The sequence below is a fragment of the Myotis daubentonii genome, chromosome 17, assembly GCF_963259705.1.
Source record: "Myotis daubentonii chromosome 17, mMyoDau2.1, whole genome shotgun sequence".
Lineage (NCBI taxonomy): Eukaryota > Metazoa > Chordata > Mammalia > Chiroptera > Vespertilionidae > Myotis > Myotis daubentonii.
In genome coordinates this window covers 14,863,408-14,934,228 of record NC_081856.1, presented here as the reverse complement: position 1 = coordinate 14,934,228, position 70,821 = coordinate 14,863,408, and the positions used below count along the sequence as shown (strand labels likewise).

Here is a 70,821-nt window from a genome sequence, read left to right as displayed (position 1 = left end):
CAGGGCCTCTCCCGCCTCTGCGGCAGTGCTAAGGATGTCCAACTGCAAGCCTAAGCCATCAATCGGACATCCCCTGAGGGCTCCCGGACTACAAGAGGGCACAGGCCCAGCTGAGGGACACCCCCCCCCCCAGTGAGTGCACAAATTTCGTGCACAGGGTCTCTAGTAAGTAATATTAGAAGAGGAACAGAAGTACAGATAGAGCAAAGATTAAATTTTAGGCCAATAAATTTGAAAACTTAGACAAAATGGAAGAAATTCTAGAACATATAACTTACCAAAACTGATTGACAAATTAGAATGCTTTAAGAGTCCTAAAGTTAAAATTACTGGATCATTTTAAACGACTCCTCCAAAGAAAACAAATGGCCCAAGTGATTTACCTGCAAGGCTCTGTCACCTTATATTTTCCAGAGAGATTTCATTTTCTTCTGGCAGCCGTCACTTTAATCCGGCCAAGGATGAGCTATAGGCTGTTTTAAAGCTTGTCTCTTTTTGGGATGCCTTTATTATGTGCAGCTTCTGGGAGTTTTATTTATTTATTTTTTATTTATTTATTTTTAATTAAATCTTTATTGTTCAGATTATTACATTTGTTCCTCTTTCCCCCCCCCCCCATAACTCCCCTCCTCTCAGTTCCCGCCCCACGCTCCGCCCTCACTCCCCACCCACTGTCCTCATCCATAGGTGCACGATTTTTGTCCAGTCTCTTCCCACATCTCCCACACCCCTTTCCCCCCCAAGAATAGTCAGTCCATTCCCTTTCTATGTCCCTGATTCTATTATAATCAACAGTTCATTCTGTTCATCAGATTATTTATTCACTTGATTCTTAGATTCACTTGTTGATAGATGCATATTTGTTGTTCATAATTTGTATCTTTACCTTTTTCTTCCTCTTCCTCTTCCTCTTCTTAAAGGATACCTTTCAGCATTTCATATAATCCTGGTTTGGTGGTGATGAACTCCTTTAGCTTTTCCTTATCTGTGAAGCTCTTTATCTGACCTTCAATTCGGAATGATAGCTTTGCTGGATAAAGTAATCTTGGTTGTAGGTTCTTGGTATTCATCACTTTGAATATTTCTTGCCACTCCCTTCTGGCCTGCAAAGTTTCTGTTGAGAAATCAGCTGACAGTCGTATGGGTACTCCCTTGTAGGTAACTGAGTTTCTTTCTCTTGCTGCTTTTAAGATTCTCTCTTTATCTTTTGCTCTTGGCATTTTAATTATGATGTGTCTTGGTGTGGTCCTCTTTGGATTCCTTTTGTTTGGGGTTCTTCACGCTTCTTGGATCTGTAAGTCCATTTCTTTCATCAGGTGGGGGAAGTTTTCTGTCATTATTTCTTCAAATAGGTTTTCAATATCTTGCTCTCTCTCATCTTCTGGCACCCCTATAATTCTGATGTTGGTACGCTTGAAGCTGTCCCAGAGGCTCCTTACACTATCCTCGCATTTTTGGATTCTTTTTTCATTTTGCTTTTCCGGTTGGATGTTTTTTGCTTCCTCGCATTTCAAATCATTGACTTGATTCTTGCGCTCCTCTGGTCTGCTGTCAGGAGTCTGTATAATATTCGTTATTTCAGTCCGTGTATGCTTAATTTCTCGTTGGTTCCCCAATATAAGATCGAGGGTCTTATTAGTTTTCGTGTAGATCTCATTAAGTTTATCGGCAGCTTCTAAACAGTTCTTGAGAGACCTTAAAAGTGTGGTTCTGAACTCTATATCTTCCATTGACAATTTTGTCCTGTTTCTTTGTCTGCGCATTTTGTTATGCTTCCTTGGTGCACCCCCTAGTGGTCTTTGTTTGCAGTCTTATAGTTAAATCTTGATTGTTGTAGCTAATTCCAGGGAGGGTTTGACCTCCAGGTCAAGTGGCTATGAGAATCAGCTGTGTCAGCAGTGAGAGAACTTCTGTCCTCTAGGGAGGTGCTAATCTAGCCTTTGCCTGAGGCTATCCGGCAAATGCCTCTGTGCAGGGCTTGGGCGGGGCGGGTCGCACAGGATCAACAGGGTGGGCCAGAGAGAGCAGTTATGGCGGCTCTCAGTCCTGTCCCCAGGGGCTCTGCCTCTCTGAGTCCCAGCACCCGCTGCAAAGCTCGGAGAGAAAGCTGCACTCGCTCTGACCGAAGCCAGACAGTCCCGCTTCTCCCGTTTGAGTCTGGGTCCCTAAAGACTCGCCTGTATCTGGAGCTCAGAGTCTGCGACTCCCTCCCGATTGAAAACACCAACCGCGCCCTCCGCCGCCAGCCCGCTCTGCGCACTCCGCACCTCAGAATTTGACTTCAGCACTGCGCCTCCTCTGAGTGTCCGTGTGCGTTTCTCTTTCCTCCTAGCTGTAGGACTTCCACTCAGCCAGCGTTCCTGTGGTTCTGGGTGATGTCCCTTCCGTTTTTTGGTTTCACTTTTGAAGTAGTTGTTCAAAGCAGCAAACTCCGGCGTTAACCTATGCCACCATCTTGGTTCTCCCAGCTTCTGGGAGTTTTAACTGAGAGCCTGGGAGTTCACTAAGGGCTCTCCTGGCTAGGCCTTAACCTGCCCCTCTGTCTCCCCAGCAAATGCTAACTTACTGAAACCTCTGCTCAGTTCTTTCGCCTCAAAGAGGCTGTTTTATGCTTGAGGTCCTGACATATGACCTGGCAGATATGCCCCTTAGGAACAGGCAAACACCTGAGAGAAAACTGCTCACAGAATTTGGGGCTCACTTCTCTGTGGTTATTTCTCCAATATCTCAGCTCTGAAATCCTATTGGAAATGAGAGCTCTTGGCACCTTAAAGTTGTTGCTTTTTAATATTTTTATTATTTTATATTAATAATAAACATAAAACTTTTATATTATTTATTTATTATAAAATATATTTTTATGATTTTTTATAATTAGCTCTTATGCTAATTCTCAGTGGTAAAGTCATCTAGTAGAAGCTATTCCAGCACAGCTGGAGGTGAAAGTTCTATGGGTATTTACTTATTATAATGGAATTACAGGATTTATTTATTTATTTTTAATTTATAAAGTATTTTTATTTATTTTGAGACACAGAGAGGAAGGAAGGAGAGAGAGAAACATCGATGCAAGAGCAAAACATGGATTAGCTGCCTGACAACCGGAATTGAACCAGCAACCTTTAGGTGCATGGGCCTTGCAACTCCCAACCAACTAAACCACATGACCAGGATTGGAACATTTTTTTTAAAAGGAGTAACTACTGAAATAGATGGCAGTTGCCAAATGATCCTTTAAAAACTTAAATCAGATAACATGGAAATCATTCTTTTTTTTTAAATATATTTTATTGAAATTTTACAGAGAGCAAGGGAGAAGGATAGAGATTTAGAAACATCGATGAGAGAGAAACATCAATCAGCTGCCTCCTGCACACTCCTCACTGGGGATGTGCCCGCAACCAAGGTACATGCCCTTGACCGGAATCGAACCTGGGACTTTTCAGTCTGCAGGCCAACACTCTATCCACTGAGCCAAACCGGTTAGGGCGGAAATCATTCTTTTGTTAAAATTATTGAGTGGCTCCTCATTTCAATCAGAGTAAGATACAGTGACCTTTCTAGGGCCCTACAGGGTCAGATGTCACCTCTTTTACCTGGTCTTTCACCACTCTGAGATTAGCCACTCTTGACTCCTGAATTCTTCCAACCGGTCAGGTACCATCCTGCCCTGGGATCTCTCTTGGCTCCAAGAGAGTAACTGTTTTCCAGGAGTTTAATTCCCTTACCTCTTTCAAGTCTTGGCTCAAATATTACCCTCTCCAGTAAACCTGTTCTGACCCCAGATCTCCTGATCTCCCTTCCCTTATTCTATTTTGTTTCTGTTTTACTTACACCTTCTGATATGCTAGGCAATGGACCTTCTTTATTATATTTAACTAGAGGCCCGATACATGAAATTCATGCAAGGGGCTCGGCCCTCACAGCCCCAGCTGCCTCGGCTGGACCTCACAATGACCTTCCAGACGGTTGTTTTGCTGTTCGGTCTAATTAGCATTTTACTCTTTATTATATAGGCTGTTTGTCAGCTGTATTCTCTCACTACAATGTAAATTCCACAAGGCCTGGGACCTTGGTTTTGTGGAGGGATGTAACAGAGGCCCAAGCATCTAGAACAAGGCCTGGCACAGAATAGATACTCAGTTCACATTTGGTGAATGAGTGCATGAACTGTGTTCTTGCATGACTCAAGGAAAATCAACAAGTATTTACTGAACACTCTTTATATTGCAGAAACTGGTGTATGCACTGCAGGTTATAAAGGTGAAGAAGATATAGCATCTGGCCCAAAAGAACCATAAACTTGGCCTTATGGAACATAGGCAGACAAATGTTCATTTGGGCCAAGTTGTCTTTTGCTTAAATTACCATGTATATTTTTATTTTATGCTGCCTGTTGATCACAGAAATTGTTTATATATATGGAAATTCAGAGAAAAGACATATCCAAGGAGAAGTTCATGAACATTTAACCTATGACCATCCAGAGACTGAACTTGCAAAGCTCCTAATAAGTCAATTCTGACTGCTACCAACAGTGTCGAGAAAGCATTATATATTATTTACTCTACAATTTTAGTGTTTGTGGTTTCTTTGGAGGTGCTCTATTAGCTCCGTTCGTCTATAAGTATAAAGTCATGGAAGTGATGGATAACTGTGATTATCATAAAAATAAGGTTAAAAAATCTTCAACTGGTAAAGAAAGAACTGTTATACACAGATAAAGGAGGAAACGTTTGATAGTTTGAAGGACAAATAGTAAATAATATATAATGTTAGACGTGTTATACTTAATCCTGTGGTTCTCAACTGGAAGTGATTTTGCACCCTAAGGACCTTTGGCAATGTCTGGAGGCCTTTTTGATGACCACATAGTGGCATCTAGTGACCACACACTGGCATTTAGGGATGCTGCTAAACTCCTCCAATGCATAGGACAGAGCCCCACAACAAAGAATTAGCTGGTCCGAAATGTTAATAGTGCCATTGTTGAAAAACCCTGGCTTACATAATAATCAACAAAAGACAAGAAAGTGGAAAACCTTTGACTTCAAGAAATCTTTCAAAAAAAAAAAAGAATGTCTCCCATTTAACTTTGGATAAAATTCCTTCAGGAAATGAGCACGAACTTATTGGAGAACTTAAATGCTAGACATGTGCATGTTGCATGCCATATACGGTTCCCTTAGTGTAAGGCCCAGGAATCAGTAACACACAAAAGTTAGGGCTGAGACAGTAAGTCTAGATACCAGAGCTGCCAAGAAATTCCCATGATCTTGTAGAACTCACCTGGCTCAACTGATTTTTCAGAGTCTAATTTTGAAAAACAAAATTCTGATCAAACACATCAGAAATGTGGAGGTGAGAATGCCTGATTTTATCACTTCAAGGAACAAATTCATACTCCAAATAAGTAAAAATACAGCTTGGTGCTATAAACCTTCCTAGTCACCAAAGGCTTAGGAATAAATCAATGTTACAAGTGGTTCTTTTGAACTCAAACTATTGGCATAGAGATAAGTTTCTGCAGTTGGATGTGATAAGATAACAGAGGATCCAGGAAAATAATTAATTAGAAGATCAGGCCAGAAAGGCAAGTTAGTGCAAGATGGTAAAGGATTCAGTGCCAAGTTAAGGAGTTTATACTTTACTCTGAGGGTAATGTGGAGGAATTGTTTTTGAAGAAGGGAGTGATGTGATTAGAGGCCAAGGTCTTAGGCTTGTTGCACTATTGAAGGATTTCAAAGGCCAGAAATTCCAAGCCAGACTAGTTTGCAGGCAACTGCAATGGTCCACCTGCGATGAGGAGGGCCCATGCCAGGGTCCTGGGATATTAAAGATACACGATATACCAAACACAACATCTACTACATTTATAAACTAAAGCTTCAAAGACGCAGTAACAAAACAAAGACAATTAAATCAGTGGAAAGAAAGGACGTTTAAAACAAAAGATAAGTATTCCGCAGCCCAATAAGACATGTGGTCAGAAAAAAAAGGAGCCTGCTTGCCTTTTGGTCTCTCCAGAAGTGGTACCACCATGCAGGGCTCCTTGGTCTTCTTTATCCTGAAATTACATATTATCATGAAGTCACTTCTCTACAAATCCAGGGCACATCAATCTTTCAAAATGCAGTAAGAGACATGAAGCATGCTTCTAGTGAGACTCACCTGTTGAAGGACATCACAAAGAAATTAAATAAACTTTAAAGAAACGAAACTCCTTCCATCATAGCTAATCTAATCAGAAACAGATATGAACCAACTTAATGTTTCAATTTTTGCTAATAAATTTTACCCATGGAGGAGTGTTATGTGTAACTTTTCCCATCTTTATCTCAATATATTTTTATCTTAATTCTCACTAATCATGATTCAGGGAATGCTATGAGGAAGGGAATCAAGATTAGATCAACAGAGTATCTGGATATGCCAACTAACTAATTCAGTTATTTGTACACTTATCACCTATTCATCCCTACAATCTAAATTTTGACATAATTAACTCTCATTCCTCTGGAATAGATCTAGATAATATGGAGGAAATATGAAATATGCCATGATTGAATCTGCTGTGGGTGAGAGGGTACCTAAGAATTCCAAATTTCTTGTAGCTACATTAAACTTTAGAAGTCAGCCAAAACTTTTAAATACTCGTCACCGTTAGGATTCCTACTATCAGTTATACTACCAGACTGTGCCTTGAGAGTCACTGAAAATTTCTGATTAGCATTAAAGAAATATGAAAACACATTAGTCTTTTTTAGGACTTAAATGTACGACAGGAAACCATAAAAATTCTAGAAGAATCCAAAGGCAACAAAATCTCAGACATATGCAGAAGCAACTTCTTCACTGCTACAGCTCCTAGGGCACTTGAAACTAAAGAAAAAATGAACAAATGGGACTACATCAAAATAAAAAGCTTCTGCACAGCAAAAGAAACCATCAACAAAACAATGAGAAAACCCACTGTATGGGAAAACATATTTGCCAATGTCATATCTGATAAGGGCCTAATCTCCAAAATTTATAGGGAACTCATACAACTTAACAAAAGGAAGATAAACAATCCAATCAAAAAATGGGCAAAGGACCTAAATAGAAACCTTTCAAAAGAGGACATTCAGAAAGCCAAGAGACATATGAAAACATGCTCAAAGTCACTAATCATCCGAGAGATGCAAATCAAAACAACAATGAGGTACCATCTCACACCTGTCAGACTGGCTATCATCAACAAATCAACAAACGACAAGTGCTGGAGAGGATGTGGAGAAAAAGGAACAATTGTGCACTGCTGGTAGGAATGCAGACTGGTGCAGCCACTGTGGAAGACAGTATGGAGTTTCCTCAAAAAACTGAAAATGGAACTCCCATTTGACCCTGTGATCCCACTTCTAGGAATATATCCCAAGAAACCAGAAACACCAATCAGAAAGGATATATGCACCCCTATGTTCATAGCAGCACAATTCACCATAGCTAAGATCTGGAAACAGCCTAAGTGCCCATCAGTAGATGAATGGATTAGAAAACTGTGGTACATCTACACGATGGAATACTATGCTGCTCTAAAAAGGAAGGAACTCTTACCATTTGCAACGGCATGGATGGAACTGGAGAGCATTATGCTAAGTGAAATAAGCCAATCAATGAAGGAAAAATACCACATGATCTCACTCATTCATGGATAATAGAGACCATTATAAACTTTTGAACAATAATAGATACAGAGGCAGAGCTGCCTCAAACAGATTGTCAAACTGCAGTGGGAAGGCCGGGGAGGGTTGGGGGACAGGAGGTAGGGGGGTAAGAGATCAACCAAAGGACTTGTATGCATGCATATAAGCATAACCAATGGACATAAGACATTGGGGGATAGGGGAGGCTAGGGAACTGTCTAGGGTGGGGGGGGGGGAAATGGACACATATGTAATACCCTTTGTATTACTTTAAGCAATAAAAAAAAACACCAAAAAAACACATTAGTCTTTTAGAATCAAAGAGGGTAAGGGTTTGTACACAAAACAAACAAAAATGAGGACTTCCTTGCTTTACCAAGATTGTTCCTTCACAGGGCGCTGGGCAATACGAAGAGGAGAATAAAATACTTGTAGCCCTGGATGGCGTGTCTCAATGCATAGAGTGTCAGCCTGAGCACCTAAGCGTCTCGAGTTTGATTCCCGGTCAAGGGCACCTACCTGTGTTGCAGGTTTGATTCCCGGCCCCAGACTGGGTGTGTACAGGAGGCAACCAATGGCTGTATCTCTTTCACATGGATGTTTCTCTCTCTCTCTTCTGTCTCTCTCACCCTCCTTCCCTCCTTTCCATTCTCTCTGAAAAGCAATGGAAAAAAATATTCTCGGATGAGGATTAACAAAAAACAACAAAACTTGCAGGCAACTCAACGTGTCCTCACCAGAATGGTGAAAATAAAGACACTCATTTCAAAGACAGGCACAAGAACTAACATTTTTGCTTGCCATGCACTCATTAACATCATGCACTTAGCTCCTCTCTTCTGCTTATATATGAAGACCATTTGTCATCACACAATTGTAATATATTCGAATTATCTTTCATTGACTTACTGAAATTCACACTCAAGTCAATGTGAAATGTTGATGAACCATCTCACAAACAGCCAAAACTGCAAATGAAAAATAAAAAAAAGAACACACACACACACAACTGAAATAGAGTGAAACAGTGGGAAGCAACATGAAGACTGAAAATTTAGAGGCAGAACAGGCTAATTCAGGGGGTGCTTTCTGGGCTTCCAGTTTTTTAGGAGATCATACACACTGAGAAGGGTCAGAAAACTGGCCTGGACTGAGACAAGTCCATCACCACAGGCAGCCCTCCACACTCTTACTCCCTTCCCCATCGAGGGCTGTGACCACTGGGGACATGACAGGGATGGGCTAAGTGACAGGGATACAGGTGTCCTGGTGATGGAAACAGAGTGTCCTTGAGTAGGTGTTGTACTCAGGTTCCCAGGGGGCCCTCTTCTTTCCACAGTCTTACCGTCCTGTCTCTCTAATTCCCACCATCTACTCTACTGGCAACTCACTCTCTTCCACCGTCTCTGGCTCTGCCTTGTCTCACTGTAATCTCACTTCAGAAAGAGCAGTTTTGCTTTGTATATTTCTAGAGCTTGGCAATCTGTCCTCAGATAATATTTAAAATGAGGGGAAAGATTTTATATGTGCTATTGCTCACAAAAGTGAAAAAGTCAAGGTAAGGTAAAAGTGCAATGATAGGAACTTTTAAATAAACTATGTTGTTTTATTAAACACAGTTTAATAACATCAATGAAATATGTAGACAGTAACTGAAGATTATATAGTGAGATAAGTACGTACGTGTGTGTGTGTGTGTGTGTGTGTGTGAAAAAGGCAAAGTAAAACATTGTAAGTACACTAAAATTACAACTAAAATAAAAATATATCAAAATGGAAAAGGCTAGAACACCTAACAATAAAAATCAACATGTTAAGATGGGTAAATTTTCTGCAAAGCTCTTATTTTCACAATTTAGATATAAATTAACCACAACTTTTCATTTTTAGTATGTTCTAGTTTTCTATTTATATTATCAGGATTTATTTTGAGTAATTAGCAAGAGCATAATACTGGTGGAAAACTCAAGATATAGACTCTGAAATTCTGATACTTGTGCACTATGTACAACTGGTTGACTTTTAAAGCTCATGACATGAAAATATAAATATACGTGAAGATATAAATCCTCCCCTAAAGAGATCTGCAAATCAGACTGCTTTCAATGCTTTGTCTTGTTTTTAGGCTGGCCATTCAATAAATACCCAATGAATAAATAAATAAACCAAAGCAGAAACCAAATAGAAGACTGTCTTACTAATGAATATATACATACATCCCTTTAAAGAAAGGGGTTTTCTTTTAAGGGTATGTCAGTCTGATTTACAGTGGGAAAGGTATCTATACTAATAATAGCCTAGGTGGTCATCATGCCCTCATGCATCACACCCTAATGTCATCTCAAAATGGCTGTTACAAGATGGCAATCACAAGATGGCCATGCTCACAGTGGAGGTGGGGCCCAGTTGAGGAGGTGGGTCTCAGCAGGGGAGGGCAGTTGGGGGCGATCAGGCTGGCAGGCAGAAGTGGTTAGAGGCAATTAGGCAGGAGTGGTTAGGAGCCAGTGGTCCCAGATTGTGAGAGGGATGTCCAACTGGCAGTTTAGGTGAAAAAGTCAAGGTAAGGTAAAAGTGCAATGATAGAAACTTTTAAATAAACTATGTTGTTTTATTAAACACAATTTAATAAAAACCAGCAGTCGGACATCCCCCGAGGGGTCCCAGATTGGAGAGGGTGAAGGCTGGGCTGAGGGACACCCCCCCATGCATGAATTTTGTGCACTAGGCCTCTAGTTTATAATAATGTTTTTAAATGCAAGGATTGCAGCTGACAAACTCATTTCTGATTATCAATGCAGGCTCTTCATTAGGCTGATGTCTCATTCAGAATCACCCCTCCATCACTTCAAATGGGAAATGAAACGCAAGGTTCTATATGCAGGGTAGTGAGATCTGTTCATATTGCAGAGTTCATTTATTTTTATTGCTAAAAACTCCAATATTCTCATGAGCAACTTACACTAGGGCAATAAAAATTAAAAAAAAAAAAAGACCTCCTATCCTTTCTGACAATGTCACTTAACAATCGTGGGAAGTTCCTACTTATCAAACTGAATAAAATCACAAAATTAAATCCTTTATGGAAAAAAATTAGTAAGCAAGAAAGAAGTGGATTCACGGGCCAGAAAGACCTCTCCAAGTAGAAGTGTTACTCCAGCTAAGTATCAACAGAAGAGGCGGGATAGGCAGGACCTACCTGACTGGAGGCATCTGGGTGTCAATGCACTGCCGTCTGCTAGGAACCTCGGGTGGGGAGGATCTCACACTTTTCTGGCAGTTTTGCAATCCTGGTAAATATGGCATTTTGACACGTTCTCTGAGCTCTTCTAGACCAAATGCTCGGGTGTATTCTAATAAAAAATAGTATCATAACCACCTTCATTATTTCCTGATTAAAAGTATGTAACTTCTTTTCCTAATACTACAATGCATAATAAAACATACTAAATGGGTTATAAGTAAAAGAAATTAAGCTACTGTAGTTTACCTAGCATCTTTCCTGAGAGAACACCTGAATTCCTAACATAGGGACAGCAGGGGAGAGTGGGTAAGGGGCTGCTTAAGATTCGAACCAAGAAAAAGGACAGCTTCCCAGAGCCTCACAGTCTTCACTGTCCTCTGTCTTCATGATTCTAGAATCCTCAGAATATTAGCTGGATTCACACTGAAAAGAGCCGAAAGCACTTTCAAGAGTCTTACATTATCTGCTTCCTGATTTTATGTAGAAAATCAAGGAATGTAAATACACGATCACCTGAGCTAGCAATAAGAGATAAAAGAATTCTATTTTCAGGCATTGATTTTATTTTATTTTTCCAGGCACTGATTTTAATGATTTTGCTGCAAAATTCCAAATCTGTAAATAACAACATTGAAACACCAAGATTTCTTCTACTGACCTCACATATCATTAGAAAAAGAGATTATTAAATTATTAAACATTTTCAAAATGAAGGGAGAAAAAGATTGAGATTAAAGGTTTGTTTGGTCATTAAACTAAACATAGAGAACTGTTTTTAAAGCGTTCTCTACTGAGCAAGTCTAGCCCAGTAATAAAAAAGATATTTAGTGGGGCTAGAATTATATTAAATACTCAAAATGCTCTTATGCAACCTTTGATTGTTTTCCTTTTTTGGACAAAAAAAGTTTCTCTTGATCAAAAAAATATATAGATTCTCTTTTAAGCAATTAAACCTGGGGGTAAGAGGACAGATAAACGGGTGTCTTCTGAGTACCTTTAATGGGAAGCTAGTGGAAAAATTGAAAAACTGTAGCAACACATTCAAAACCAGAAGTGATGAAATGGTGAGGGAGTTCAAATTTTGCTATTTTCTTTTCTTTTCTTTTCTTTTTTTTTTTTTTTCTGGAGCCAGAAGTGTAGGAATTCCAAGTTTGCAAACAATAGTGTGGACAGAAGGGGTGAGTAATGGTAAAGATACCAGACCGAACAGCTGGCAGAGAATCTTCAGTGGGTGGACACCGCCTCTCAGACACAGGACCCCACATGCTGGGATTTTACTCCACTGAGCAGCTGACGCTGGACGGATGCTACATCAGCTCCTGGCGGAGCGGCGGCTGCACCATCAACAGCCGGGCAGAGCTGCCAGCATCAGAGGGCAACTGTGACGAGCAGGCAAAGGTGCACAAGGGCGTGGACACCACCCCCATCTCAGCAGCAGAAAAGGTAAGTTTGGGTTTTCACCTGTTCCCACCAAAGGCCCCAAAACGCCCTGGCAGAGGCCTCTGCGTGGTTATGCGCTCTGAAGAGGGGGGTTTGAAACCAAAATAAGACCCAAAGTCCTACTACCTTGAGCTTAGCTCTAAAACCACGCAAAAGGAAGAGATTGCACCTTAAAACATCTCTGCAGCGAAGACTGCATTTAATCAGACCAAGGAAGGGATGGGGTGCCAGCAGGCCCAGGCCTATCCTCTGCCCGAGTCCAGCTGGGAATGTCTCGGGGGGAAGTGCCCGCAGCCAAATTTTGCTATTTTCAAGAATTATATCTCCATCAATAAAGCTAATGGCAGAATTCAAAATAAATAAAAAATGTAATTTATAATTTGAAATTAAGGCGGGAAAGTTGAACATACTCATTTATGTGTCAAAAGTTCCCAAACTAGTCTTTATTGAGCAACTATACTATATAATAAAACCCTAATATGCAAATCGACCGAATGGAGGAATGACTGGTGGAACGACTGGTCACTGCGACATGCACTGACCACCAGAGGGCAGACGCTCAATGCAAGAGCTGTCCCCCTGCCCCCCTCCGCCCCCCGACTGGGGGCAGCTCCTGTGTTGAGCGTCTGCCCTCTGAGAGGAAAGCGATCAGTGGCGGCGATCAGGGGGAGGGGCCAGCCAGCAGGTGGCACCAGGCCGTCAGCCAAGGCAGGTGCCAGCAGGGGCCCCCAGATCGTCCCACCTACCAGTTGCCCCACATATGGCCCTGCTCGCTGGCCAGGCCTAGGGACCCTACCCTATATATTGGGAACAGTTTCTTAGATTTAAAAATTAAAACCTAGCAAGGTGAGGAGAAACCAAGATGGTGGCATAGGTGAACACTGGAAATTGCTGCCTCGCACACCCACTTCAGAAATACAACTAAAAGACAAAATGGACATCATCCAGAACCACAGGAAGGCTGGCTGGGTGGAAATTCTACAACTAAAAGGAAAGAGAAAAGCACACTGAGACTCAGAGGAAGTGCGGAAGTCAAGTGCAGAGGTACAGAGGCGCACGCCGAAAGGGCTGGCAACTGAGGACGTGGCGCATGTGGAAAGGGCTGGCAGCAGAGGCCACGGCACACGTGGAAAGGGCTGGCAGCTGAGGTCATGGTTGTCTTTTTCAATTGGGAGGGAATCTTAAGCTCCCGACTGCTCTGAACTCCAGTTCCGGGTGAGTCTCTGGGGACCCAGACTCATACGGGGAGAAACTGGACTGTCTGGCATCGGGCAGAACTCGAGGGCGGCTTTCTCTCAGAGGTGCTTGCAGCAATTACCAGGACACTGTGACCCAGGGCCTCTTAGGGTAGGACTGGGGAGCAGCCATAGCTGCTTGCTCTGCCCTGTTGATCCCTTGAGACTCTGCCCCACCCAAGCTGTGCACAGAGGCTTTTGCATATGAAAGGCCTGGCCCTTTGCAATCTGAAAATTACCTAACAAATTGCAGCTGGGTCAGAGAGACCCAGAAATTCCAAAAGGCCCAAGGCCCCACAGCAGCTTGCATTGCTTCACAGCTGGTCCTCATCTGGGTACCTCCAAACCCCAAACAAAGAAGAGGAATCTCTCCATAGCTCCTGCTGGGTAGCCTCAGACAGAGGCTAAATTAGCACCTCCTTAGAGATCCAAGAGCCAGTATACCCAGTGGTCAGAGTGGAACCACCCAGATTACAACTCCTCAGATCCATAAGGGACACACTCAGGGGCAGACTCAGTGAGCACCAAAGCCCCACTGAAGCAAGTCTTGCCCCATAATGGTGTCTCCAGCACAGAAGTTCTTCCACTGCAGACACAGCTGATTCTCACAGCCAATTGGCCTGGAGGTCAATTCCTCCCAGTGATACCTACAACAATCAAGGCTTAACTACAACAAGACTGTGCACACAGCCCACAAAGGGGTGCACCAAGAGTGTCCACCTCAGGTAATTGGGGAGGCTGAGCCACTGGGCCCTGTAGGACAACTAGCACAGAAAGCTACTCTATCAACACAGGGAAGCATAAAAAATGCGGATACAAAGAAATAGATCACAAACGACAGAAATGGAGGAAAGCAAACTACTGGATATTGAGTTCAAAACCACACTTTTAAGGTTTTTCAAGAATTTTCTAGAAACCGCTGATAAATTTAGTGAGACCCTCAATAAGTCTAGTGAAACTGCCGATAAATTTAGTGAGACCCTCAAGAAATCTAGTGAGACCCTCGAGGTTATGAAAAAGGACCAACTAGAAATTAAGCATACACTGACTAAAATAAAGGATATTATACAGAGTTCCAACAGCAGACTCTAGATTGCAAGAATCAAGTCTAAGATTTGAAATACGAAGAAGCAAAAAACACCCAACAGGAAAAACAAAAAGAAAAAAGAATCCAAAAATATGAAGATAGTGTAAGGAGTCTCTGGGACAACTTCAAGTGTACCAACATCCGAATTATGGGGGTGCCAGAAGAAGAGAGAGAGCAAGATATTGAAAACCTATTGGAAGAAATAATGACAGAAAACTTCCCCTACCTGGTGAAAGAAATAGACTTACAAGTCAGGAAGTGCAGAGAACCCCAAACAAAAGGAATACAAAGAGGACCACACCAAGACACATCATAATTAAAATGCCAAGAGAGAATCTTAAAAGCAGCAAGAGAAAGAAAGTCAGTTACCTACAAGGGAGTACCCATACGGCTGTCAGCTGATTTTGCAACAGAAACTATGCAGGCCAGATGGGAGTGGCAAGAAATATTCAAAGTGATGAATACCAAGAACCTACAACCAAGATTACTTTATCCAGCAAAGCTATCATTCAGAATTGAAGGTCAGATAAAGAGCTTCACAGATAAGAAAGAGCTAAAGGAGTTCATCACCAAACCAGTATTATATGAAATGCTGAAAGGTGTCCTTTAAGAAGAGGAAGAAGAAGAAGAAGGTAAAGATACAAATTATGAACAACAAATACACATCTATCAACAAGTGAATCTAAAAATCAAGTGAATAAATAATCTGATGAAAAGAATAAACTGGTGAACATAATAAAATCAGGGGCATAGAAAGGGAGTGGACTGACTATTCTCGGGGGGGGGGGGGTGGGGGGTGCGGGAAGAGACTGGACAAAAATCGTACACCTATGGATGAGGACAGTGGGGGGGGGGGCGGTAAGGGCAGAGGGTGGAGTGGGATCCGGGTGGAGAGGAGTTATGGGGGGAAAAAGAGGAACAACTGTAATAATCTGAACAATAAAGATTTAATGAAAAAACAAACAAACAAACAAAAAACCTAGCAAGGCTACTCTAACACTGAAAAAAACCCAAAAAACAGGATGATGCATCAACGACATGCATGGATTCTAGCTTGCACATTTTATGGTCAGCCCTGATTCTGACACTTATAACTGTGTGACAAAGCCCATTACTTAACTTCTCTCTGCTTTAGTTTTTCCACCCATAAGATGGGGAAAATGGTACTACTGCCTCAGCAGGATCATGTTATGTACTACTTTTTATAATCAGGGCAAAAAATGTACCTGCCACACAACAGCAAGATGCCTTTCACCTTATGGTCACTGGTGCATGCAGCATCCCGGATTGCAAGAGGGATGTTCAACTGCTGGTTTAGGCCCGACATCCCGAAGGGGTCCTGGATTACGAGAGGATGCAGGCCGGGCTGAGGGACCCCCATTCCCTCCCCCGTCACCTCCCCACCCCGTGCATGAATTTCTTGCACCGGGCCTCTAGTAGGATATAAAATACTTTTTACAGGAAAGGAAAGAAGACATAATTTTGATTAGAATTATTAATACAAAAAGGTGCTGTAAAAGATCTGGGTTTCTTAAAATATGAAAACCAGCTTGAGGTATTTAACCAGTTTTTTTTTGTTTTTTTCTTTTTGTTAATTTGTACCCAAGGACATCCTTTCCATTGATTTCCAGACAGAGTGGAAGGGAGGGGGAAAGATAGAGAGAAACGTCAATGTGAGAGAGAGGCAACATTGATTGGTTGCCTCCTACACGCGCCCCAACTGGGGCCTGAATTTGAGCCTGCAACTGAGGTTTGTGCCCTTCCTTGACTGGAATGGAACCTGGGACCCTTCAGTCCACAGGCAAACTTTCCAACTGCTGAGCCAAAACAGCAAAGGCAACTTGAGGTCTTTGAAAACAAACACTATTCATGAAAAGTAGCATGATCCAACAGAGGGAGAACTGCACTGATATCAAGGGAAGTAGTTCTTTAAATTTGTTCTATCATGAGTCACAGAATTACATGAAGTAAATTAATTTTAATTTGCTTCCATTTATCTTTTCTGTAAGCTTAAGATAGTATTCTTACTTAAATGTTACAAAAATTATAAAATGTCTCATTACTTTAAAAATATACACATAAATTCAAACTCACTATTTCTATATTTTCTTAAGTCAAATAAGAGTAAAATTGACGTTACCGTCCTTCAACTTCTGTGTTTCGAAAACCGCTTTCCTCCAACCACTCTCAAAAAGAAAATATCTGTCCATGGAATTTCTGGTGACATTAGAAGTCTCAAATTTGATTTCAGGAGATAGTCCTGGCATTTTTTCTTCTTTCAGCAGTGCTGATGAAAGTGACATGCTGATCCAAATTTGGGACACAAAATACAAAAGCAAAAAGAAAAGAACGGTATTTCAAAGATAAGTATTTCTTCCAATCTGTTTTTCATTATACAGATTAAATACTAACATACACTTAAATGAAAAGTTTACTTATATTATATATGTTAAATACATATTCTTGGTATCTTAAAGCAAGAGGCCTTTAACAAGATAGCTAAAATATGTAGCAAGAGTTTTTCCATTTATAAAGTTTAATGAATTCTTTCAAATTCCAGGTTATAGGTAATTGGCAATATAAAAACAATTTAAGTCCAACAGCAAGTTATTATGTACAAGAAAATGTTTAGGATTCTCTCAAAAATATTACCATTATACACCATTACCAAGTAGAATTTATCTCTGGGATTCAAGAATGGTTCAACATACAAAAATCAGTTAATGTGATACACCACTTAACAGAATGAAGGATTAAATAACCACATGATCTTCTCAACAGATGTAGAAAAAACATCTTTCTGATAAAATTCAACACACTTTCATGATAAAAAAAAATACTTTGAACAAACTAGAAATACAGAGAAATTATCTCAACATAATAAAAGCTACTAGTAAAAAGCCATAGTTAATATCATACTCAATGGTAAAAATTAAACGCTCCTCCTCTAACATCAGGAATAAGGCAATGACGCCCACTCTAGTCACTCCTATGCAATGTGGCACTGCAAGTCCTAGATAGAGAAGTTACCAAAAAAGGAATAATAGGCATCCAGATTGGATAGGAAGAAGCAAAATTGTTCCTGTTTATAAAGGAAACAATCTCATGTGCAAGAATGCCCTAAGACTCCACCAAAACAAAAAAGTTAGAACTAATAAAGGAATTCAGTAAAGTTGCAGGATACAAAATCAACACACACAAAAAAATCACTTGTATTTCTATACATCAACAACAAACTATCTAAAAATAAAATTAGGAAAACAATAGCATCATTTTTAAAAATATATATTTTTATTGATTTCTGAGAGAAAGGAAGAGGGAGAGATAGAAACATCAAAGATGAGAGAGAATCACTGATTAGCTGCCTCTTGCATGCCCCCTACTGGGGATTGAGCCACAACCTGGGCATGTGCCCTTGCCCAGAATCGAACCCAGGACCCATCATTCCGCAAGCCGATGTTCTATCCACCAAGTCAAACTGGCTAAGGCCAATAGCATCATTTAAATAAAATACTTAGGAATAAGCTTAACTAAGGAAGTAAAAGACTTACACACTGAAAAACTATAGAACACTGATTAAAGAAATTAAAGAAAAAAATAAATGGAAAGATATTCCATGGTCATGGGTTGAAAAACTTAATATTGTCAAAATATCCATACTACCCAAATGACCTACAAATTCACTGCAATCCTTACCAAAATCCCAATGGTATTTTTTAAAAAATAGTAAAAACAATTTAAAAATTCATATGGAACCACAAAGGACCCCAGATAGCCAAAACAATCTTGAGAAAGAAGATCAAAGCTGGAGGCAATGGACCAGCACACAGGCCAGAAATAAATCCACACATATGTAATCAACTGATCTTTGACAAGGGTGCCAAGAATACACAATAGGGAGAGGATAGTCTCTTCAACAAATTGTGTTGAGAAAACTGGATATCCACATGCAAAATAATGAAATTGAACCCCTTTCTTACACCATTCACAAAAATAAACTTAAAGTGGATTAAAGTCTTAAGCCTGAGACCTGAAACTATAAAATTCCTAGAAGTAAACATAAGGGAAAAGCTTCATGACATTGGTTTTGGCAATGATTTTATGATTATAACACCAAAAAGCACAGGAAACAAAAGCAAAAACAGACAAGTGGACTACATCAAGCTAAAGGCTTGTGCATAGCAAAGGAAACAGAGAGTGAAAAGGCAATCTACAGAATGGGAGAAAATATTTGCAAATCATATATCTGAAAAGGGGTTAATGACAGAAATATGTAAGGAACTCCTACAACTCCCTAGTAAATAAAACAAACTAATAACCAATTTTAAAAATGGGCTAAAGACTTGAATAGACATTTCTCCAAAGAATACATACAAATGGCCAATAAGCATATGAAGACACTCAACATCACTACCAATCAGGGAAATGCAAATAAAAACCACAGTGTGATATCACCTTACACCTGTTAAAATGGCTACTATTGAAAAAAATGTTTTAAGATAACAGTGCTGGTGAGGATGTAGAAAAATTGAAACCCTGGGCATTATTGGTGGAAATACAAAATGGAAAACAGTATGGTGGTTCCTCAAAAGATTAAAAATAGAACTGCCATAGACTCTAGGAATCCTACTGCTGGGTATTTAGCCTAAAGAATTGAAATCAGTATCTCAAAGAAGTATTAGTACTTCCATGTTCACTGCAGCACTATTCACAATAGCCAATATGTGGAGAAAACCTCTCTCTCCCTCTCCCTGCCTCTCTCTGAAATCAATAAAAAATATTTTTGAAAAATAGACAAAGGAATAAAAAAAAGAGGTAGAGATCAACAATGGAATATTATTCAGTCATAAAAAAAGAAGGCAATCCTGAAATATACAATACAGATGAACCTTAAGGATATTTTGCTAAGTGAAATAAGATGGTCATAGAAGGACAAAAAACTGCATGATTCCTCTTATATGAGGTACCTAAAATAGTCAAATTTATAAAAGCATGGGCTGGTGGTTGCCAGAGGCTGGGCAGGGGTTTGGGGTTCAGGGTGGGGAGTTGGTAATTGGTCGGGATGAAGTTTTAGTGATACAAGATGAGTAAGTTCTAGAGATCTGTCCTGCGACATTGGGCCTACAGATAGCAATACTGTATTGCACACTTAAAAATCTCATGTTGTGTTACCACAATAAAATTTTAAAAATTTAAATTACTACCATCTGCCTAAAAAAATAATTTCTATGCTCCATGGAAAATAAATATGCCCTCAAGATAGCCATTACTTTTATTCTAAACATGGACACAGAAGAACAACTCATCATGCATCTAGCTTATGTACTGTATATTCAATTCAATCATAGCTGTGAAGAGTCTGTTTTGTGCAAGGCATTACTGAACGCTGAAGAGGGTACACTGTGAGCAAGGCGCGGCCCTGACTCAGGACAATGACAAGCACGGCAGTGACAATTCACCAGATGCCTTATTATCCCATGTTCCCTGCCCGGCCTTTTATGTTCATTTTCTCCAGTCTTCACAACAAAAGGATTACAGGGACCCAGGTTCAGCTGTGCTCATTCATTCATACAAAATATTTCCCAAAGTTGGTTCTGCGTCAGGAATTGAGCAAGGCGTGGGAGAAACATGATAAACAGAGCAATCCCTGCCCCTGAGGAGTTCAGAATCCAGCAAATAGGCACGGAACGGGTGACACAGTGTAGAAAGTACTATAAGGGAAAACAACACAGGGTCCTAGCAAAGGAAACATGTGAAAAGATATGAAATGAGAGACAACGTGGCGTGTGTGCATCCCCACAAATGGGTGGGCAGCAAGAAGCAGGGAAAGGGGAGAATGTGGGAGGAGAGAGGAAAGAAGGTGAGAGAAAAGGGAAGGAGGAGGAAGAGGGAAAAAGAGAAGAGAGAAGAAAGGAGGGGAGGCACAAAGGCTGCCTTGGAGTGGTGAGAGGTTAGACAGGGGTGGGCAAACTTTTTGACTCGAGGGCCACAATGGGTTCTTAAACTGGACCGGAGGGCTGGAACAAAAGCATGGATGGAGTGTTTGTGTGAACTAATATAAATTCAAAGTAAACATCATTACATAAAAGGGTACGGTCTTTTTTTTTTTTTTAGTTTTATTCATTTCAAGCGGGCCGGATCCAGCCCGCGGGCCGTAGTTTGCCCACGGCTGGGTTAGCATCTCCTATTAATCAGCTGTGTCAAATCCTGGAGAGGTTAGCCTGGCCATTGTGGCTCAGTGTTGAGCATCGATCTATGAACCAGGAGGCCATGGTTCAATTCCTGGTCAGGGCACATGCTTGGGGGTGAGCTCTATCCCCAGGAGGGGGCATGCAGGAGGCAGCCATTCAATGATTCTCTCTCATCATTGATGTTTCTATCTCTGGTTCCCTCTCCCTTCCTCTCTGAAATCAATAAGAAAATTTTTTTTTTTTGTAAATTAAAAAGAAAACCAGGAGAGGTTACTTATCGGGAAGTGAGAAATGGGATGAGAATAAAGGGGGGAAAGACTGGACTTGGTGGTGAGATCTTGGGCCCTTTGAAATGGCAGTGCTGGAGTTAAAGGTGAGGGTAGAAACCACATCGTTATGAGCTACGGGGGTGGGGGGGTGGGGGGGGTGGGGGGAGGGGGGCGTGAAAAGCATTAGGAAACGCAGGGACAGCCATGAGAGAAGCTCAACCTCAGCACCACGCCACGGGCCCACATGGGTATCCCCAACGGGACCCACCCCATCCTCTCCTCGGAGCCACTGTCCTCTGCTCTGAGCCACTGGCTTTCCCTGCAGTGGCTCAGAGGCTCACACTGCTTCCCACACTGGGTTTGTCCTCCCTCCCAGCGGCGGTGGAAGAAGAGAGGCTCCTTCTTTCTTTGATGCTCTTGAACTCTCTTGATTTCATGGAGTTTATTACCAAAGATGAGCAAACAAGACAACCAGAAGGTCAACAACAATAATGAAAATGACAACAAATCTGCACTAAAATAGGGAGCAATTAAATTTCCAAAGTCTTGACAGACTACTAGAATCACAATCCTGACTCCCTGCTAAGAACTTGCTTTTCATTTTCCTTGTAAAGGTGATGGTGACCTGACCGCTTTGTTTTTGCTCCAAGGTTGCCCTCCTCTCCTTAGAAGCCTCCCTCCAGGACAGAAGAAACCGTGGGGGACTAGCAATACCAGTAAATGCCTCTCGGGGCATCATAGCCAATAAGATCAAGAGAAATGTTTCTTAAAATTGAATATTTTTTTAAGTTCACACAATAAATACACGAGGGGTCATTACACTATTATCTCTACATTTTTGTGTATGTTTGAAATTTTCCATAATAAAAAGTTAGGGAGGAAAAGCCCATAGCTGCAAGAATGTACAACTTAAGGAATGTGCTGAAATAATAAATTTTTAAAAACACACAAATGTTTTTGATCTGATGTTTCCTGAAAACAAGGTCCCCAACTAATTCTGGTGGAAAAAGAAAAATTAAGGATACTTTATAGGACCAAAAAAAGACTGTTTTAAAAAAACACATGTAGAAAGAGATAATAAAAAGAACAAAGTACTTATGTTCTAGGGCAGGTCATAAAAAACTCACTCAAAACACATGCTTTCTCAAGCCCTAGCCGGTTTGTCTCAGTCGATAGAGCATCAGCCTGCGGACTAGAGGGTACTGGGTTTGATTCTGGCCAAGGGCAGATGCCCGGGTTGCAGGCTGGATCTGCCCAGTAGGGAACATGCAGGAGGCAGCCAATCAATGATTCTCTCTCATCATTGATGTTTCTATCTCTCTCTCTTCCTCACTGAAATCAATAAAAAATATATTTTAAAAAAAGAAAAAAAGAACAAATGCTTTCTCAAATTAAAGGGATTGAGATGAACTAATTGCTTAAAACAAAGAGCTATAAAATAATTACTATATTTTCAAAGGCACTTCAAAATAAGGGTGCATTTAAATATTTTTTAATTAAAATATTCCAAATATTTTAAATTTTATATTATTTTTTCACCTAGTTTAGAAATAGATGAAAATGTTAAATGTTCTCTATTCATTATTTATCCATCCATTCATTTATTCACTTAACAAAAATGTGATGAATGACAATCATATGTCACACAACAAGGATGTAAAAATGAGCCAAACCAGATGGGGTCCCTGTTCTCCTGAAACGGAGGCAAGAGAGATAGACATTAAATAAACAAATGAACAAAGTTTATTACAGATAACATACAATAAGAGTAAGGTCGATTCTCATTATTCAAGATTGGTACAGTTTATAAAGTCAACATTAACACTGAATTAGTGAATATTGAACTACTGGTCCCCCAAACTTTAATCCAGGGGTCAACAAACTATGTTCCTTGGGACAAACCCAGCCTGCCATGTGTTTCAGATCGAACTACCGATTTAGAGGACATATAGGAGACAAAGGCACCTACTACCTGACATCACAGAATGTAATCAGCAAAATCAGAACATACAACCTTAGACGTCGCCTATTTTTTTTTCCATACTGCCCAGTTCTTGCCTTACTGTTTCCACACCTTCATCTCCTTGAATATTATAAATCTAATTTTTTCCCATCGTGTCCATCATTTTTTAGTTTAGGGATACAAATCTCCCATTTGCTAAATCTGCCAAGTCTCCTTCCTTGTGGTTCACTTCCTTATGTAGTTTGTATGAAGTAAATGTTGTGAGCTCATCTTCGGAAGACTGCTGTCTACAGGACTCCGTGTTCCCTGAGCTGCAGAAACTTCACTGCAGAGAGGTTTTCCATGCGTCTCTGCCCAGACCTGGGTTTCAGAGGTGCCAGACCAGTTAATATGTCCATTTTTGGGATTGGGATCCCTTAACCATGAAGTAAGATGGATTCAGGCCTCAGACGTGTGCTGTACAGGATCTGAAGCTCCGTCCAGTAGCTGACTCTTTTCCTAGTGCCAGTGGATGGCCAGCTTCTTCAGACCAATGGAGAGCATTTTTCTGGTTATCATCTCAATGTCAAGGTTCTTATGGCCGGTTGCATTTTTCAAAGAAGAATGCACTAATACATATCCATCCCCACATGTTCTTCCTTCTGTGTAATGTCGACACTCCTCCTTCAAGAGGTGAAGTCTGTTTCTCTCCCTGAAACTAATTTCCTCAGTCAATACGATGTAGTCAAAGAGCCTGTGTGATTGCCAAGGCGAGTTCATAAAACATGGCTCTCAGAATACTCACCTTTGAACTCCAGCCGCCATATTGTGAGGAAGCCAGGTGGCAGGAAGAGGCCCCAGCTAAGATCTGTTCATAGCAGCACCAACCACGGACACAGGAGTGAACAAGCCCCAAATCTTCAAGTCCTCCACTGGAGGCCCCAGACGTGGGGAGGCAGAGCCATGCTGACTGTCCTGTGCACTGTGAATCCCTGACCCACAGACTCCATGAGCACAGCCAGTGGTTGTTTTCCACTACATTTTGGAGGACTTTGTGATGCAGTCATGGTAATAGGAACAGTATTCCTTTGTGATTCCCAGCTTTCGGCAGATGCTCAACATGGCTTCCTAGGTGAACATGCCTCCATGTATGGCACCTGGGCATTTCTTTCTCTTGCTTCCTAGCCCAGCCACCTATCCACAAATTACCTTATTATATTTACCCCACATTGGAGATACAATGAGGCAGAATGGAGTCTTCTTCATGTCAGCTCACTCTGTCCAGAAGTTCCCAGAATAATTTTTCGAATGAAGACATAAAGAACTGAAGAATTTATTTTATGTACAAGGATACTTAGGAACAAAAATTAAAATGAACCTTATAGAGAGTATATTTATTAAAGAACAGGTAACTTGTTACAGAAAAAAAAATAGAAATGGTGAATAAAGTTCATCCTCAGTAGTGCTACAATAAAAGCAATATAATGAGCTGTAACTTTTGCCAAAAGAATGGCAAGAATTTTTTCTGTACTACTCAACAGTGTAAGATGGGTTTCAAGGAACTAGGCACTCTCATAGGTTTCAGTATATGCATTTTTTAAATCCTCACCCAAGGAGTGAGAATATTTTTTCCATTGATTTTTAGAGAGTGGAAGGGAGGGGGGAAGAGGAGAGGAGAGGAAACATCAGTGTGAGAGAGACACATTGATTGGTTGCCTCCCACACATGCCCCAACTGGAGGTGGGGATCAAACCTGCAGCCCAGATATATGCCCTTGACCGTAAATCAACCCTGCACAAAACAACACTCTAACCATTGAGCTGCCAGCCAGGGCTAGTAAATGCATTTTTATAGCATTTCCAGATAGCAATATGTATGCCCTTAAAATTTTATGTACGTCTGACCCAGAAATTCACTTCCAGGAATTAATCCTAAAGGAATAATCATTGATACACACAATATTTATCTTCAAGAATGTCAAATTCTGTATTTTTATAATAAAAAGAAAAAAGGCTGAAAATAATCCAAACATCAAACAGCAGATGGTAAGATTAACTTGAATTTTAGCTTTGTTTAAACCAAAATAATTATCAAGTAAACACCAAGAAAGACAAGCCATAGATTCATTAAGAAAGCTGGTTATTTATTTATCCATGCCAGTCATTGCGCTAGAAGCTGAAGCACAAAAATGATGAAGATGCAAAAACCTACAGTGTACTGAGGGGAACAGAGTAATGATTACAGTTCGTTGTGGTAACCACTCACGATAAAGCTGTGGTGCTACAGAGCCTTTGCTAACCTAACTGAGTGTGCGAGTCGGAGAGTTTTGCTTCTGATTTTAAGCAAGGACATCAAGTTAAGTGCCACAGGTTTTGATAAGAAGAAATGAACTGTGGCAGAACAGGCTGCATGCCTACCAGAATTCTTGCTCCTCCGGAAGCAAGAATTGTTCTGGGAAGTGCCTGCCTCCCTGAGATGGGAATGTGAGAGAATGCAAGCTTCCTTTGTGCAGGAAGCTTTTATGAAGCAGGTCTGCCTTCTCCATACTCTTTCCTTCCCTTTCTGCTGGCTGCAGCTAGACAAGAGCAAACTGCTCGTGAATGGCAGAGCCTGGATCCTACTACTAATGGGAAGAAAGCAGCCTGCTGATCAGGAACGCCAGGTGCTCTAGTAGCATCATTTTGTTTAAAGTCGTTTTGTGTGCTCGCTTCAGCAGCATATATACTAAAATTGGAATGATACAGAGATTAGCATGGTTCCTGCACAAGGATGACACCCAAATTTGTTAAGTGTTCCATATTTTTTTTTGGGGGGGGGGGGAGGGAATAGTTGCTTTGTTATAACGTAAATGAAAACAACTCAATTCTGGCTGGGGCCATGTCTGTGTGGGGTTTGCACATTCTCCCCATGTGTGCGTGGGTTTTCTCTAGGTCTTCCATGTTCCTCCCACATCCCAAAGACGTGCACATGAGATAAATGAGGACGTACTCTATATGTTAAATCACTTAAATGTTGAAGTCTGTTTGTGACTATAGCTAACAATACACTAATACATGCAATCTTTTATTCCTAAGTGAATGTATTAGCTCACCTACTCAAATATATTCACTAAGCATGTACGACGTGCACATGCGTGTGCCAGGTGCTTCATAAACACGAAGATAAACTAAATAGAGATCCTGCCTTCACAGAATTTCCTGTCCTAAAGGAAACACAATATCCATTCATACAGCTACAGCATGAGGCGAAGTGTGAAATCACAGCCCAAGGGGTGATACATACATAACGCCTCATATTAGAGGAGTTAAAAGACAGGAGATGTGACCTTCACAAGGAGGTTCAAGACTTAGGAGACACTAGAAAATGACATTTATATAAAATTCAAACAGGCAGAAATAAATGTGGGTAATGACATTCCTGGAAAGATACAGGTGTGAGAAGATGCCATGGAAAATGGAGACATGGTTCAGGTAAAGGCATCCTGAGAAACAATGAACTGATAGACCGGAGGTGGGGGGTGAAGCGGGGGGCGGAGCATAGACACATCCGAATGCCGTTTGTGCTTTCTTCCCGGAGCAATAGGAGGGCACAAAAGGGCCTTGCACTGAGCTGTGGCAGAGGCTGGGACAGTTAATACAATAGCCCAGGGTGCTTACATTAGAGTAGCAGCAGTGAGAATGCACAATTAACGACTGATTGAGAGTAGGAGGTTCAGCAAAGAAAAGGGATTTAAAATTCTAGGTTGACTAAGAATTATGGAACCATGAATTAAATTCAAAGAGAAAGAGCTGGCCCGAGGCTGGAGGACAAGGAACTGTTTTAGATACCACGAGTCTAGAACCTCCAGGTAGAGCTATAACCTGGGTTTAAGCTACAGGAGTTGAAGACTATAGGTCTGGCTGGGAGATGAAAAATTTAAGTTATCTATTTACTGGTGAGAAGTGAGGCCGGAGACTAGATTAAAGTTGCCAACGGAGATTTGAGAGAGAGAAGCAAGCCAGATTTCCTCAAAATATACACAAGGCAGGAAGATAAAGGCAGAGAAGTGAGTGGAGAGGCAGAGGAAACAGAGGAATCAGAACGCAGGAAGCTTTGGACCATGTCCAGTTTGATAGAAGTATAGAAAAGAACTATCAGTAATACTGTAACATCAAATACACAATCGCATCTAATCCCCAAACAACTCAATGAAACAATTCCATTACTGATCCAACAAAGAACACAAGCACTGGAATAAAATGAACTTGGATTCTAATCTTGACTTTGACTTTGCCCTTTAATAGCTGCATAACTATAGGATCATGAAGAAAAGAAAATAATAGTGCCTGTGATTTGCATTGTATTAGTGAGGATTAATTCTAAAACGTGTGCAAAGTGTTCAAAGCCGCACTGGACATGTAATAAACACTCAGCAAGAGAGAGCTATTGCTTTGTTTTTAAATGATAAACATAGGTTTTTCCAAACACAGCCTGCTGATGGAAAAGTCAACCCGTAAAGACTTTTAAGAAGGCAAGATTCCACCAACATTTTTTTTCACCAACATATTTTAGTGTACATATGCCTGACCCAGCAATTCTGCTTCAAGAAATCAACTTTGTAGAACTATTCCCAAGAGTAAGAATGTTCATTGTTTGTAATAAGGAAAAGTTGGAACCAACCTTAATGCAAGATGGTTATATAGATTATGATACATCTATACCACATGATCACACATCTATCTATATGATACATCTATGAAATATTCAATGCCGACCTATATAAAAGATATGATAGGCCATATCCTCGTAAGTGAAAAAGGTAATTTCTCAAAGGAATCCATACATGATTCCACTGATGATATATTATGATGCAATTTCAAAAATGTAGGAACTTAAAAAGGAAATGTCAGAAGTATTTTTGAAGGAAAGCCATTGTAACTGGAGATTTAACTCACCATTAGCAACGTGGGTAGAAAGTCAGTAAGATGAAGAGCAAGGATCCCGGAGGGGGAAAGTCAGTAAGAGGAGGAGGACACAAATGGCCAGAAATGGGTGCAAAATTGCGTTTGTCTAGAAAGAGGCTCCACAGTTTTCATGTCTCATCCCAAAAGGTTGTGGGGGAAGTGACCGGTACAGAACAGACGCCGAGCATCACACAAATCTCTTCTAGTATTTTCAACCCCTCATGAAAACAGTAATCAGCTCAAATTACAGGTAAATCAGAAATGGTACAAAGCAAAATCCGCAATGAAAATGGGGCCAGAGCTTTCTAATGAACACAATCGGCGTCGCAAACCTGCTCCATCCACGTGGCCCCGTGCACGTGCGGTGGTGGACAGTAAACCAACCCCCCCCCCCCCCCCCCCCCCGTGCACCGTGCATGCGTCTGCTGGTGGGATGTCTGAGGGTGCTGGTCTGTTCCGGAAAGGGGGTGGGGGCGCAAAGGTACAGATCAGGTGGTGGTCCTCCCTGGCTTCACTCCCATCTCAGCCCCGCCCACCCTGGCCTCCCCGCCTGGTCCCCTGGAAAAGAACTCTAGGAGTGACCCACGTGCCTCGTGCCTCGCCAGGCTAGTTCTCCCTTCCCGGGGGGAGGTCGGGCAAGGTCCCTGGGCCCTCAGGCCGCCCACACTCACTGTCTCAGCAGCTCCGTGGAGTGAAGGGGCTTCCTCGCCTGCCGGGCCCAGGGTGGTGGCACCCAGATCTGAGTCTGGGGCATTGGAGGCATTGCGGCCAGCGGGGGCAGCGGGCAGCTCGGGAGCCGGCGGCGGGGCACTGTGGGACTGGGCCGGCCGGGCCGCCGCAAGCTAACGGGACCTCCGCTCTCGGGGCGAACATGCCGGATGATGTTCAGGAGAGGGGAGCGCCCGGCCCAGCCCACAGCGGCCCGGAGGCTGAAGCCCTGCCGGCCAGACGCGCCCCGGTTGCCAGGCGCCTGCAGCTTCCGGCTGCCCTCCCTGCCGTCGCCCGCCGCCATCCCTGCCGTCCCTCTGGGAACCGAGCTAGGAGGGGGCTTGGGCAGCTGGGAGACACCCTACCCCGCCCCCGGGGTCACAGATAAAGGGGTCGGAGTGGGGGGACGGTGGCGAAACAAGGCTGGTGAACGAATCAGTCCTGAAACAGGGTCATAAGGGCAGGAAAAGTACACCCAGCTGCAGGTGGGTGGTGGGCAGCTGGACTAGGCTGGCGATGCGCAGTCCTAAGTTGCATTTTTAAGATTCAAACTACCAGGGTCCCAGAGTACTGATGAGTCTGGACCTTTCAAACACCCCAGTAATACCTGACTAGTCCGTCTTAGGTAAGTGAATCACCCCGAACTCCCTCCCCCTCCGCCGGAATTCCACGTTCTAGGCTTCCTTTGTCTGGGTTCCTTGGTGAGGGCTTACAGGTGTCCTCTCCCTAGCAAGGAAGCCTGCTAGCACCCTGACCTGCACCGGGCCTTCGCTCCACTCCTGACCCCACAATAGGCTGCAAAGTTGGCCCTGGTAATAGGGTTTCAGATCCCACAAAACTCCTGAAACTGCTCTCAAACCCACTTTTCTGTTTTCATTAAGCTTGATACGAACTTCTCCTAGTTCCTGGGTTAAGAAAACCAACTCAAATTAGACCTGGAACCTAATACTAGCCCCAGCACTCAATGTAGTTGTGTGATCCTGGGGTGGGTGGGGGGAGGAGTTAACTCATCCAGAAAATAGGGATAGTGGTATATTTACCTAGAGGAATAGCCAGGGGAAAATATTTGGGGCCAAAACCAATTAGGAACTCAGTTCTGGGGCTGCACTCAGAAGTGGAGAACCACGGACCTATGATTATGTGCATTAAGTGTACACTCCACTCAATTTGTGATCAAATGTTCATTAACTGGCTGCTTTTAAGTCTTGCTATCACATGCTCTTGGCTATCACCACCCCTGCCCCCAGCTCTGTGCCAACTCCAGGCCTGGCTCCTACTGTTTTATAACCAGGTACCCAAATCCTACCAACCTATGTGAAACTTCCAATCCTCACAGTGGAACCATCTCTATATTCTCCTAACATGTTGTTCTGTTTTCACTTACTATTATCCCTAGACAATAAAACTCATACATCCACAATCCAGCCCCCACTCTTTTCACCATTCCCCATCCAAACACCCAAGGACTACATGTGCCAACTGGAGATACATCATTTTAAATGGCTATTGCCCTTTAAGAGGGTTAACTCAAAGCAGCAACTGGCATGGGACGCGCCAGGCTTTGTAAGGACTAGAACAGAGAAGGAGGTAACTCAAATAGAAGTTAATGGAGAGTTTTATCCGACAGTAAGAGATGCTATGAAGAAAAACATTCTATGAAGAGGTGTGTCAGAGGAGACCTTTTACCCAAATGAAAAAGTCAAGTAACACAGACCTGGGGGCAGTGTTCCAGACACAATGTTACAAGTGCCGAGACCCTACATTAGAAGCTTCTCATTTACGAGGAACAAGGAAAAATATAGCCGGGAGCCATATGTTAAAGATTAAAGATGGCCCTTCCAAAGATTTCCGTCCTATTTCCTGGGACCCGAGGACATGCTACCTTATGCAGGGACTTTGCAGATGAGCCAGAATTAAGGTATTTGATGGGAAGACTACCCTGGATTACCTGGGTGGCCCAATGTAATAACCACAGTCCTTGTAAGAGGGAGGCAGGAGCAGAGGCAGAGGTGATGGCAAGATGGAAACAGATGGCACGCTGAAGATGGAGGAAGGGGTGACGAGCCAAGCAATGCAAGTAGCTTCTTAAGTCTCCCCTGAGCTTCCAGAAGGCAGCCCTGCTGACAATTTGGTTTAGCCTAGTGAACCAGATTTTGGACTTCTGACTTCCAAAACTGTTAAGATAATAAATCTATGGTTTAAGTAACTTCAGTTTGTGATTTGTTACCGCAGCAACAGTAAACATACAGAGTGCCTACATGGAGACATGCAGGTTCAGTTCTATACCGCCACAATAAAGCCAGTCATCCTTGCTAAAGGGTCTTGCCACCACATCTGTGAAAGGCAATTAAAATGAGGTGTGCTGTGTGTTACATGTACGATAAAAAGGCTAGCCTTAAAGAGAGGGATGCCTCCTGAGAGAAGGGAGGCACCTGTATGAGGACAGTTTTATCCAGTTTGATACCAAATCTGTAAAGGAAAACAGTGGGGGGCAGAAAGTTGTCAATCTTCCCCTGGAGGTGGTCCTCAAAGACCCCAATAAACTGTCACTTTCTAGCAGTCCCTGTAGCACATACATCTCCGTATTTGTTTCGTCTATCTTGCCCATTTCATTCACAAGAGAACACAGGGTTATTTTCATTTGTATGCCCCTAATAAGTACTCAAATTTTACAATAAATGCTTACTTAGCACTTTGAGACACGCAATGCTCTGAGCATTTTACTTGACCCAACACATTGAATCCTTAAAATCCTATGAAACCAGGTATCACTATTTTCCCCATTTTGCTGATAAGGAAAGGTTAAGTAACTTATTAAGCTAGTAAGCAGTTTGGCTCCGAAGCCAGCACTCTGATCCAGCCTACCAGAGGAACATTCTAGGCAACACGAGGTACCATCAGCTAAAGGCCAATGAGTGCAGCAGATGACACTTTCTGAAAACAGGGGCAGCAAGAGACCTAATAAAGCCGGCACTTCAGAGGGTACAAATGGAAATGCACAGGTGAGTGTGCAGCAGTAGCACCTAATGAGGCCCAGACCTTCAGAAAGGTTGGTTAGCCTTCTTCCTTTTAGGAGAGGTGGGCTAAGTAAAACAAGGCATTGAGCTGCATTTAAATAGGTTTTAACAGTTCACAAAACATTTCCCTATCTACTGTCTTCACAACTGTGATGAAGGTAGACCCACTGTCCCCTTTTTACTCACCAGGAAACTGACAGCTTCAATTGTCACCTGGCAGCATGTGACAATTGAAGCTGTCAGTTTCCTGGTGAGTAAAAAGGGACAGTGGGTCTACCTTCTCCCTCTATCCCCTCTGAAACTCCTACTAGATTCCTTAATTCTGAAGCAATCCTCATCTGGATGTCTCCAACTCCTCCCCACTCCCAAACATGTCCCTATTCTCTGGCCACACTTGGGAAAGAATTTACAGGATTAAAAACGGGAATGTATCTACAAAGGACAGATACAGCCCAGTCCATTTCTTTATTCTAGATATTCATGGAGAATTTCCTAGCCCTCACCAGCTTCAAAAGCTGTGTGACTTTGGGTGGTGATGCATCAATGACTAGGGATCCTAACAAACCTATGGCTGTCCATTGCAGGAAGATTGTTGAGCATTTGGGGACAGGGGCATATGGAAGTGCCCTTTTATCCCCAGTTTTGCTTTCTGATTTCAGTCCAAACCTATATGAAAATTCCAGAATTAAACATGTTTTAAATTGCACAGCATCCTGAGTAGTGATGAAATGCCTCGCCCAGGCCTGGTGGTGACAATCCCTTTGTCTAGTGTCTCCATACTATATACACTCCTTGCCTGTTAGTCATTGAATAGCTTTCTCAGTAATCAGACTGACAGCCCCTATATGCTTGTGTTCAAGTTACCATTATTTTACTTTAAAGGCACATTCACATAACTTACTACAATATGGTTGACTATTTTATTATTGTTAACTTCTCATTGTGTCTAATTTATATATTAAACTTTACCAAAGGTATGTATGTATAAGAAAAAATAGTGCATATATAGGGCTTGGTACTATCCAGTTTTAGGCATCCACTGGGAATCTTATCCCCCGTGGATAAGGGGACTACCATATCTAACCAATTTTACCATAAAAATAAAATAAAAAGGCGTCCTAGCTGGCTCAGCTCAGTGATTAGAGCATCAGTCTGTGGACTTAAGGTCTCAGGTTCGATCCCCAGCCCCAAGGGGCACATGCGAGGCGACCAGTCGATGTCTCTCCCCATTTTCTCTAAAAAATAAATGGGAAAAAAAATATCCTCAGGTGAAGATTTTAAAAAAAAAAAGCTGTGTTAAATGCCATCACCCATATAGAGTGTCACTTCTATTTATTACTATCCCAATTCCTCCAACATTTACTTTGCCATGCCTAGGTAGTTAGCAATATGCCATCTGTACAACTTTATTATAATAATGCAATTTTTTCTTCACAGCCAATTTCTACCTTTCAGGATACTGGATGAGCAAAGGCTGAGATGGGGGACTGGGACTCTATCTACTTAAGCAGCAAAACAAAATGGTAATTTCAAAACTCAGACTCTTAGACGCCACCTAAAGATTAATGTACATTGGTTAATTTTTTGTACAGTGATCCAACTGTTAGTACTAAGACACTAAATTTCTTGCAACACAGGTATACTCAGACGTGCATCGCTGATTTGATAGACTAAAGGACCTCAACGTTAATTTCTCTCCAGAATTCATTGACCCTAAATTCATTAGTCCAGAGAAACAGCTTCCAAGACCAAAGAATTTAAAGAAATTCTTAAATGTATTTATCTAGCAACTTTCAAATACTAAAAAGTAACGATTCTGGTGCAAAAGTGTCAAAAGAACAGGGCATGTGTTTCATATACATCATACCCTTGGCACAACTGAAGATTACAAAAACTAACTTATTATACATATTTCATGTTACACTCTACACTTAAAACTTTCAGTTCATTAACCAGATGATACATAAACCATAGAGGAATGTTTCGTATAAAATACCAAAACTGCCCAGCTGGCGTGGTTCAGTGGTTGAGGTTCCATGTGACCCAGGTCACAGTTCAATTCCTGGTCAGGGCACGTGCCCAGGTTATGGGCTTGATCCCCAGTATGGGGCCTGCAGGAAGCAGCCAGGCAATGATTCTCTCATCATTGATATTTCTCTCTCTCAAATATTTTGGAGAAAAAAAAAAAATACCAACACTTATCATTTAGTTATATTTACTAGTTTCATTAGGAGTGCTTTAGGTGCTCCAAAATAACTATTACCAATGGACACTAATTTCATTTCTTCCTTCGTAATATATACACTATATTATTTTTTAATGTTAATCCTCACCAGAGGATATTTTCCCATTGATTTTAGAGAGGAGTAGAAGAGAGAGGGAACGACAAACATGTGAGAAACACATCAACTGGTTGCCTCCTGCACGAGCCTAGACCATGGCCCAGGTTGGGGAGGAGCCTGCAACCAAGGTATGTGTCCTTACCAGAATCGAACCCGGGAGCCTTTGGGCCGAAGGCCGACGCTCTACCCACTGAGCAAAACCAGCTAGAGCCATAATATATGCAATGAAAAACTTACTGACATATGGACAGAAGATACAAAACATGAAAAACAAAGGAAAACACATTTACATACTTTATAGGCAAGCCAAAGCCTGAGAAAATGGAATTTCAGCAATATTTTAAAATGTGACCTGCTTTTATTACATCTTACCTATAAATCATGCACAAAGGCCCGCAAAATAAATTTTCTTAGTAAACTAGTTTTGGCAAACTCAATAGTAAAAAATTAAGATGCCTCTTTTGCACAGAAAAGTCCTTACTAAACCCAAGAAGTGTTTTTCACACGATACAAACTGAACCCTAGTTTTGGATGCAATGGCTGTTGATTTGGCTTAACTTTATCACATACTAAAATTTGCTGATAGTTAAGGGACAGCAGAGGTGAGGCAGGCTAACAAAAAAAGTCACCAAGACAACAATATGCTTCAATTTTGAAGACTCAGTTTATTAACTGACCAGATTTACAAAAATAAGCATGGTAGATACCTGAAAGGGAAAAACAAAAACAAAAAACCATTAAAGAAGCCACCTCAATAGCTAGGAATTAACATAAATCAGGAGATTATGAAAGTACCAATTCAGTTTCCATTTTTAAGTAGAAAAAACCAGATCTTCCCCCCTCCATAAATACCCTCAAAAGGAGTAACCAAACCAACTGTAACCCCACTAAATATATTAGGACTCAAACCAAACCCGTATCAATATTTAGTGGGAGAAGTATTGGAGACTGCATCCCATTTACTCGAGTATTAAGTAAATCTCTCTCGAGTAGATGCTCACCTTAGTTCATCCTTCTAATAAGCCTATTGATCTGGTCTTCCCTGTTCCCAGCGTCTCCACCTTCTACAAAATGGGTGGTCTTCTTCTTCATCCCACCACGTGGAGAAGATAGCTTAAAGGGCCACAGGAAGTTGTTCGCTTCTTTGAAGCGCTTTCCAACAGTGTAGATCTCATGAATCAGATCTTCCATGCAGATGATGCCATATTTACCTGAATATTTTAAGGTTAAGATATTATTTTTTTTAAAGATCGCTAAATTTTAAGGCACTTGAACAGACACAATTATAGGCTATAATATATACTTAAAAGTCAATAAAAATGAGTAAAAAGAGAAAAATGCAGGCCACAAGATGCCAAAAAATGCTGTCTAATACCAACTTTTCCCCAAAGAGGCAGAACCTACCAAGAGATCGAGCAATCAGTGAGTTATCTGTCAGGGCAATTCGTTTTTTGTTGATTTTGCCATAACCACGCTTGTAGATCAATTCATTCACTGACTTCAGGTTTGGGTACCTGAAATAAGAAAGCAGACATAAAGGACCAAAGAATAAGGTTACCGCTGTCAAAGCACCTAACATTCATCTTGCCAACATAACCATCGTCCCCAGTAGCAGTCAAAGGAGAAGGCAGACTCACCCCCAAGCAATGTATGGCTCCACAATCCTCAGCATGTTAATGGAAGCCTTGTTGAGCTTAACGAAGGTGCCGTTGAAGATCTGGCGAAGGCGCAGAAGCTGCAGCACCTTCCGGACCTTTGGGCTCACACCATTGATACTGCAGTGAAAAAGGACCAAAAGTTTAACTTGGCTTTTTATAAGAATTTTTATTAGCGAAGGACAGGAAACCATTACAATTTCGGACAACCCAAGTCCACCCAAATAGACGGGAATCCTCTCCTGCTACAAAGACCACTGGTGTTTTTCCTTATTTGGCTAAATTTTTCTATCACCTCTCCCAACTTGCCCCCTCCCCAAGCCAACGGCCTTGGGACACATACCTAGGACATTTAAACATCCCCTGACCCTTCTGCCACTTCCGGTTTTGTACACATCTGCCATCACACTTAGGAGGCTACACTTTAACGACTTTTCATCTCCAGGACCCTGAACTCAAGTCCCTGCTCAATTAGAGAATGGATAGGACCTTTGGGGCACAGCTAAACCATTAAGACAACCCCCTCTTGTGCAAGCTACCCCCCAAAATACTTTCGTTCCAGAACCAAGGCCTCCAGAAGTAATGTCCCGGTTTTGCTGATACTGCATAGTTTTCTTCCCTTCAAAACCAGACTGCAGCAAAAACAAAACAAAAACCAAACAAACAAAACACGAACTCACCCTCTGATCCTGATGACAAAGGCCAACTTGGGTTCGGCGGGGACGTAGAAGTTGCCCGCTTTTCTCGCCATCCTGGCCATTCGGATCTCCGTTCGGTACATCTGCCGGTACTCCTTGTGGTAGTGCTTGGCCTTCTCGTAGATGAGCTTCCTTCTCGCCTTTCGAAGCTGAAACAACAAGGAGGATCCGTCCGATCTTTCGCTCCCAAACACAGTCAGTGGCCGAGGCCAGTTCTTGAGAAGAAAACGAATCCTCCCTTGAAAGGTTTTCCTTTTCTTGCCCGTTTGCACTGACGTTCCCCAAAGCAGACAAGACACCGCCTTCACCGGAGACGCCACTGCGAGGAGCTCGCCCCGCTCACGGGTAGGCGGGCGAAGTGAACAAACCCTGCAAAGGGCACCCTGCTTGCTGGCCACCCCGAAGCCTCTTCTTACACGGCAAGTGTCTAAAAAAAAAAAGTTGACTTACCATCTTTTGGGCAAACTTCTTCCTCAGGCGCTTGATCTTCAGCTCCGCGAAGTTCCTTCGCTTCTTCTTGAGGGTTTCTGGCACCGCGGGAACCTTCTTCTTCTTCTTCTCTCTGGATGGACAAGCATTAACATTAACAGCTCATGAAGCTCCCAGCCCCGCAGGCCGCCCCCTCACCGAGCACTGAACGCAACTACCGGCGCTGGCTCTACCACATGGACCTTCCGCTGCGACGGGAGACCAAGGTTTTAAGCAATTTCTACGCTAACGAGGGCCTTTAACACGGACACTCGCGTCTAATCCACGCCCGGTCCCAGCCTCGCACAACACAAATATCCCCAGCGAAGCTAACAAAATGAGAGACTGCTGCCAGCGGATCCCGAGACCCCAGAAAAAAAAAATCCCACCACCCTTGCTCAGGCCTCAAGCGCCACATGCTGAAAGCAAAGCACTGGCGGCAGGGACGCCTGGATCAAGCACCAGACAAGGACGAACCAGTTCAGAGGTTCTGTGCCTCCCTCACAAAACAGAGGGGTGGACAACCGGCCGACTCCGCACATTCTCGGCTCTCCCACTTCGCCCCGTTCCCCACCACTCCAAAACCTCCGCCCCAAGGCTGCCTGCATCCCCTGCGAGCCCGCGGCCTCCGCCAATGTCACAAGACGTCACAAACACACAGGTGAGTAGGCAAGGGCACAGGGCACAGTAGGACCGGGGGAAAGTGGGACAAAAGGTCTCTGGTTTCGGGGATGGAAGAGGATTCTCGAGGAGAGGAAGAAGCACTTACTCTGCACCCTCCATGGTTCCAGCCGGAAAAGAGAAAGGGGGCGCATGCGCACTGTTCACTTAAAGACGCCGCGCGAAGCCCCAGGACTCATAGGTGTCCCGGGATAAGCCAGAAAAGAACTCAGAACTGAGAATACGCCCTGCAAACGCAAAATTAAGAAATTCCTGATTCAGTCTCTTAGGATCAAGTTTAGGATAAAATTTGTATGGGGAAAAATGTGTATCGATTAAACTCTTTAATCAATATGAGAGCAAGGAGTGCTGACACCTTGACTAGTCCTTAGGGTGCGTTAACCCGGTGCGGATCGAATTCCACCCAGTAATGAATGCAAATGACACGCCACCGGTGCGAACTACAAATCCCAGCATGCATCAGTCCTAGTGCCTGCCCGGCGGGAGGGCGACGTTTGGCCGGGACTGCAGGCAGCCCCCGCTGTGGTGGTTCCAGTCAGGGAAAATGAGACTCTTTTGGCCCACGATGTAAAGGGCTAGCTGAGATTCCAAGTCGCTCCCGAGAACCGGTTTTAAGCACCTTTTCGGCTCTCTGCCAACCCCAGTCACAGCCTCCAGCGCCCCAGTTGCCGCGCGGCCGAGGTCCTTCCGTTCCTCCGGCCTGAAGGGCTGTCTTCCGCAGCGCCTGATTGCAGGCGGAGCCGTCCAGAATGACCTGCTTAACCAAAGTGGCGAGAGGGGCACAGCGAAGATCGGACGCCCGGAGGAGGATGGCCGGGGCGCTGCCGACAGCCGGGCCTGGCAGGCGGAGGCCCGGACACCCCACGGCAGGGGGCGTGAGCCGCGAAGGGAGGTGCGACGAGGGCTGGAGGCTGCGGCCACGGCCATGTGAGAGGGGCTGCCCCGCCGTGGTTCAGCGGACTGCGGGCGGGCGGGGGGCTGGGCCGGGGGCGGGGTGCGCCCGGGGGCGGGGTGGGCCGAGCGGAGGGAGGGCCGATGCCGCCTCTGGCTCTTCCCGGTCGCGGGTTATATAGCGCGGAGCGTGGATCCCGCTCAGAGGCGGTCGGGAGCGCTCCGACTTGCGAGTGGCATTTCGCTGCGGAGCCCGGTGCCGGAGTGACAGCCTCGGCGCGTGCAGGGGCCCCGAGACCGCGGAGCAGCTGCCAGCGGCCGGGCAGCGCTCGCCGGCGCCGGGCGAGTCGCCCCTTCCCGGCTCTCCCGCTGCCCCGCACCCCACGCTGCCACCCGCTCGCAACTTGGGTCAAGTTGACAAGTCCCGCGGCGGCCCGCCGGCCCGAGCCGTCTCCGCCGCGCGCCCCTCCCCCGGGGTGAGAGGGAGCCGCCGCGCCGGCTCCGGGGACGCTCGGGCGGCGGCGGCTTGGCCATGAGGGCAGCGCGCGCCGCCTAACTCGCGGCTGTCACCGCCGCTGCAGCGGGACCGGCCGGCCAGGCGGGCGCTCCGGGGCCAGGCGGGCGGGCGGCCGCCGGCAGGAGGCGCCGAGCCGGGCAGCCGCCGCATCGGGCACCGCTTGGGCCCCCGCGCCGAGCCTGGGCGGGAGTGGCCCCGCGCACCCCAGCCCGGCGGGCACCTCGGACAAACGCCTTCTAGTCCCGGCCGCTCGGACAAACGCCCCGGGGCGGGGAGCCCGGCTGCCGCCGGCGCGGGGTGGGCGCGGGCGCGGGGCTCGTGCGGGCCCCCGGGCGTCGCGATGAACATCGTGGTGGAGTTCTTCGTGGTCACTTTCAAAGTGCTCTGGGCGTTCGTGCTGGCCGCGGCGCGCTGGCTGGTGCGGCCCAAGGAGAAGAGCGTGGCGGGCCAGGTGTGCCTGATCACCGGCGCGGGCAGCGGCCTGGGCCGCCTCTTCGCGCTCGAGTTCGCCCGGCGCCGGGCGCTGCTGGTGCTCTGGGACATCAACACGCAGAGCAACGAGGAGACGGCGGGCATGGTGCGCCACATCTACCGCGACCTGGAGGCGGCGGACGCCGCGGCGCTGCAAGGTAACCCGCACCCGCGCCGCCCTCGCCCGCATTGTTGAGTCCAGCCCCTCCCCGGCCCCGCGCCCACCGGGGAGGGGGGGCCCGAACCCCACTGCCGCGGTCAGCCTGGCTGTCCTGGAAGAGACATGCCCTCCTTCCCCCCACCCCCCATACACACACCTACACGGCCCCCGCCCTCCCCATCAAGGAGCGCGATCGCCTCTGTTTTAAAGGGACGTGTGCCAAACCCTTGTCTTAGCCGAGGTCCGGTGTCTCTGAGGACGGGGAAGGCCGAGGGCACTTGTGTCCACAGGCTAGAATCGTAGAGAAATGCCCCCATCGCCTTGGCGATGGGAAACTTGTCTGGGAAGTTGTTCTCGGAGCGGACAGATGCACGTTTGGTTCCTGTGCTCTGAGCCTCGGAGACAGGGCCGCGCTGGTTTCACTGTAACTTTAATCACAAGAAAATAATTACATTGTGTCACCAGAGATAAGTACGTACTTTAGTTAGACACTTAGCCTGATGGAAAGACGCGCTGCACCCGCTTCTTGAGACAGAGCTTGAATGACTTGAGCCCTTCGGAAAATTTTTTCCATGTTGTTGGTAGCCTCGGGAAATCTGCGTTTTTGTATATTTTTCAACTGACCTGAATCTGAGACTTTTAAAAACAAACAAACGTGGAGACCACCACCAAACATAAGTATTGATTAGGCCAGGAAATTTGACAGTCACTTTTGCTGTTTAACAAGATGTTTGGTTTCCAGGGAAAACATTGAACTGTACAGAGAAGATTAACTTGGGCACCACCCCGCCCCCATATTGATCATTTGTCGCCAAAATTATTGGCACCTGCTGTTTAGGTCAGAAAAATCAAAGGTTAAAATGTTACATTTTCAGCGGTGGTTTGGAGGGCAGCAAATACAGATTTTTGTGCTCCCTGCAAAAAGAGAGAAAGCTATTCGTTTTCCAGGGCAGAGATTGCGGTTTTTAAATTGAGTTCTCGGGTGATAACATGGCATAGTTACCTGTGAACTTGATTTGTGTAAGGGTGCTATGCCAGTTCGAACACACCAGTGTGCACTTTTCCTGAGAAACTCTAGGATCATTTATTGGCTTTGGATGAATTCAGATTATTAGTTACAGTGTTGATTTGTGAGCCTTGAGGTGAGTTTCCATTTTGAGGGTGCTCAGACTAAAGAGTAAAATCCACTTCTGGCCACTGTCCCGCCCAAAGAGGAGTGTGTACTGTGCCTGGGAGGAGGGGTGTTGCTCCCTGGGCCCAGATCAGTTCTTTCCAGGTGTCTTTCGCTCCAGGAAGCTGGTCCCATGAGGTCTGACTTGTTATTGGGCTTGTCACAGTTACATGATTTCCCCCTAAGCAAAGCTCTCCAGCAAATTGCTGTAATTCCCCAAGACTTTTCAGGGAGGGAAGCAGCTGTAAGCTCAGCCATTGGCAAGCCTCACGGTGTTAGAAATCTGAAGCTCACTGTAGAATTTTTGTTTTGTGTGATCTTTGTCCTACTGATTGCCATGTGACTCACGTTTTGCAAACCCCCTCCCTTCTCTGTTCCATTCCCCCCCCCCGCCCCTCATCTGGACTTCTGAGGACAGCTGGGAATGGCGAGGAAGAAATCCTGCCCCACTGTAACCTGCAGGTGTTTACCTACACCTGCGATGTGGGAAAGAGGGAGAATGTCTACCTGACGGCGGAAAGGGTCCGCAAGGAGGTTGGCGAGGTCTCGGTCCTGGTCAATAACGCCGGCGTGGTCTCTGGGCACCACCTCCTGGAATGTCCTGATGAGCTCATTGAGAGAACCATGATGGTCAATTGCCACGCACACTTCTGGGTAAATATAAACATCCTCTGTTCCTTTCTGGGGCCTCTTCCATGAGAAGCGGGGGATGGAGAGAAACTTCAGTGCCAGCCTGAAAGCCACCTGCACACTCCCACCTCAGAGCTTCCTTCTAAGCACTGTTCCCAGCGGCGAATTATGTCTCTCACTCACCGGTTACTGTTAAATCGCTGTTTGCTTCCTGCCCCCACCCCCAATTCAGCGTTTCTTGAGAGGGTAGAGGACTGAACATTTTGAACTAGTTTGAAAGACTGCCATAAAAATAACAAGAGGAAGCATAAAATCCTGGGTTTGTTTATTTTACTTTCCGTTGAGTTTGTAAAACATCGGCTGTTCTTATGAATTCCTAAAGTCAGAGTTTAGGCTTCCAAATTACTGCTCGGCTGCATTTTGGGAAGTGCCAGGGATTCTGAGATCAGCGTTTGTGGTCCCCTGGGCGCAGTCAGGCCACCCTGGCAGGCACTTCACATCATGGACCATCGCAGGGTCGGGGCACTGTCCTGTTGGAGTCCATCTCAGCTTAGAGGAGGCCTCGCAGGAGACAGAAGCCACCCTTATAGGACCACAGGGTCCCTACGTAGGGGCAGGAGGGTTGTGAGATCTGGGGGAGCAGACACTTAGACCATCGAGGACGTCAGCTCCTGGGTGATGGGGAGAACTTCGGAGCTCCGACAGCGCCTTAGGATGAGAGCGAGGGCTTTCTACTGCTCGAGGGACCAAACTAACCCAGTTTTTCAGCCGAACTGATTCAGTAATGGTAGGTGTGAAGCCTCCCCTGTAACTGTACATGGTTGACCCACTTTCTGCTTTACTTCCCCAGAGTATTCCCCCTTTACTTTTGTAGAGAAGTGGGGTCCGATAAAGAAAAGGGTAAGGAGAAAGGAGTGTGTGTGTGTGTGTGTGTGTGTGTGTGTGTGGTGTGTTTTCCATAGGCAGATTAGCTTTCTAATTGAACACAATGAAGAACTGTTTCTCCTAAATAGGTCACCTTAAACCTCACTAGTTTTTTAGCAACTGCTTAAGAACTTAACCTAGCTTTAGAAGTACTTAAGTCAAGTGTTGCTCTTTTAACAGCAAACCATTTCTCTTATCCTGGAAGAAGCTTATACATTTTATTTTCAAACATGAACTTTATGTAATTCATTTTCAACGCTCTAGAAATGAACATATCAACGTTGTGGGTTAACGCATGTCATGTTTTAGAGGAGGAAGGAGAAGACCAGATGCAGTCTGGGGGCATTAAGTGTGCTTGTGTGTGTGTGGAGGTGAGCGAGCGTGTGATGTGCGCAGTGGGGGTAGGGGTGGCTGTCCTTGCTGCCGCGGGACCAATAGCGAAGTGGCAGGTGACAGGGGTGGGGCAGCTGAACAAACTGGGCAACACAGCTTACCCAGAGTCTCGTGTGCTTATAATTCTGAGTGAAGCAGTCTCCTTAGCAATAGAAGATGTATATACATTGCAGGTGGACTGTAGTTTTCCTGTTTGAAGAATGGTAAGGGTGAAGCTGCCATGGAAACTTGAGTTCAGTCAGCTATTCATCCTCAATAGGTATGCAGTCTTTGGGAGGCTAGTTATGAACCCCGGCACCGGGACTGGCTTTTTCCGATAGCCTTTGATGGAGCTGATGCTTGGTTTCTGAACTCTAAACGCTTATCTACACAAAATACTCTAAAGCAGTGGTTCTCAACCTTCCTAAGGCCGCGACCCTTTAATACAGTTCCTCATGTGGTGACCCCCAACCATAAAATTACTTTCGTTGCAACTTCATAACTGTAATTTTGCTACTGTAAACAATATGTAATTATATATGTTTTCCGATAGTCTTAGGCGACCCCTGTGAAAGGGTCGTTCGACCCCCAAAGGGGTCGCGACCCACAGGTTGAGAACCGCTGCTCTAAAGTCTAACCACTTACTTTCTCTGCATGCTCATTTTGCTGAACTATAAAATTTCAAACGCAACCAGATTTTTCCAGAAATCCCCTATGATCTGCAGTTAAGTACTTATAAGAGGGAAGCGGCTCTTCTTCTCTAAACATCCTATGAAACGAGAGCTAATTTAGTGGGTGTTAAGCACAGAAAAGCCATAGCTTCGGCTTTGAAAATACCCATCAATTAATGTACTGTACCTAAACATTAGGCTGCTTTCTAACCTAAGGAGAAAACCCAGTCACCTCTCCAGTAGCAGGATTATTGTGGAGCGGAATCTACTAGTACGCAGCACGCAGGAACAGACCATCTTCCCAGAGGCCCTTTGAGATGTTGCCTAACTCCACAATTTAGGGAGTTCTTGGAAGCCTGGACCGTATGACGTCACTTCATATTAAAATATGGGAGGCTCCTGAGTTCTCCAGCTGTTTTTCCCCCGAGCATCTAAACTTAAGAATTTATTTTCAATATTGAGTCCGAAAATTCGCTTTCTAGTTAGCATTTTTCACTTCTTGCCAAGAAACCTTTTAAGATCTAGCAACTAAAATGTAAAAGAAGACTTACTATCATGTTAATTTTTACAGTGATTCTTTGGGGGGGGGGGCCTACATGGCCTAAGAGCCACCGGAATTCAGCTCCCCTTCCAGTGGCCCCTCTTAGAGGAAGATGTTTCTGGTAGCTGTCCAGAGATGTTCAGTGTTGGCGTGTGCTGTTCTCTTCCAGAAAAAAGTCACCACTGTGCCTTTTGACTGTATGCAGGTGGGGAAAAGTTGTCCCAAACATTTTTTAAAAGTAGATCAGCTGAGCAAAGACTTGTCCAGTCATTTGAACAGATCGTCTTGAGCCAGACTTTTAAGTAGCAGTTGGTGGTGGTTTTCATAAAATAATCAATAGCATGCAGTCCTGACCCCGAGTGAAAGTCATATGCAGTTAAATAGAAAACCACGTGGGTGTCATGTGGGGGTCCACCAAAAAGCTGCTGCTTGCAAACCATTCCTCACTCTCTTCCCCGCCTGGAAGGCCCTCCGCCCCTCCTGCGCGGCCTTTGAAGGCCTCGCTCAAGTTCTTGCTGTAACCTTTTCTGGCGTTTTTGCATATTAGAGCTGCAAGGGTCCTTAGAGATCATCTTGTCCAGCCTCTTATTTTCTGATGAAACTACAGCAAAATGACTTGTCCGAGCTTTCTCTCTTCCTGCTGTGAATCTCTTGCAGCTTCGCACAGGCTGTGTTCTTTGGTGCAACTTTTTATACTTCGTGCTCTGAAACCCGCAGTAGATGGCACACAGTCTGAAGGCAGCTTATTATATGCATCTGTTTGCTTTCCCCCTCCTGGCACAGAACTCGAGTCCTAAGCCACTCAATAAATGTTTGATCATCAAGGCCAGGCTTCTGCTTAAATATTTAGATCAACTCTTCAGAGCATGCTCACATGGGTCTGTCCCCTGCAGCTTCCAAAGGTAAGCATTATGCTGGACTAATTGAAGCTGGAACGATCGATGAGATTTCACAGTGGGGCTGTCTCCCGTTAGGTACCGTGCGCATCTCCTTTTGCTTTCCTGCAGTTTTTCCATTCTCCCTGCCCCACCTGTATGCTCATCTTTACTGTAGTGCAGTAAGTCTGCTCGGTGGCGCGAGGCTGGTGACTTTGAGAGGGCTGGTGTGAATATGCGAATTGGAATCAAGCTCAAGTGGAATGCCTGGTTTCCATTCCCATTTCCCAGTGACCAGGCCTTGAGGAGAGGACTCCTTCTCCAACTGCTTCCTTGCTTCTTGCTATTCCCATGCACGTTGGCGCTGCGCCGGATGTGGCACTGTTCTGCACAGCCCTCCTGTCTGCTGTGATACTTCACCCTTTACCCTCCAGTACTCTTCCATCACCAGGAACCTTCCTAGGAACCTTCTCTTGGTCACCAGTCAAGAAGTGATAGATTGGGGGCAGGTCCTAGTCAGCATAATCAGTTGTGCACCCATTCCGGTGAGGACGAGACCATGCAGAGTGTATACAATACCATGCCCTTTGTTGGTCATTATCTCAGGTTCTCTATATTTTGGTGAGAAATATAGAAAGTTGGCTTCCATACTGGAACTGCAAACCCATGTTTCCCCCCAAAACATTAACATGGCTTCACTTGTTACTTTTAAGCATAGAGCCTTAGCTTGCTGTTTCTAGAAGATAGTTTATCTGTAGATCCTTCTTGACCAAAGAGCTGCATCTGGCCTTTCGATGTGAGCAGCACATTGATCCCTGATTAACCAAAAGGGGGAAGCAAAAGCATTTAGCTGCAGGCCTTTTATGTGCAGGAGAAATTCTGCATCGCAAAGGACTCAATCTGTCACATAGCTAGTTGGTAATTTACTTCTATTGATACGGTAGTCAGACAAGATAATTGGTGGTTAATTAATAGACCACTTAACTTAAAAGGTTTCACAGTTTTAAAATACTAATTACTGAATTAGGCATTTATCTATATCCAAATGTCTAAAGTCTATTTAGTTAAAATCCATCCAGGAAAAGTAAAAGCCCACCAGGAGACCTGAGTAATGTAGCACTTAAAGACATTAGTACCTAATATCTCATGAATGGTCCCTAATTATTAACGTTCAAGTTTTTGTGTGTGTGATTTACTAGTTTTTAATCTCAAAGACTGTAATCCTCTGTTCTCTGGTTAGAGAAACCTAGTTTTGTTTAATGCTTCTTAGATTTAGAATTTAAAAAAATATTTCTAAAGTATTCATATAAAACTGTATAGTCAATGCTTCCTCCTCCAAACCATAATATTGAGAATTATTAGACTGCTAGAGGTGCATGAAATCTGTGCACGGGTGTGGTCCCTAGGTCTGGCCAGCGATCGAAGCATGAGAGTCTGGCATAGAAGGGCAGGTCCCAACTGACCTCTGGGCCCTGGGCAGCACCTGGGCCCCTGTGCCCCCACATGCCCCCCTCCGCCTGAGTCACGGTGCCCGAGTCCCCAGGTGGAGATGCAGTGAGCACAGCTGGATGCTGCAGGCCAGGGTGCAGCATGGGCCTTTGGGCCGCCCAGCGGTGCCACACAGAAGCCCGGGGGCAGTGCGCTCTCTCCCAGCCAGCCCCGCAGACTGGCTCCTGCATGAACCCACGGGGAGCCTGAGTGGCGCTGTGCACAGGTGTGGGGTGGGCTCCTCACAGGTGCCTGGTACCTGAGCTTGGGGGCTTCCCCGCACGCGAGCCCTGGTGTCCTGGGGAAGGGTAGCAGGGAGAGTGAGAGCAAGCTCGGCGGACACCCCACAATCTCACCACACCTCCATCCCTGTCACCCCCGCCCCCCGGGAAGCCAGCAAGAGGTCAAAGCCCCCCTCCCCCCCACCCAGGGGCTGGGTTGCTGACACCTGCCATGTTCCATACCGCCCCCGGTGGTCACCACACACCATAGTGGGCAGTTGGTCTCCGGCTGAACAACTGCCTGAAGGGAAAATTTGCATATTAGGCTTTTATTATATAGGATATATTTTCTAGAGCAGCGGTTCTCAACCTGTGGGTCGTGACTCCTTTGGGGGTCGAACGACCCTTTCACAGGGGTCGCCTAAGACCATCGGAAAACACATATATAATTACATACTGTTTTTGTGATTAATTATTATGCTTTAATTATGTTCAATTTGTAACAATGAAAATACATCCTGCATATCAGATATTTACATTACGATTCATAACAGTAGCAAAATTACAGTTAGGAAGTAGCAACGAAAATAATTTTATGGTTGGGGGTCACCACAACATGAGGAACAGTATTAAAGGGTCGCGGCATTAGGAAGGTTGAGAACCACTGTTCTAGAGCACGGTTTTCCTTTCTAAGGATAGCTCCTAAAAACTTGCCCTAGCTAGTTTGGCTCAGTGGATAGAGCATCAGCCTGTGAACTGAAGGGTCCCAGGTTTGATTCTAGTCAAGGGTACGTACCTTGGTTGCAGGCTCCTCCCCGGCCCGGGCCCTGGTCAGGGCATGTGCAGGAGGCAACCAATCGATGTGTTTCTCTCACATTGATATTTCTCTCTGTCTTTCCCTCTCTCTTCCACTCTCTCTAAAAAATCAATGGACAAATATCCTTGGGCAAGGATTAAACACACACACACACACACACAAAGACACAAAAAAACCCCTTGTAATTCAAGGCCTCTTTTAAAGTCTGTACTAGAACTAGCTGCCTTCTGTTATTAAATAAATATATGCATAAAAATCAAATGTTTGAGCTGTAGAGATAAAGACTTCTTATGTCTTGAACTGAACTAAAAATTGCCTTAGTAATTCTTGTGGTCACACTGAGTAAAACTTCTCCTTAGATAGCAACTCCTTGGGTACCTGAGACTGTGCCTGACAAAGTCATTGCATAGCCTTCTTTCCTAAAACAAAATAGGATCACATGCTCATTGAACTTTGAGTGTCTATATTTGATACATTACATGCTGGGCCCATGTCTATTGCTACTAGAAATCAACACCTATGACATGATAAAATGTCACTTTACGTAACTGGTCTGAGTGAGCAGGGAACCATCCTATAAAAATCTTCCCCACATTTCTGACATATTTCTCTTATGTGTCTGGTTATCTTGATCGTTTAGAACAGTGGTTCTCAACCTTCTGGCCCTTTAAATACAGCTCCTCATGTTGTGACCCAACCATAACATTATTTTCGTTGCTACTTCATAACTGTAATGTTGCTACTGTTATGAATCGTCATGTAAATATCTGATATGCAGGATGGTCTTAGGTGACCCCTGTGAAAGGGTCGTTCGACCGCCAAAGGGGTTGCGACCCACAGGTTGAGAACTGCTGGTTTAAGAGCTCTTACCAAGTAACCGGTGCCATAGGAGGAATAGCAGTGCTCCCCCAGTTGCCAAATCCAGTGTGTAGCTTGGTCTTTCTGCAGAATGTTACCCTGTTGACTATCTCTCTGAAACTCGGTGGTTTAACTTCCATGATAAGCCCCGATTCTCCTGCTTCTCTTCCTGTCACCCCTCTTAGCCTCCCTGCCTCTGAAACGTAATGACTCTGGTATTAGGTGCTCACACCTCTTCCCGCTGGGCACTTCTGGCTGGGTAATCAATCTATCAGCAGCTTCAACTGTGATTCCTGTGGCAGGTCCCAAGTTCACAAACTGCCTTGTCTGTTCCGTGCATTCCCTAACATCAGCAGGTCTCAAAATTGAACTCCCTCCTTTTTGCTCCTTCTTGAGTTCCCAGGCACGGCCAGGACCAAGCTTGGAGACATCAGCAGTGTCTGTCTTTGTTGGTGCTGCACGCACGGGGCACCCAGCCCTGACTGCTCTGTTGCTTCCATGTGCTGTGATCCCTCCTTTACCCTCTGCCTCCACCTGTGTGCTTCCATCACGCTTGCCTGGTCTCTGGAAAGTCTCCCAATGTCTTTCCCTGTTTCCAGCCATTGCTCCGCACCCTGGGGTTTTCTAAGCAGACTTAAGTTTGTGATGTGCCTGCTTAAGGGTACCCTGACTGGAACCGACCCCAAACCCTTGCGTGACCATTTTGTTCACAGCACGAAGTCCAGGCTCATTAACACTGCAGCTCAGACCTCCCCAAGTTGAATCCACTTGCCTCAAGCTCATCACTTAGCCCCTGGTTTGCCCTAAACGAGGTCAAACGGGGCTGTGCCCTGAAAGAGCCCTGGCCACTCAGCTGCTCTGCCATTTGAGTCCTGTCTCACTGGGAGACAGAGCTAAATAGTTCAGACAATGGGTCACTACTCCAGGGAAAGAAAAAACAAACACAATCAAGATGTTTTCATGTTGACTAACTAGTATCTTTATATATTAAGGGGCAGTCCTTGTAGAATCAACTCCAGTTCCAGGTTCAGGGAATGGCCCTCTTGTTGGATTATGTGCTGTTTATCTCATTTCTGGAAACAAAGTTGGTATTTGTTCCTTTTCCCATGCAAGACTTTAGCCATCATCCAACCATGTAGAATGTATCTAGAGGACATGTCGGGGTGGATGCATTCTTTGACCTGTGCTAATGCTAACAGATTGAATAGCTTTTCCCGAAAGACTGAATGGACATTGCCTGGCGAAGTCCCTACCCACTTGCTGCAGGATTGGGTCCCTGGGGCCAGCAGAAGAGCTGCAAACCCAATGGCCAATGCTTAACTGCCCACATTCTCTCATTTTATTCTCTCCCTTTAAATTTGTGTTTACCTTAGCCATTCTTCAGGTTGTCAAGTGAATTTACTTTAGTATCTTGACTATATCTCTTAAGATGTGGCAATCAGAAAATCCCTTTCAGTAGTCTTAACCTCACTTGGGAGTTAGAATGCATTTTTAAAGTAGGAACCCCCTTTTTATTTCAGTTTGTCTTGAGTTAAGGGGTGTTAATAGCAGGTTCATCTAAAATTTCTGTCTCTTGGAAACTACATTTAAACCTGTTTCAATTCTGGTAAGTAGTCAGTTTGCCTCTGTCTAGCCCAGAGAGCTGCCTGTGTGGATAGATGTGTAGGTGGTCCTGTGTGCTTGCTCGGCTTGGAATGCAGTGAGTGACATATGCAGAAGGCTCGTGACCAGGTGCAGTGACACCCCTGGACTTGGAATAGTCCTTCCGCGCCTGGCTATTGTTAAGTCCTAAATAGCCAGGATATTGGGGGACCCCCAAGTTGTACTATGCTGAAATTCCACTAGGGGGCGTACTGGCAGGGGGGATTTGTATCTTATTTCCTTCTACACACAACCAGTTATTTTCCCAAGATAAAGGGCCTTTTGTAGCTAATCTTTGAAATATGACAAACTCTGATAGATTTTAAAAAATGGGAACTATTCCCTGCCTCCACTGAATGGGTTAATAAATCCAGTGTTTTGAGTCTGATAAGATAAACATGTGTTAAATCTCTCAGTTTAATTAGTGATTTCTTATCTCAGAAGTTACTGTCAAAGTTAGCTATTCAAAGAACAAATCCCTCTTCTAGTTTCCATTAACTGACCTAAAAACTCCTTCTAGGCTCAGACCCCTTGTAAGCATAACTGGAAAATAACTCGGAGGAAGGGAGCTTTTCATCCTCCCTTTGAGAATACATATCGACAATGAAAGCATGCGGCTGGTCCCTGGTGGGGAGCCCGAGAGGGCCTCCCTGTGCTGTGACCCACACTCTGTAAGATACCCCTGTTCAGAGCGGAGGTTGTGGAGCAGGGCCTTAGGATTTCGTCACCCTCGCCCGACAGTGGGCCAGCTAGTTCCAGTCACCTGGGTCTCTGGGTTTACAAGGCTTGAGCCATCTCAGCCTGGAGGGGATGCTTTCAACAGCAGGAATGCTAACACCTTTCACTTGATCTCACCCAGCATGGCCCATTCCTGAATTCCTTTTTCTTTTTTTTCTTTATTTGTCAATTCTCTTAAAACTTACGTTCACACCTGTCAGAGACCATTTTCCAAAATGCTCTGAAAGTAAAAGAAGTGAACCAAGGGGGTGAAAATGGAATATCCTCTCCTAATGATGATAAAACTTTCAGCACTTCAGCAAATGCTGCGAGAACATTTAACAAGTGAGGGCAATTACTGCGGCAACCTTGAGTGCTGTCAAATTAGCCCAACTGACAAGCCACTTACAGTGACTTCACATTTGGAGACAAAACACGGCTTGGTCTGTGAGGCTCTCAAAGTTCACACAAAGCTGTGACCCTGGCACTGGTGTTAAGGTTGCGTGACACTGGCGATTTTTGGTTTGGGGAAACCACGGTGTTTCTCATTTGCTGCTTGCATAAAGTCTGCATTTCTTGCTTTTCCTTCAAATAGCTCAATACTGGAATTTTAAAATATCAATGTGGTTCAGCTTCTTAGTGTCATTCTAAACAATGGAGCTCAAAGTAAGACTCCCCAAATCGGTGTAACTGGGAAAATACTTGGTGGTGTAACTTGTGTAGCACATGGGTATTTTGAGGACAAAGTGAAACTTAAAATCCACAGCCTGAAATTTCCCACCTGCAAATTGTAGCTAACATACTGCCCCCTACTGATTTCTCAAGGATTTTTTAAAACAAGATAGTTTTATAATCTCCTGGGAAAGAGGACACAGCAGATACAAAAAGTAGTTCTGTGCGGTTCGTGTTTTTACATTTGCTGGACTCTTCTCCGTCAAGCTTTGTAAGTGATATTTTGAAACAGTTGTTTTCTGGTCCTAGTAAAAGAGGGCTAAAGAAAAGGATTAGAAGGGGGTGTTATGGGAAAGTGTTGGGGTGTTTCCCCGCACCGTCTGGGACTCCGGAGGAGAAGGTGTCTGAACAATCACTCAGCAATGTGTTTTTGAGGCTGCTCCCAGGGGTCAGGACGGGTTTTTGCCGGAAGTGTGGTCTGGTGCTGCGTGGAGGGCAGGGAGGCCTGGGAGCCATACATAGCAAGAAACCAGGAGTTGCAGGAACTTGAAAAAAACATAACCTAAAATAGATAGCACTTATAACCAAACTAGCCTATAAATATATGCTTAATGAGCCTTGTGTGCATTACTGTGCTTTTATATAGCCCTTAAGTTTTATAAAGCCCTTTCATGCACATTCTTCGGAATTAAGTAGACTTACCCCCATTTTTATGGGTGAGGAAACAAACTGTGACAGGTTATGGGACTTGCCTAAGGTCAGTCACCCCTGGGGAAGGAAGAAGCCAGACCCAGGCCCTCATCCTAGGGCTTTAGTTTGAAGCCTCTACAAAGTACAGTGTTAGTAAGGTCTGCGACTTTAAGCAGAACGGCGCATAATGTAACCACCTTCGTCACAGGCCAAATGATATAATCAAGAGTTAAGTTCCTAGGGTATCTCATCAATGTTAACGAATCGATGTTGAATGAATCAGTGTTACTCCAGGACCTGCTGTACTTCCCTGGGCTACATGTTCAAAGCCCCTGGACTTGCCTGTGAGTCACTTCTGCTTTTGTCCTGTGGTAGAATGTAAGAATCCACCTTCAAACGTTGGTGTTTTTTTTTTTTTTTTAACTAGCATGGTTAGTTTAGCAATAGCTAATTAACTCTAGCTTAATATCCCCAGAAAGATAGCTCCATAAATTAGACAAGCATGCAAAAATTGTAGACTAAAGAATGAATAGAATTTTATTACCAAAGCCCAATTCATGTGTTTTTCTGCCTTATCTGTAATTTTCATTGAGAATAGAATAGTGCATCCCTGCTCACCCAGCCTCTTTCTCCTCCTCCTCCTCCTCCTCCTCCTCCTCCTCCTCCTCCTCCTCCTCCTCCTCATTCTCCTCCTCCTCCTCCTCCTACTCCTCTTCATGTATGTGTCAACATTGACAAACTGGATGCGAAATGTATTTCTGACAAACTGGATGCGAAAAGTAGTGAATAAAAAGGCTCTTCTACAAGGACTGGCTGAACAAAGTCCTATAAATACTTGGGACCAAAATGTCACTAACAGCATGATTTTAGTGCAGTTTCATTGTTAAGGTTATTATCTCCTGAAAAATGTAAAACCTTTATTCTGTTACATAACAATCTTATGGGATCAGAATTCCAGATAACTCTGTAAGCTTTGCCTTCGAAAATGCTAATCATGGTTTTTCAAAACTGTGCAGTTCTGACGGGCTGATTGTGTCCACACTTACCCCTTTGTTAAAGGGGTCACTTTTTCCTAGGCCAGGCTTTCTCCCAGGCTCATCAAAGCATGACAGCTTTAGAGAGGTGAGCGTGAGAAATGAAAGAGATGTGGAGGCCTAAAGGTCTGAATTTCCTGTCGGGAAAGCCGAGCCTTCACAGCCTCTGGGTGATTTTGAAGTCTTCTCGGTCGCGTTTTGAGAGCTTGTTCTAATGTGGACCGGGAGTCTGTTCAGGCTGCTATAACAGAATATCACAGACTGGGTGGCTTATCAACGAAATAAATGTATTTCTCACAGATCTGGAGGTTTGTCCAAGATCAAGGGTCCAGCAGGTTGGGTGTCTGGTGAGGACCTACTTGCTGGTGTGTAGACAGCTGTCTCTGCTGTAACCTCCCATGGCGGAGGGGGGAGGGAGCTCTCTGGGTTTCTTTATAAGGGCACTCATCCCATTCATGAGTGCTCCACCCTCGTGGCCTAATCATGTCCTAATACCATCACCTTGAGGATTAGGTTTCAACATGAATCCTGAGGGGGACACAAACATTCGCAGACCACGGCCGAGGAGCCTGCTCACTGCTAAAATGGACCCAGGCAGTGTGCATACAGCGAGTCTGTAAACAGACTCGGAGCACCCCCAGAGCTCTGGGGCTCTTCTTGGACTTGAACTGACCTTTATCTAATAAACATTGTTGGGAGAAGAGTGTGGGGCGTGGAGAACGGCCTTCCCAGCCCCTAAAATCCTGGTTCGATAGAGCAGAGAAATGAGTCTGCCTCTGTCGCTGCATTGCTAGCAGGGACTGCTCTGAAGCCTCGGAGCTGAGGCGTGGGCAGAGCCTCCGGCTCACAGAACTCGGTGCGCAGCCTGGGCCCACGCAGAGGGCCACACGTTGGAAAAGCAGACCCAGGCCCCTCCCAGACCTACGGGGTCGAAATCTGCATTTGATTCAGGTCCCAGGTGATCCGTGCACGTCAGAGTTGGAGAAGGAACTTTGCTTGAAGGGAACCACTGATTTATAGAAAAGGTGGTTTCTACAATCCTTGAATTTAGTCAACATGCCCAGTACAATACAGGTACTTGACAGACCCTCACACATAGTAAATTCTACGTTGTGATCATGCAGGCTTGAGAATACATAAGTTTTCAGGAATAACCTTTTGATTATATTTCTTTCATTTAGGTTAAGATTTTAAGTTTTTAAAAAGACTCCAGTAAAAAACAACTAGAAATCAGAGAAGAATTTGAACTGTTTCCACATATGAAACACAAGGGGTGATGGAAGGTGATCCTGGGGACATTGCTGGGATGGGGTGGGGTGGGAGGGCAGCAGGGCCCTGCACTTCAGGCCTGAGCGTGGCCGGGCCTGCTGCACGTGGCCGTGCCCCGTGGAAGTGGTTACAGTCACCAGAGCAGAACGGAGGCCCTGCCCTTGGGAAGATCAGTCTTCTTTATAATTTCTGAGATGTGATTCAAGTTCGGGGCAAAGCAAAGGGATTAATGACAACCTGTTGTTCAGCCGACGGTTTGGCTGCAATTTTGTGGATTATTTTCCTGATTCTATAAAGAGTTATTACAGAAGGGGAGGGCCCTGAGCTGGAGGGAGCTCCCGGAGCATTCCTTTGATCATCGAGGACTCGGCAGGGGGAGGGTCAGCCTTTCAGAAACAGGGCTCAGCATTCATGGTTTCTTTCACACACCGAGCTTCCATGGGCTGGAGTGAAACGCAGAAAAGCGATGATTGTTTTGCAGATAACTTGTAATTTTTTTTAACATAGAAGAGACATGAATTATTTGTTGGATTATTTTAAGGCACAGGCATGACCAGTTATCCGTGTGTGATGACTAGATGTTCTTACTGCTCACCAGATGCGGGCCCTAATGGGGAGATACTTACTGAGTCATTTACGAGACTCTTGTGCAAGTAAGACCTCAGTGTTACAACTTGTATTTTGAAAGCGTGGCAGGAATCAAAGGAAGAATTATTGGCTATACGTCATCATAACATTTTTGAGCTAAGAAACTTGGAGATCTTTTCATCTCACAAATGAGTTAAGTCAAGGGGGGTCAAGTAACGAGGAAGGCTAAGTGACTGGCAGTTGGGACCTCGTGGTTTCTGGGCCCCAACGGCAGGTTTGAGTTTTAAGTCGCCTCCTCTCGGGTGTTTCTGCGTGGCACACGCTCAATGTAAGGGATGTGGATGTCTGAGCCTCCGCCCCGGGGTAGGTTCTCTCCAGGCCTCGACAGTGGGAAGGCAACATAATGGACGCACTTAGTTTTGCTGAATAACTCGGGTGTCAAGGTGTTCATTTGAAAGGCCTCACTCTTTTATTGGCTTCTTGGTTGCAGGGCAGCTGAAGGAATGGGCGCGCGTGCGTGTGTGTGTGTGTGTGTGTGTGTGTGTGTGTGTGTGCGCAGGATTAACCGCTGATGCCTGCAAATGTGAGCTAATCCTGCGGCCTCAACCCAGCCATAAAAGGACGGTAGATGGTACAAGTTGACGATGATGACATGTTGAGCCTCCTCTGTAGCTAAAGACAGAACATTTTGTGTCAATCTGATATTTTGATGAAGGTTTTGTTAAGATTGAGAGAGTAGTTCCAGGCTTCGGTATCTTGGGGCTCTATTGCACAATGTGTCCCTTTCTGTCTGCAAACACACCCAACTAGGAAAGAAAAAAAAAAGCCAGGATCTAGTTACATAAATTTCAGAATGTGTGCTGTCAACTGCATCTAGCATACTTCAAGTCGGTATATTGGTATTGAACATAGATCTGGGTTTCACTTCCTAATTGAAGGTAATTTTGTAATGAAAATTTTCAAGTAGCATTTTCTGCGTCAAAGTGCAATGCCTGAAGTGCGGTCAGGATAGTATTTGCTTAGTCATGTGCTCCGCTCCCGGGTTTGGTGGCAGGTATGTCACCATTTTTCAGTCTCTGAACACATTAATGACTTATCCTCTTAACCTTCGTAGCACAGTTCACTGTATTTTCAGTGCTTCACAAGTCTGTGCTGTTGAATCATAGTTTTTCAGGAGCGGGGACTGAGTTTCCAGAGCACAGTGCCCCCAGATGTCATCTGAGCCTTGTCAACAGCAGTGTGGTCCCTGGGATTCTCTGGGAGCTACGTAGACAGGAGAAGCAAGACCCCAGGGAGCGGTGTTGAACCACTGGAGGGGGCACCCTAAGGGTGCCAGTTACATGTTCTTTGTTCAGTGAGTCTTGATTGTATTACCTTTAATTGTATATGTTGCTGTTCTTTGTAGATTCTGAAAACTGTCAACATAGAGCGGAAAACTGTACTATAAGTGCTGACGGTGGTACCCTTTCACCGTAGTATGATTCGTGGGTCGCTTTAGAAAGTTCACTCTGTTTCTTGGACATTCAAATGAGAGCTAAACACTGCAAAATGATTCTTTAAAAACACGCCTTCTCTTGAATTGACTACAGGACAGTTGTAAAAATGCACAGAAATACATGAGGCCTCTTCCTGCGGGGGAACTCCCTCGCTTTCCCCTTCGTGCCCATTCACTTGGACTTGCTTACAAGTACGGCGAGCACGTTCTAGGCGTCTCGCCCGCATGTCAGGCTCGGAGTTTCCCAGCAGGCTTTGCGGGATCCACGCTTCCCCCGGTGCTCTTTGTTAGCTCCGGGCTGATTGGGCCTGACAGGGCCGCCGCCGGCTCTGCTGCAGCCTGTCATTAAGAGCACGGGAATGAGCGGGGCGGTCGGAACTGTAGGAGGTTAATTTGGCATAAACCTAACAGTCAGAGATTTCTCGAGATAGGACATGCCATGTCTGTCCAGTCATCCTTCTGTTCAAGTTCTTGTTTATATTGTAAATATGACCTTTACAGTTATCTTTCAAAGTGCCCGGTGCTTTGAAGAGGACCCCTGAGGAGCCAGGGAGATCTTAGGCTTGTTAAGGAGCTTCCATAGGAATGTCAGCGTCCATAGGAATGTCCCTTTGCCTTCTGGTGGTTTTTTTGTGTGTGTTTTTGGTTAATCCTCACCCAAGGACATTTCTTCCTTTGATTTTTAGAGAGAGTGGAAAAGGGGGGGGGGCAGAGAGACACATTGATGTGAGAGAGACACATCGATGTGAGAGAGACACATCGATTGGTTGCCTCCCACCCCAACCAGGGCTGGGGAGCGAACCTGCCACCGCAGTAAATGCCCTTGATTGGAACTGAACCCTCGACCCTTCAGTCCAGGGGTCGATGCTCTAACCCCTGAGCCAAACTGGCTAGGCTCCTTCTGTATAAAGTCCCATAGCAACCCTGTCAGCTGGTGGCCAACTGCAGTATTGGAGTCTCGTGAGGAAAGTTAATCACGGGTAAGGAAAGGTGCATCTCCACACTTTTTAGCCAGGCACCATTATTAAGAGTTGTTTTTTTTGTTTGTTTTGTTTTGTTTTTGCAGTTAAGATAATCCCTAGGTCCATTCTACCTGTAAATTCTCTCACGGAACAGACCAATAGTGTACATTGGTTACTGATTTTAAGTGCCCCCCCACCCGCCCTGCCCTGAGATCAAGAGCCAACCCTGTTTTCCTGCCGAGAAGCTGGGTATCTTCCTCTGTTTCTTAGACATTTGAGTAAGAGGATATAGCGATGGACTGTAATTCTCTGACTTAGGTTAAACATTTAGCCAACCTTGCCAGCTGCCATTGGCACCAGCCACTCTGCTTCCTTCGCCTCAGAGACCCCTTTTCCAGGCCCAGCTCCTGCCCCAGGGAACCCGTCCTTCCAGGGGAGAACAGTCCTGGTGTCGCGTGGCTGCCTGGGCCGCCCGCCCGGGTGCACCGATGGCAGCACAGCCATGAGCTTGTACTTAAGCCGTTGGGTGTGCGCTTCAGGTTTGTCTTTTCTGTTCTGCTAACGACTCTTTGAGACAAAGTGAAAGATCGCGAACCTTAGCTTGAACTGACTGGTGTCATGGCAACTAGCACTTCACCTTTCGCTGGTCCCCATCTCATACATGCTGCAGTATTTGCGCGCATTAATAATTCATTGCCAAGTGCCAGCTTTCTGTGCGCTGTCAGACGGTGTCAGGGACGGAACATGCTGTGCTATCTCAGATGTCATCTCCCAGGCTGGGGAGGGCAAGAGTCATTAGGAAAGAGGCTAGTCCGGGGTTTGGGGAAATTCCTGAAAGTGAGGTGCGTTCTAGCCACTGATTTATCGCATTTCCCTTGTAAAGTCGGGGTAGAATCCGTGCTGATCAAAGTTTATTTGGTAATGTGCTCCAGACATAAGGCAGGGGTTTGGTTGTGAAAATAATGCACAAGTGGTCATTGCTCACCTCCATTCAGGCAGCAAAGAAAATGATTAACAGCCTTGGTGCTCAGTCACGTGGATCTGGCTCCAGCGTGAGCCCTGCATACTCAGAGTTAGGAAGAAACCTGCGTGGTCCCTACGCGCATGCTCCCGTCCCAGGCTGGCCTCTGCCCGGCGCACAGTAGGGGCTGAGCATTTGACGCCAGCCCTGGAGGATGACAGTGTGGACTCTGAGGCCCATGTGGCATCCCACTTCCCTCAGCACCTCGCTTTCCTGGCATTTTGTAGTTGTCGTAGTAACTGTAGTATTAGACCTATGATTGGTAAACTTTTCCAAATAAAGAATATTAGGCCTTGGTCTTGGAGTGAGAAATACCATAACACATTGCCTTTCATTGACAGAGGCCAGACCTGTCCCTGACTAGGCGAGAAATCACATGTTTTAAACAAAACATTGACCTGACCCTTCCCTCTCTTCAGATGGAAACAAACTATGTCACACTTTTAGCTACTTACAGGGAAGCATACTTCCCTGAAAACAGCGATTCACAACCACAATTAATTGGGGAAAAAATGGTCACTTAGCCATGTTTGGATTTGTTTCCTTTTCCTTTTTCCCTTTAAATACAAACCAGCAGCTTTGACATCCCTCCAAACTACGTTGCAGAGGGTGCAGGGTAAGAAGCCCAAACGACATTTTTTTTTTTTTTTTTAAGAAAAAAAGCAGCCATAAGACCCTGCTTTTGTGAAGGTTAGACTAGAACTGCTTTCTATTTGGTGTTCTGACTTAACACAGTGAGGCGCTGGCGAGTGTGAATTCTGCACAGACAGGAAGGGACCCGCTGTCATTTCCCATCCCTGGCCAGGGCAGAACACAGAACCTGCATGGAGTCGGCATTCAAGAAACACTTACTGAACAAGTTAATGCCACCAGACTAATTTCAGAGGAGGGGACATTCATCAGTTTCAGAAACTTAGAGGAAATTAAACTTTGAAAACCATTAGGAATTTGTTAATCTTCTATCCCCTACTTTCATATGGTGCTGGGACCTGGATTAGTCATTTAACACCTGCAAGCAACATTGTGGCGCGTGAACAAGGGGTGTCGTTGAGCCGACCCGCTCAGTGTCTGTGTGTGTAATCGCGGCCAGCCACCAACAAGAGTCGGGGGGGACACTGGCCACGTGGCGGTCACAGTCGGCGTTCGGATTTGTCAGGTCACCAAATAGCGTATCTTAGTGGTATCTTATACGGTGTTTAATTTCTTGGGATTTAACATTGAGTTCTTATATTTAAGAACTTAAAAATAGGGCCCTTCATACTAAATCTGTCGTCTTTCGAGACTAAGCAAACTTTTAATACTTAAAAATGATTTCTGGATAACATCAAGAATAAATTTAATATTTTTTTGGAGTATAAATCTGGAGACAATTCATTATAACCAGATACTTACAAGAACACTCATAGACTCGCTTATTTAAGGATAGGTTTTCTGTTGGAATACAGAAGCCTCTTTGTGATGTTACTTTATTGCAGTTCTGTGATATAATAGCCATATGTCAGCCATAGAGCCTAAAGGAGAACCTGTAATGACCTAAAGTACCACAGCTTGCCCTTTTTGGCTATCAAGCAGTCCAAAATCATAGCTATTATCACCATTGCCCTAACCATTCCTGCTTACTACTACGAAGAAATAAAGTCAAGCTGAAGCATGGGCTGTCACACGCCCAGCCCTGCGGCGGGTCTGTAGGCACACAAGGAGTCCCGTCACTTTCTCCCCAGTGCTTGTCACCGCGTGGGAATCTCCCTTCATCGCTGAAAGAACCTGTATCTCCCCGCCTAGTCTGGGCTAGCTAGACATATTAATCAAAACCAAGATACCATATAGCAGATGTTACGGTTGTACCTACTATGTGTCTTAAAGAAATATGGACCAAGTCAAGGTGAACAGAATAATATTAGGTAAAGGCTTAACACCCCAACTACTTTCGATAGAGAGGTCCTGGGAAGCCCCAGTGACATGAGCACTTCGAAGCAGAAGGGACTGTGGTGCATAGCATGCTCTGAGGTACATAGGAGGCCCGGGGGTGGAGCGTCGGGGAAGAGGCCGTGGGTGAGACCTGCCAGGTGAGAATAAGCATGACGTGGGCGACAACAGCGGAGGCCCCGACAGATGGGGTCCGAGTTGGGGGCGAGGGGTGTCACATGCTGGGCCAGAGTCAGACTCAGGAAAACCTTAGGACATGTCACCAAACTCCATCTGGCCAGCTGCATGCATCATGGTTTGGAACATGGAAAAACTTCAAAATTGATGGAATGACTGTTTTTCATCTTGGACGTGCAAACGCTTTGATAACACATTAGATATTTATGCAGAAATTCAGCGATCACTTAGCCAGAAACTCCTCTGAGAAGGGAATGAAGCTCTTCTTAAAGTCCATTGTGTGCAGCATTTGGTTTTTTTTACTTCATAAATCATGGGAAGCTGTGTTGGCAATGGGCTATAACTCAACAGTAGACAGATTGCTCTTTGCTGCTTTCTTTTAAGAAGCAGGTTATAAAACTGTTGGGAGCCTGGTAGAGTAGTTCATAGATCATCTTAAGCAATTTGAAGTAATGTAAAAAAAAAAAATACGGCCTTGCATCTCAAAAGCAATAGAGCCTGAAGGAGAAGAGACTTCATTGAGGCCCCTTCCTGGCATTGGAGCCCCGTGCTCTGCTACCTGAGTGGCCGTCACCTGCCCCCGTGGGAAAGCCACCCCCCTGCACAGCCCTCAGTGCAGTGCGGTCAGTGAGAAGTTTCTGTCAGTGCAAGGTTAGCATTATGACAGTTTTCATTAAAATGATTCTATACTTTTCCCCGGTTCTTACATGCGAAAATACTTCACCTCCTGTTAGCACACTTGGCAGGAAAGCTTTGCGTGCTGGACGGGACTGCTGGGACACCCCTGCATTCATGGTTTGTCACTGCTCAGATGTGTCCATTGGGTAAACTTAACACAAGACATCTGTTTGTGGGGCGGCTGGAGGCCCTCCCAGACCATGAGAGCTGCACTTAGGTGTCCTGAGCATAAGAAGACTCTGACCTGGGGGTCGTTTAGATCAGCAGACAACACTCACTTGAAAAGTGATAGAGACCCTTATATGAACGGCTTTCTTTTCATCTGGACACTGTCCTCAAAGGGTCTTGGGTCACGGTCTTGTTGGTCACGGCTTATAACAGGCCCGCCACGCCAATGACACGTGCGAGGTTACCCCGACTCTGAAGGGATCGTCTCCTCGTTGGTTAGTGTGAACTCTGTTCCATGCTGTTGGGTTGGGTTTTAGAGGAAGCTGCTCGTGTCAGTTCTGAAGCCTGTCTCTCCCTTTTCTTTCAGACCACGAAGGCTTTTCTTCCCACGATGCTGGAGATCAATCACGGTCATATCGTGACAGTCGCGAGTTCCTTGGGGCTGTTCAGTACCGCCGGAGTCGAGGTTTGTCAGATGGGAAGCATTTCCTTCATTGAATCGCGTTCTCTGGTGACGAGTACCCCCACATCCTAAGAAGAGTACCTGCTGCCCTCTGCCTGGTGTTCCAGGGCCGGCTAGTGTGACGGGGAGCAGCGGGAAGGGAAGGCGCTGGGCCAGTCCTCTGTGTGCCCCGTGCCCGCTAGCAGTTTTTTGCTTGATGATGGTGGAAGACACAGGTTCAAGAACAAAGCCGTGGAGGGCAGGGGCAGTGTCACGGGGAGCAGATAAGTGAGGCCCAAGGTTGACCAAAGTGAGCTACCTGTCTGTGTCAGCTCGTCAGATGAGATGGCTCTGGCCGATGTGAGGAGTCCTGCCTTGTCATTGTGTGGAACTGGCCTCCAACCACATTCAAACCAGAAAGCGTGTGCATGTATAGTCCTGTGCTGTTAACCATAAAGCGTGTGCATGTATAGTCCTGTGCTGTTAACCATAAAGCATATGCATGTACAGTCCCATGCTGTTCTCCTGTGGGTGCCTGTAGGGTTAACACTGACACGAAGATGGGCACAGACTAGACGACTTCTGCATTCTGCGTGGCCATTCCCAAGTTTAATGTTGGGTAGTGGAGAACTTTATTCTTATACCATGTTTCCTTAGGCTGAGTTCTAGTTTAAGTTCACAGGTATAGTTATCATTTTTACTTGTACTTCACCCGAAAAAGAAAATCAGGTCATAACAACTTATAACCTAAGCTAGACTCACCTCTGTTCTCCTAGCATTAATTTAACTGTTTCTCAGTTTCCTTTGGGGAACAAGAGACCATTTGTAAAATTTCCAGACACTTCAAAGTGAACCTCTCTCCATTTCTAACTCCAGTTCGCTGGCTCTCCTAGACTCCTTTGTGGTAACTTCCCCCAAGTAATCTGATACTTCATTGATGTGGCAGAAAGTGTTCATGTGTTTTTGCTGTTGCTTTGAAAATATTATTTCTGCACTGAACCACATCAGATATCTGTCTTTTAAAATGCTTTCCTTTTCTTTGCTTAGTCACCTGTAACCTTTCGTAGCAAACATGTAACCAGAGTAATAGGCCCGGGAGAAGGTTGGGTTTGGTCTGGGGCTTCGGTGTTCTCAGCTCTTGCCCTCCTCTCTCCCTCTAACAGGATTACTGTGCCAGTAAATTCGGAGTCGTGGGTTTCCACGAATCCCTGAGCCACGAGTTAAAGGCTGCTGAGAAGGACGGAATTAAGACAACACTGGTGTGCCCGTACCTGGTAGACACTGGCATGTTCCGAGGCTGCCGGATCAGGTCCGTGAGAACCTATCTTACTGCTGATAAAAAGTGTTTTAAAAATCATCTTTCCGTATCGGGAAAACGTGAAATTGGATCCTAGACGTCGGCTTGCACTTGGACTCTCATTTGACAGTTAACCTGTAATTTCCACTGGTCAGAGGCTTTGAGGTGAATGAGACGAACAGGCGGGTCTTGTGCCACACTGTGTCACCCAGCGGACGTCCGTCTAGAAGCGTCAGAACATGGTTCTCCGGGCCTTCCTGGAGGAGACGCAGCTCCCAGGCGTGCCCGGAGGCCCCCTCTTTAGGAGGTGTTTACTTCCTTAGTGCCTGGGGGAATGTCAGTGTCAGGGGAGTCACTCTCCAGGCTTGGAAGGTCCTTTCTGCTGAGAGTGTATGTAGCCAGATGCACTCCAGAATGAGAAGAAACGACTCGGTTTACTAGGAATGAAAGGGGGCAGGTGGGAGTCTAAATGTGAAGTCTCATCTGACTTTGCTAAGCAGCATAAACCCCGCGAGTCAGTAAGAGGGTACCTGCGATGACGTGCTTGAGGCCTCTGTTGGATGCATTTGAAAGGCAAAGGAGATAACCCAACACGTTCCCTGTTGGTCACATCCTGAACCTGACCAAGCAGGGAGGCAGGTGGAAGGTGACTTCAGTCCTTGCAGTCTCAGGCTGACCTTCCCCGCACGTGCGTGCGCATGCATGCATGAGTGTGTGTGTGTGTGTGTGTGTGTGTGTGTGTGTGTGTGTGTGTGTGGTTTTCCCCTCCTTATTTGTTAGGAATCAGCTGCTCAGGGTCTGAGGAGCTCTGCTTCCTATTTAGCATCAGGGCAGGTGTCCAGAGCTGTGGTGGGACAAAGGAAAGTGAAAGGAGTAACACGTTTCAGTAGGCTATTTCAACATGCGCCGTGCTGAACTCAGCTGAAGGTCAAAGTCAATGCATGTCATGTCCGTGAGCCCTGGAGAACATACCTGGCTTCCCGGCCAGCGCCCAGGAAGGGTTTCCGCTGCCTCCCGAAGGCTGTGCGGGGCTCACACGCCACTACCTGCCTTGCCCTGCTCACCACTCCGGCATCTCATTTGGGCTCAGTGTTTGTTATGCCAAACACCCTCTGCTTTTTATGTTGAAAGAAAAAGATAATTTAAGGCATTTAAACTTGACTCACTTTAGAGAAAGCAGACCGATTTTGCCCTCTTTTTTAAACTTGTTTTCCAGACTCTGCCTGTTCATAGTAGGAAAATTTAGAAAAAAAAAAACTAAACAGAAAAGCAAAATGAAGTGAAAACTGAGGCAAAATCTTGTCGCTCAGATAACATCGCTGTTCATGTTGTGAAGTGAAGTGCAGGCTTGCCTGTGGTGTGCTCAGCTTTCATGGCGTTTTAATCACCTAACTTTCAGGAAGGAGATCGAGCCGTTCCTGCCCCCTCTGAAGCCCGACTACTGTGTGCAGCAGGCCATGCGGGCCATCCTCACCGACCAGCCCATGGTCTGCACGCCCCGCCTCATGTACATCGTGACCTTCATGAAGAGGTAACGGTCCCTCCCCGGCACCCTCCGGGCCGCCCTGCCGGAGCGCACGCCTCGCGTTTGCTAACCGCCTCGCGTTTGCTAACCGCTGTGGCTTTCCCTTGCAGCATCCTCCCTTTCGAAGCGGTCGTGTGCATGTATCGATTCCTCGGAGCAGACAAGTGTATGTACCCCTTTATCGCTCAGAGAAAACAAGCCACAAACAATAATGAGGCGAAAAATGGCATCTGAGGATCTTTTCTGGGTGGAGCGCCGTTTCCCTCGGAAGACGAGCAAGATGTTTCCGTTCACCACATCAAGTAACGGACATTCTCGGGATTCTGAATTCGAGTGGACTTTTTTTTTTTATTAATCAACTTTTTAAAAAATAAAGTGTAAATTAACCGACTAGAGTACTTGGAAAAACGCGATCAGCAAAAGTGAGGTCGAGTGTTGCCAGTGGGGTCCCTTTTAGGCAGAACCCTAAAACCAGTCAGTTCTTTCAGACAAGCACTGTGTGGCGTCTCCAGGCTCCCGTGACTTTTTTTAATGAGCAGAAAGTCTAGAGATGATAACTACAGTGTGTATCATGTGTGTGGTTTTTCTTAATTCCCATAGCGTTCATTAATTCTTGTCGTTAAACTCTAGTCAGTTGACTCCCTTGCAACTCCAAGGACCGATAGTGCGATGTTTTCTCCCGTTTCCTCAGTTTCCGTTTTGCACAGCCTGTGCAGCCTCTCGTGGTGTTTATATAGCTCTTCTAAAAAGGAATTTTGAAATGTCCATCAGTTTGAATCAAGTGATGTTTGATTGTTTCGGTAAGATAATCGGGTCTCTTTCTTAAGGTCACAACGACTAAAGTGTTAGCTGAATTTTTAAACTTTCTCTCTGAAACCTTTCCTGAAGTACCTATCACTGGGGACCGAATTATCCCAAAAAGATCATGCATTTCCTACCTATGAATTCTGCTGCATACAGAACGTGCCCTTTCCTCAGGAAGTTGCTGTTTCCTTTCTTTGGGTGGACTTTTATCTAGAACACATAGCAGATCAGCAAAGAGAACGTTTCTAAAAATGGGGACTTCTAAATTTTAAAAAAATCCCCATTTTTGTGCCAACTATGATGGGGGGGGGGGATCTTACACTATGGAGTACATATGGAAGGCTGTAAAGATTCTTTTGAAATTTTTATTCACCTTGTACAACAGCAAATGACATTTTTACAGTATTTTTTTGTAAAGCAAACTATTTTGTGCCTTGAATTTGGTAAATGTGTATTAGTGAGACGTTGTAAAAGTGAACTTCTACCTCTGTATCTAAATGTATACCATCCACTTGTAAATGACTATAAACTATTATGTGATTGCCTTTTTTTTTTTTTTTTAGAATGTCTTGTTTAAATAGCAACCAATGTTTAAGGCTATTAAAATAAGCCATCTTTTACTAATTAATTGGGAAGTTTTATAAAGGACTGATTAAATTTAAAGAATTAACTTACATACAACTGAGTGTGTGGTTTATTAGTTATCAGCAATGTCGTAGGGAAAATCATGTTCTTTTTTTCTCTGCCATATCACGCCTTAAGAAAAATGCTTGAATGGGATGGTGTCGGGAACAGACATGAACAGCTTAGGGTGCCATTCACGCCAATCTCCACTGTTACCATTGCTTAGATTAGATCCCTTATCAGGGCCTTGTTTATGGTAAAAGTGGGAAAAGAAAAAGAAGCCCATTCCCTCTGAGTCGGCCTGCCCCGCACAGATCAAATCTGCTCTGTGTCCACACAGGACAGTCCTGCGCGGCGCCTGTCCCCATCGCTGGTCTGTAAGGAGTGGCTTCATGTTATGTTGGGAGTTCTCTTGATCAAAGATAACCAAGCCGCACGCCACTGAGACAACGGAGGCACCAGGCTGCCTCTTCATTTCCATCTTGAGTTTAAAGAAGTATTTAAGTGGCCTCAGAACATTGTGGGCGGAGACGTGTCCGAGGTGACTCAGGATTGCCTGCAGCAGCCAGCACTCGCCAACCACCCTGGAGAAATCCATTCTACTCAAGCGACCCATTTCTCCATCGCAGGACTAAGGGAACTTCCCTACGTTTAATTTTAATTCTCCCGTGTTGTCATTTAAGCTATTGCTATTTTTGTTTGTTGCTGCCCTTGAAAGGTTGTCCATCTCTGCGTTCCATAAACCCAGTTCGTTTCCCTTTTGTGTAGAATTCAATTCCCACGTCCCAGCCTAGTTTAATTACATCCATGGCTCTCCTTTGAACGTTGTCCAACTTCCCTAGCCGTGCAGTTGGAAGGGGATACAGTGAATGCAAGGGTAGGGTTCCAGGCCTCCGCCGCGATGTAGTTCTTTCCTCCGCGTCACAGTCTCGGTCTAACGCTGGGTGCATGGTCATCGTTCTCCCCAAACGTGAGCTCTCTTGCCGTCGAGCCTGCGTACCTCTGCTGCTCACTCAAGTAACGGCCAAGGCGACTGTTCTTGCTGATGATTCCTCTACACCCCCACTTGACATTACTGCTGACTTTGCATATGTTCTCTTTGCTGTCATCTGGCCCAGTCAGGCCACTGTTCAGGGCCACTGCACTCAAGGCTGACCCCTAGGGAGACCACTTCTGTCTCCCAGCTGTGTGAGAGTGCATTCTCCCTCTCTCTCTCTCTCTCTCTCTCTCTCTCTCTCTCTCTCTCTCTCTCTCTCACACACACACACACACACACACACACACACTCCTTTCAATCGGTTTAATGATAATCACATTGAGTGGGACCCAGGAATTATGAAGCCGGTGGAGATAAATTCCAGCCATTGTTCCCCCTGCTCTGCTAGGTCTGCTGCTCTGTCACAGGAGATTAGCTGAGCTTGACAGGGCTCAACTGCGTGCAGCCAGGCTGGGTTTTTTTTCTTTTCTTTCTTTTTTTTTTTTCTTTAAGTATCCTGTTTCCTTGAAAGGCTATACCTTTCAAAATTTTCCCAAGTTAAAAAAAAAAAAAGTCAAATGTCTTTTTCAAAGTTTTCTTTTCCAACTGGCAGAAATACTTCCAAATTGGCGTTGACCTGAACGTTGGATATTTGCTTTTGCCTACGACAAAATTTAAAATCAGTGGGGGTTGGGGAAGCAGGGTAGATCTTTCTGTGCCAAATCTATTGCCTGTGTCTGATTTAAAAAGAGGAACTGAGAAAGCAAGACTGGGATGGGCCTGCCGGGCTGGGACCCTGGGCCACTGAGCAGGCAGACAGCCTTGGCCCCCGGGGCAGCGTAGGAAAGCACACCAGGCATCCCCGGGCCCAGGGCCTGTCCCAGGGGCTCCGGGAGCTTACAGGGAATGCACAAGGTCACATCCGAGCACTCTCTGTGCTGATGCTACAAACGAAGCCTCAGAGTGCGGCGAGGTCTCAGCAAGGGGGAGGCAGGAGGTGGCTGTTGCAATAAGCCTTGAAGGTTGGTGTACAACAGGTGCGAGGAGGAGGGGGAGGGCCGGGCCCAGGAACAGGGTCTCCGGAAAGGCCGGAGAGTGAACAGCAAGATCACACTCATTTGACCTCAAACAGGACGGGAGCAGAGAATGCCACGCACTCCCTAAGGAAGCCCCATCTGTCTCGAAAACAGCCTTCATTCCAGGGGCAGGACCGGTGCGCTTCATTCGACAGAGAAGAGAGAAGCTCTGCCCGCGGCATTTGCTGGCAGCGACATGAGCAGTTGTGAGGTTAACAGAATCAGGCAAGTGGCTATGAAGAATTTGGGGACATGGAAGCCAGGGGACCAGTTGGGAGGGAAGCTGAGGCAGGGAGGTGGTAAGAGGGGAAAGGCGATGGCCGGAGAGTGTGTGGACCAATGACAACGGCTGCACAGGGGACTTAACTTTTCTCTCTCTATATATATTTTTTAATATATATATTTATTGATTTCAGAGAGGAAAAGAGAGGGAGAGAGAGATCAAAATATTAATGATGAGAGAGAATCATTGATGGGCTGCCTCCTGCACGCCCAATACTGGGATCGAGCCCGAAACCTGGGCATGTGCCCTGATCAGGAATCGAACCTGACCTCCTGGTTCATAGGTCGCTGCTCAACCACTGAGCCACGCAGCTGGGCGGGACTTAACTTTCCTGACAAGCACACTCATCAGGAGCCTAAGCAAGTGGGAGCAGCAGACCGGACCGTGCATCTGATACCAGAAATTCTGCATGGAGATGACAGGAACAGGCAGGCGGGGCTGCTCGCCCCTGTGCCCCGGAAAGAAGCCGGTGCTAAGATTCTGGATCCCCCTGCAGAGACGCTCTGAAGTGCGCCTGGGAGGGGGAGACTCAGAATGAGAAGGTCCAGGGACCCAAACTTGGGGAATGAGAGGGAGCCAGTGAAAAGACAAGTCACGGAAGGTGACGTCGGAACCAAGTTAGGAGGGGGACTTCCTCCTCCAGGGGAGAAACCAGACGAGATAGAAACAGTTATCTCCTCTGCCTGGACCTAATCTCCAGTCTGAGTCACCCTTAAGAAACCCCAGCCTGACCCAAGAAAAAGAGTCTGCGTGGCCAGCTCCGGGGCCGCGGCCCCAAGGTGAAGGGCAGTGCTACCAGATAGCACGGGAGCTTTCACCGGCAGGCACGCGGGTGGCCAGTCACTGGGCCCATTGTTCCCGCGACCAGGGGGAAGCTTCCTCCTGGGGAACCCCGCCGCTCGTTGGCAATTTTGTCAGCGTGGCTGCGGAAGCCGGCCTCGCTGAGACCTGCAGGCAACGAATGGTCCCTGGGAACCTCGGGAAAAACAAGGCACAGTTCAGGGTCGCCCAATGGATACATGTGACTTCAAGTGCGCCATTTCCACGGGCCAGAAAGACGGGGCACCTGCCCTTCTTATCAGTCTGCGCAACCAGACAGGCTCCTATCTGGTTCCCTGGCGTGCTGACCTCACCGCTGGCGAGGCACGGCGAGGACCTGCTCCAGGCCGGTCCCGGGTCAAGATGGACATCACTGCTTTCCCAGGGAACGGCAAGGCAGAGCGTGGGACCACAGTCCTGGGTACTTTTTTTTTTTTTAAGTTTACTATTATTATTGATTTCAGAGAAGAAGGGAGAGGGAGAGAGAGAAACATCATGATGAGAGAGAATCCTCGATTGACTGCCTCCTGTACACACCCTACTGTGGATCGAGCCCACAACCAGGGCATGTGCCCTGACCAGGAATCGAACCTCGACCTCCTGGTTCATAGGTCAACTCTCAACCCCTGAGCCACGCCAGCTGGGCAGCCCTAGGTACGTTTAATTATGACCCTTCCCGGGCTCCCTGTTCCTACATGACCGTGGCCATCTCACAACGCTAGCCCATTTCTACGACTCTCGCTCCGGGAAAGCCCTGAGAATGTGCCATCACTAGTCTAGACCAGGGATGGCGAACCTTTTGAGCTCGGCATGTCAGCATTTTGAAAAACCCTCACTTAACTCTGGTGCCGTGTCACATATAGAAATTTTTTGATACTTGCAACCATAGTAAAACAAAGACTTATATTTTTGATATTTATTTTATATATTTAAATGCCATTTAACAAAGAAAAATCAACCAAAAAAATGGGTTCACGTGTCACCTCTGACACGCGTGTCATAGGTTCGCCATCACTGGTCTAGACTCTTCCTCATTCAGTAGTTATTTCTCCTTTAACTTGCTCTGCTTCTGTAGACAACTTGCGCTGTCTCCCAGGAGCTTCTCACAAGCTTATATATATATATATATATATATATACATATATATATATATATATATATATTATTGATTTTTTACAGAGAGGAAGGGAGAGAGATAGAGAGTTAGAAACATCGATGAGAGAGAAACATCGATCAGCCACCTCCTGCACATCTCCCACTGGGGATGTGCCCGCAACCCAGGTACATGCCCTTGACCGGAATCGAACCTGGGACCCTTCAGTCCGCAGGCCGACACTCTATCCACTGAGCCAAACCGGTTTTGGCTTCTCACGAGCTTTTTAGCTGTAATTGTTGAAACCTTTCTAACCACCAGCCAAGAGCAAGGGAGTCGATTAGCAAGAAAAACAAAGCCACTCCAGCCCAGGTTTGAGTTGGGGGTTTTCCTGTCAGGGTGATTTAAACCATGCTGTAGGGCAGCGGTTCTCAACCTGTGGGTCGCGACCCCTTTGGCGGTCCAACGACCCTTTCACAGGGGTCGCCTAAGACCATCCTGCATATCAGATCCTTACATGACGATTCATAACAGTAGCAACATTACAGTTATGAAGTAGCCACGAAAATAATTTTATGGTTGGGTCACCACATGAGGAACTGTATTTAAAAGGCCAGAAGGTTGAGAACCACTGC

The 70,821-nt window shown here is 45.1% G+C and overlaps 3 protein-coding genes and 1 non-coding gene across 6 annotated transcripts in view; 2 read left to right on the top strand and 2 right to left on the bottom strand.

Annotated features, from left to right (window-relative positions):
- C17H8orf89 (chromosome 17 C8orf89 homolog) overlaps positions 1–16,988 on the bottom strand; it is a 19,365-nt gene extending 2,377 nt beyond the window's left edge. Inside the window, exons 1-3 of one of the 2 annotated variants that reach the window (XM_059672653.1) lie at positions 16,829–16,988; positions 10,882–11,035; positions 6,012–6,067 (exon numbers count right to left, since the gene is read on the bottom strand). In XM_059672653.1, the coding sequence (XP_059528636.1) occupies positions 6,012–6,067; positions 10,882–11,035; positions 16,829–16,955 (337 nt within the window). In that variant the 5' untranslated portion in view covers positions 16,956–16,988. Of the gene's footprint in view, positions 1–6,011; positions 6,068–8,125; positions 8,340–10,881; positions 11,036–16,828 lie in introns of those variants that run through there. The other variant, XM_059672654.1, reaches the window with a different exon arrangement.
- An 8,802-nt stretch (positions 16,989–25,790) lies between these two features.
- Positions 25,791–25,894, top strand: LOC132220232 (U6 spliceosomal RNA). Its single transcript, XR_009449734.1, has one exon. It is a non-coding gene; the product is annotated as a U6 spliceosomal RNA (small nuclear RNA).
- An 8,851-nt stretch (positions 25,895–34,745) lies between these two features.
- Positions 34,746–37,843, bottom strand: RPL7 (ribosomal protein L7). Its single transcript, XM_059672883.1, has 7 exons — positions 37,691–37,843; positions 36,904–37,015; positions 36,436–36,602; positions 35,738–35,875; positions 35,505–35,614; positions 35,102–35,311; positions 34,746–34,807 (listed from the first exon to the last, which is right to left on the bottom strand). Exons 1-6 carry the CDS (start codon positions 37,702–37,704, stop codon positions 35,103–35,105), a joined length of 750 nt encoding a protein of 249 aa, XP_059528866.1. The 5' UTR covers positions 37,705–37,843; the 3' UTR covers positions 34,746–34,807; position 35,102.
- Positions 37,844–38,609: 766 nt separating this feature from the next.
- Positions 38,610–65,996, top strand: RDH10 (retinol dehydrogenase 10). 2 transcript variants are annotated; one of them, XM_059672881.1, is made up of 6 exons: positions 38,612–39,639; positions 41,231–41,466; positions 61,615–61,713; positions 62,853–62,998; positions 64,386–64,517; positions 64,622–65,996. In XM_059672881.1, exons 1-6 carry the CDS (start codon positions 39,351–39,353, stop codon positions 64,743–64,745), a joined length of 1,026 nt encoding a protein of 341 aa, XP_059528864.1. In that variant the 5' UTR covers positions 38,612–39,350; the 3' UTR covers positions 64,746–65,996. The 2 variants fall into 2 exon arrangements, with proteins under 2 accessions (XP_059528865.1, XP_059528864.1); XM_059672882.1 differs by lacking the exon at positions 61,615–61,713 and having other exon boundaries at positions 38,610–39,639.
- Positions 65,997–70,821: the final 4,825 nt, after the last annotated feature.

Bases quoted from the DNA above. Each gene is read 5' to 3' on its own strand.
- RPL7 (XM_059672883.1), bottom strand. The intron at 35,876-36,435 runs GTGAGTTCGTGT...TTTTCACTGCAG, and splicing joins TTTGTCATCAGGATCAGAGG to TATCAATGGTGTGAGCCCAA. The intron at 35,312-35,504 runs GTAGGTTCTGCC...TAAAATATTCAG, and splicing joins ACTGATTGCTCGATCTCTTG to GTAAATATGGCATCATCTGC.
- RDH10 (XM_059672881.1), top strand. From the start codon at position 39,351: ATGAACATCGTGGTGGAGTTCTTCGTGGTCACTTTCAAAGTGCTCTGG. The intron at 62,999-64,385 runs GTCCGTGAGAAC...CCTAACTTTCAG, and splicing joins TTCCGAGGCTGCCGGATCAG to GAAGGAGATCGAGCCGTTCC. The intron at 64,518-64,621 runs GTAACGGTCCCT...TTTCCCTTGCAG, and splicing joins ATCGTGACCTTCATGAAGAG to CATCCTCCCTTTCGAAGCGG.